General features: G+C 33.2%; 4 non-coding genes across 4 annotated transcripts; all 4 read left to right on the forward strand.

Moving 5' to 3' along the window:
• The first annotated feature begins 39359 nt into the window (after nucleotides 1-39359).
• On the forward strand, nucleotides 39360-39442 carry trnal-uaa (transfer RNA leucine (anticodon UAA)). The gene has a single exon. It is a non-coding gene; the product is annotated as a tRNA-Leu (tRNA).
• A 790-nt stretch (nucleotides 39443-40232) lies between these two features.
• On the forward strand, nucleotides 40233-40315 carry trnal-uaa (transfer RNA leucine (anticodon UAA)). Its single transcript has one exon. It is a non-coding gene; the product is annotated as a tRNA-Leu (tRNA).
• Nucleotides 40316-40619: 304 nt separating this feature from the next.
• trnal-uaa (transfer RNA leucine (anticodon UAA)) lies at nucleotides 40620-40702 on the forward strand. The gene has a single exon. It is a non-coding gene; the product is annotated as a tRNA-Leu (tRNA).
• A 638-nt stretch (nucleotides 40703-41340) lies between these two features.
• trnal-uaa (transfer RNA leucine (anticodon UAA)) lies at nucleotides 41341-41423 on the forward strand. The gene has a single exon. It is a non-coding gene; the product is annotated as a tRNA-Leu (tRNA).
• The last annotated feature ends 30666 nt before the right edge of the window (nucleotides 41424-72089 follow it).

A 72089-nucleotide genomic window follows, 5' to 3' on the forward strand; every position in this document is an offset into this window, starting at 1 on the left:
TAGGATGGAGACACACAGTACATCCTGTGGTTCCTGCACAGGAACTGAATGCTGAGCTCTTCATCAATGACCATGACTCATCCAGCCCGTGGCCTACCTCCATTCTCAAACAGAGCAGCTCCGGATGCCAAGAAGCCCATTCTGAAATATGACTCCCCGGAGAACCTAGTGTACCGTATGACTGGATGGAACTACACTGATTGTTTCTGCAGCATGACTGGGTGAAATTACAGCCCTGCTCGAGAAATCTTCAGAGATTTTTACCTCGGAATTGCAGTTCATCCAGCACAATGTTATTTAATAGCCTAGTGCATATTGTGTAATCTTTGATAAAACCCAGTTAACATAATGTCTTGCTGTTGGACGGAAGACTAATTTGTTGAAAACCAGATTTTCTTAAGGCACGTCATAGCTTTGTATCATTTTTGATAATCTCTTTCAGGATTTGTTCACTAGTGAGTAAATGCAGTATGACTAAGTGTAATAGCATTGATGCCTTCAAGAACAAAATGTGATTTTGGTGTTCTTTGATCAACATTAATTGTAGTTCCTAAGGCCCAAAAACTGCAAACTACAAGATCAGGAATTCATTAATTGACATGCTGCATTTTTGGAGCTGTCAAACGGTAATGTCATATACTACCAAATCACGCTAAACGGCTTTCGCAATATGACTAGATGAAAGTAGTGTGATGACGTCTACAGTATGACTGAGTGAAACCACATTGATAACTTTTATAAAACAACAGATTGGATTTCTCTGTGCTAATACATCTACATCAGCGAAGCAGGACTGAAATCAATATCTGAAAAGTCATCAGCATATCATGATCACATTTAGTTGCATTTAAAATAGCCTGGTATTGTCTATCTTTTTGCAAATGGCATTTTGTATCTGTAGAGCTCTAATCTCTAAACAACAGCCAGGCTGTGGTTAGTTTCTGTCTACACAGATCGTCCTCCCACAGTTATCTGAAATTACATCGGTGACTAATACTGATGTTACATTTTCGTGTGTAAACTGCAACCGATTATAGCATGTCTACAGTAGGAGCGTTAAAGGAATAGTTCAGCCAAAAAGTTAGATTTGCTTAAAATTTACTCACCTTCTGCCATTTAAGATGGGTTTAAGAACAGATTTGGAGAAATTTAGCATCACTTGCTCACAAACAGTTTCTCTGCAGTGAATGGGTGCCGTCAAAATGAGAGTCCAAACAGCTGATAAAAATATCACAATAATCCACAAGTAATCCACAACACTGCATCATATTAGAGAAACAAATCCATCATAAAGACATTTTTAACTTAAAAAACATCACTTCTGGCCAAAATGTATGAGTCTGTAATGCATAATAATGCTTCCTCCAGTGAAAAAGTCCATCCTATGTTGTTCTCTCACATCAAAATCCACCAGTATATTTGTTTAGATCTGTATATTTCCTTGTAAACAGTGCTTGACCTGTGCATATTTCTCTCCTGATTCAGAAAAGATGACTTTTTCTAATGCAGAAAGCAACAGTACTTGCATTTTAGCCAGAAGCAATGGCTTGAAAATCATAATAATAGATTTGTTTCTAATAAACATGTGTGTTTTCACTTAACAAAACATTAATTGATGTACTGGAGTGGTGTGGATTACTTGTGGATTATTGTAATGTTATTTTTAGCTGTTTGGAATCTCATTCTGACGGCACCCATTCAAATGCACATGATCCATTGCAAATTATATGTTAAAGGAGAAGTCCACTTCCAGAACAACAATTTACAAATAATTTACTCATCCCCTTGTCATCCAAAATGTTCATATCTTTCTGTCTTCAGCTGTAAAGAAATTATGGTTTTTGAGGAAAACATTTCAGCATTTTTCTTTATATAATGGACTTGATTGGTGCCCCGATTTTGAACTTCCAAAATGTAGTTTAAATGCGGCTTCAAATGGCTCTAAATGATCCCAGCCGAGGAAGAAGGGTCTTATCTAGCATCATTTTTTTTCGAAATAATTGTGTACTTTGTAAACACAAAAGCTCGTGTAGCACAGGCTCTGGGATGCGCCTTCATGATGCTACGAATTAGTGATGGGTCGTTCTTGAACGATTCGTTCATTTTGAACAAATCTTTAATGTGACTCGGGAAGAACGAGTCGTCTCGGGGAGTGATTCTATTGGGCTCTGTACTGGAATTAGTTCACTAGTTTCGAGTCTTCAGGTTTTTTCGAGTCGTTCGTTCATCTTATGGGGCTGTCACGTGATGAACGAACGACTCAAACCTGAAAACTTGTCAGATGAGAGGTGAGGTGAGCTAATCATAGACTAAAGACCCAGGTAAACAATGAATTAATCTTTTCTGTTTCTTATAGCATTATAGTTTTGTCTTGTTTGTAGTGTGATCAACATTTGTGTAAGCAGTAGATGTGTTAGGGAAGTCACACGTAACATTTTAATTATATTGTGCTAAAATGAACAAAATTAATGAAATGACTCGAAAAACGGTTCGTTCATTTTGCTGAACGAGACTCAAAGGTCCGAGTCAGTAAAATGATCCGAACTTCCCATCACTACTACGAATCACATCTAAGTTCATCGTCTATATACTCCGGCTCAAAAGGTAGAGAATGGCAAAAAACTCTGTGACAGATCTTTTCGCTAGATAAGACCTTTCTTCCTCGGCTGGGATCGTTTAGAGCTCTTTGAAGCTGCATTTAAACTACATTTTATTTTGGAAGTTAAAAATTGGGGCACCAATCAAGTCCATTATATGAAGAAAAATCCTGAAATGTTTTCCTCAAAAACCATAATTTCTTTACGACTGAAGACAGAAATGCATGAACATCTTGGATGACAAGGGGGTGAGTAAATTATTTGTAAATTGTTGTTCTGGAAGTGGACTTCTACTTTAATATGTAGGTACAAGTAAGATGTTATTGCAAAATAAAATCTTCCAGTCAAGATCGACCTGAGTTTATTTTGCAATAATTATTATAATGAAATGTTTATATTTATGCTAAATAAAAAAAATATTTTATGCATGAGACAGATTCTACATTTACATCACAAAGTCTGTATATGTCTATTCTTGACCAGTTTTCCCTGCTTCTAGCATTAGATGTGAGCAGACATCGAGCATTAAAGATAAACACATTGTGCGTTCGACATGTCATGTTTTGATCCCCGCCTCACTAATTTCATTTGCTGTATCCGTGGCAACAAAGGGGAAAGAATAACAGAGCATCCCTTATCACCTTCACAGCCAAATAAAGTGGAGCTCTTCCTACTGGTGACGCTTTGTCGCAGTTTATCTCCGCATCTGTAAGAGCGAGCGTCACCAGGCACAGTTAGCAGCTTGCCACATGTATCGAGATGCTATCAGAGGAGCCGCCATATCAAAGAGTCTAATGCAGACAGGGCTTATCTCACCGAGAACTCACACATGTGCTATGTAGGGCACGTTTTATCAGAGCGCTGCCATTACTGCCATTGCAACAGCAGATGCGGGTCAGGATGACCGCTGAAGGACCGGAGGATCAGCTGCTCGCTGTGTGTTTGGAGTGGCCATCTGAGATTGCCAAATAAGTCAGAGTGTAGGTGACATGTTGCAGCAAAGGTTCAGGTGAAATGAATAATTTACTCAAAAATGACTTTATTTAGTTGGGCCCTGTAGGATAGTTTTCGCATGAAAAAACCCCAAAAATGTTTTTTCATACCACCACAGGTTATGAACTAAAAAAAACAAACAAAGCAAAATTGCTTATGCACAATATTATAAGTCTTTTGAAGCCATAATGTGTGAGAAACACAGAAATTTAGGTTGTTAGTCATGCAGTTTTCTTATTTTTCGACTGTCATATAGTCAAATTGGCATATAGGGATGGACGATATTTCTTTCAGGCAGGTTCACAATCCACTTTATGTTGTTTTTAAAGATTTTGGTTGATTTTAAAGTTACTGAGCAGTACAGGCAAAATAATTTCCTTATCCAAAAACAAACAAACAAACAAAAAAAACCACACAAAGACCTAAAGTAACAAAAAATAAATAAATAAATAATAAACAAAATAAGAAAAAATAATGACAGATCATTTAGACCAAAGTGCATTTCATATTCAGTTATTAAATATGATTAATTAAATAATTTAACATTTTATACAATTAATTATAAATGCATTGCACAATACGGCAAGGATGCCTTCCGCAAAAAAACAAAATAAAAATTATTTATTTTTTTGTTTGTTAAATATTCTTAATTAAATAATTTAATTTTTTTTTTATAAAACTAATTATACCTACATTTCACAATATGGCAAGGATGCTTTCTGCCTGAAAAATACAAATAATAATAAAAAATATATATTATATATATCTATACACTGTCAGTATAATTTATATTAGAGTTACTATACTGTATTTATATATTTACTCTGCTTTATTATTAATCAGTTTATTTGGAAATACTTTACACCATTATAATTTAAACAATATAATATAATATAATATAATATATATATATATATATATATGCAATTTATAGTAAAGTAAAGATATTTAAATATTTAAAGTAAATATCTCAAAATCCCAAAAATTGCATGCATAACTATTATGGGGAAAAAATGAATTAGGAAATGCAGTTCAGAATAGTTACAGATGGAGTACATCATGACACTGCTGTAACATGTCAAGTTAATGCTCCGAATAAGTTTCAGTTTTGGGCGTATATGATCAAAGATGTCTAATTTTCTATCTAATGCATGCACGGTCGTGCTGTTTCGGTGAAAAAAATCCCCCCTGTGTTTATTTGTAGCGCTTGTGGCCTCGGCCCACAGATTCAGAGCTGCGGTGCCCACTCACTCACTCACCCACCCAGAGCGTTTTCATTCTGAGAGAGAGCATTCGTGACCCACCTACGTCTGATTCATGCACAGCCAGTCGTAGGCCACTCTAACAGCAACCTGACGGCCATAAACCATCTCTGACATAATGTTTCCAAGGTCAACCAGTTATGAAATCAAAAGATTAGAGTCCCACATGAGACAAGCTTCAGGCCACACATGCACACAGAGAAAGTTTCCATACCTTGCAGATATATGTGAAATGAATTTATCATGCAAAGCATACGTTAAGCGTACAGTTCCAAATTCTGATCCATTTGCACAAAATATCACAAAAAGCAATGCAGTTGTTTTGAAAGTTGGCATAGTAGCTCATGCACAAAATCTGAAGACATGATTGTTTTGTGTGAGAAAGAAAACCAATTTCTGTTGTTATTCACTGATTTAATGTTAAATGGATGTTTGGTCACATGGCATGCACGAACCAGTGGCGTATGGCCTCATAACACTGTTAAAGTCCATTTTAAAACTAAAAAAAAAAATCTAAGTAAACAGGTTTGAAGATGATTAAAGCTTGTTTACATCATGGAATGAAGGAATAAAGGAATGAATGAATTAGGTAATTATATCTTTTTATTATTTCACAATTCTGACATTTCCCCTTGCAATTCTGAGTTTATATTTCACAATTCTGACTTTTTTCCTGCAATTCTAAGAGCAATATCCAGAATTGCGAGATATAAACTTGCAATTGCAAAATAAATAAATAAATAAATAGATAAAAATAAAAAAACATAATAATAATAATAATAATAATAATAATAATAATAATTACTTATTATTATTATTATTATTATTATTATTATGACTTTATTAATACACATTTTTTTTTGAGATATAAATTCAAAAGAATTGCAATAAAAGTCAGAATAATTAAATAAAAATTTGCAATTACCTTGTTCATTTTTTATTCCATGAGCGAAACAAACTTCCATAATGAAATAATTACTAAAAATAGTAAAATATTTCTGTACACTTTTTTTCTGAGCAGCTTGTTTACGCCATGGAATGAATGAAAGAATAAATGAATGAATAAAGTAATTATAACTTTTTATTTCACAATTTGAACATTTTTCCTTGCAGTTCTGAGTTTATATTTCACAGTATTTTTACTTTCATTTTATATTTCACAACTTGCAATTGCAAAAATAAATAAATAAATAAAATGTTACATAAATAAATAAATAAATAAATAATAATAATAATAATAATAATAATAATAATACTAAAAAAAGTAAAAAAAAAAAAAATAATAATAAAAAAGAAGGAGAAAAACTTTAAAGATTGAGAATTTAGAGAAAAAGTCTGAATTGAGTTTATATCCCAAAATTATATTTTCATCTTGCAATTCTGGAAACAAAGCCCAAATTTTGAGATATAAACTCAAAAAAATTCAGAATAATGAAATAAAAATTACATTTTTCATTTTTTTAATCCATGACAGAAACGAACTTCCATTATTAAATCTGTTAAAATAGTAAAATATTTCTTTACATTTTTTTAACAGTCATTTTGGCAGCATAAAGTAAAAAATAATTTGTGCATGTTAACATACTGACTGACGTTACTGTAGATGCACATAAATGAGTTTTTAGCAATGAAACATGCACTCACACACACACTCACTGTACAAACAAGCACACCTTTACATACAGACATATGCAAACAAAGAAAGAGGGAAAGAGAGATAGTAAAAGAGAGAGAGAATGAGCGGTAGAGCTGGTCACAGTGGAAACTCTGACTCATCTGCTCCTGCCACTCGGAGCCCAAATCAATTTACCATTGAGTCATCACAGGACTTCCTCTCTCTCTCTCTCTCTCTCTCTCGTTCAGGTTCTTTCTCACTCTTTCTCTTTCGGCTGTCAGCTGAACATGCATTGAGGTTACAGCGATGTTTTTCTGCGTGCTCCAGGGCACATTTTTACGCAGTCCAAATGCATCATAGCTGCTTGGGTAATTATGGCAGCACCAGCAGGTTTTATAGCGTTCAGCCGCACAAAAACAGTTCCTCTTTATAAGATACACGACAGAAACTGTCTTCACTTCTCTGAGCACACGCTGAATCTCATGCAGCAAGACTTGCTGATAAAACCACTGTATATAGATGAGACTACAAAGAGAAAGTCCTGATAATAAAGCATCTTTACATGCAAAAGACTTCAAACCATGACGGGTGAATTTACAAACAGTTGCTTCCCTTTTGCATGCGATTTTCATGAACAATCCAGTTTGTGCACAATGGTAAAGGATAAGGCATATTTTTTAATATTTATAATTAAGCATTGTCATTCTTTTTAAACACAAACATGCCTCAATTTGATGCAAATTTGCCTTACTTACCAAAAAAAAAAAAAAAAAAAAAAAGCAAATTGCTTGGTGCAGTTTACTTTGCACCATTACTACATGTATTGAATAAAATAGAAAGGATGTTTGTTTACATTTTCTATTGCTCATATACATCACCATACATTATTTCTCCCTACTTTAAATAAAATAAATGTTAACTGAAATAAAATAAAATATAAAAACAACTTTTTTAAAAACAACTTTTATAAAAACTACAAAGGCAACATTTCTCATTTTAACAACTTCCTATTTTTTACATTTTTTTTTAGTAATTTAATAATAATTACATTTTTTATTTTATTTTATTTTATTTTATTTATTTTATTTTATTTTATTTTATTTTATTTTATTTTATTTTATTTTATTTTATTTTATTTTATTTTATTTTATTTTATTTTATTTTATTTTATTTTATTTTATTTTATTTTATTTGGATTTTCTTCCCCACCTTCTTATAGTACCGACCTATAACAGTTTTCTTCTAAATCTCTCATTATGCTATATTGTTTACCAATATTGGATTCAATCTTTTTATCAACTTGTTTCTGGGTGGCAATTACCAAAATTATCCACAAATAAAGGCCTCATTCTCATATCAGTGAGGCCTATGATCAGTCAGTTCCAAAAAGAAATACAAAACCTGTGCTAAAATAAAACAAAACAAATAAATAAAATAAAAAAACGTATTAAATATTTATATATTTAATATATATTATATTTATTTATCCATATAAACTAAATCACATTAAGGATTTTCAGCCCAGAACAAGGGATAGCTTTAAGTGCTAAACTAAAACTAATAAATAACAATTAATAATAACTATAAAGACATATTCCAACAAAAACTAATAAAAATGACAAAAGCACAGCAAAATTACTAAAACTAAAATGAAAGTGAAAACATAAAAAGGTGCAACATTGCACTATGTAAATTGCACTCATCGCTATTTTTTGAACATGTTTTGCCGCTACCTTTTTTTTTTTGCATACTTCCTTTAACCAGTCAGGTGCTTAAACAACGCAGACCGAGGATGCAAATTCATGCACGCTTCATTCTGCATGCACAGCATGTCTTAAATATGCACAACCTCCACAACGGTTTCTGAAACACTTTCGTGAAGACCCTCCAAACCACAGGAGAATATGAAGAGGAGAACCTCAGTGACCCCATAATGCAATGCACCGCTCGCCAATGCGAAGCAGATGATGGCGTGGAGCCTCAGCCATTAAAGACCACAGAGCCTGAGGCCAACACACAAAGACCTCCAACCACTGACCAGCCCGACAGATTAGCCAGTTACTCACGCTTCCATAAATCACATGAGACAACTTGCATTCTCTGGACGGAAAGGGAGACAGAGACGGGCGGAGGGAATCGTTTTAAAGTTGCATGCAGCCTGAAAGCTCTTCTCACGTGTCTCAGCTGGAATCCAATTTGATGCAGACTGTTATTGTTGCTGGTGACCTGAACCAGAAAGCAGAACTGCGTTTAATGAGGGTGTGCGATTTTGCGGTTTAGCACTTAGGTTGACATTTCCTTGAAGATGTCAACACTCTGTTAACTGTGCTAAAGAGCGTCTTGTGATTTATTTATGACGAATACCAGAACATCTGTCCTTACAAACAGTCAATTTCGTAAAGAATGCATACTTTTATTCAGCAAGGATGCATTAAATTAATCAAAAGTGACTATTTCAATTAAACTGAACTTTCTATTCATCAAGGTTTTCACAAATGCATCAGCACAACTTGTTTAAACATTGATAATAATGTTTCTTAAGCAGCAAATCAGCATATTAGATACATGATTTCTGAAGGATCGTGTGACAATGAAGACTGGAGTAATGATGCTGAAAATTCAGCTTTGCATCAGAAATAAATTGCATCTTAAAATATATTCAAATAGAAAACAGTTATTTTAAATTGCAATAATATTTCAAAATATCAAAGTTTTACCTGCAGCCTTTGATAAGCACACACACACACACACACACACACACACACACATATATATATATATATATATATATATATATATATTTTTTTTTTTTTTAATTAATTAATTAATTAATTTATTTATTTATTGCTTTTTTTTGGTGAAATTTATGTTTTTTTTCTAGCTGGAAAATGCGATCCTTTAGTTTAAGTTTTTTTAATTTCCAAATGAAATTTTAAGTACTTTCCCACTAATTTGTTTAAGTCTCTTTGAGAAAAAAATGCCTGTTTTTCTTTCTTTTGATCCTGTATTGATCATGCATTACCACTTTAATCAGGATTTGTGCAGTTACTTCACCCAAAAATGAAAATTCTGTCATGATTTCATCACACTCATGTCGTTCCAAACTCGTATAACTTTCTTTCTTCTGAGGAACATTCATAATGTTCACATTTAAACGTAGCGCCTCTAGACACACCGTGGCACATCCGTGATGTGAAACATTGTTTCCTATATATCTTGTTACTGATCATGATGTAATGTGTTTGAATGTTTTGAATTAACTGCACGAATTAGATTTGAGAGCTTGTCTGCGCACAAAGCTATCAGATGACTTAAAAAGAGACTGAATATAATGCAGTTGTGATACTTTTTGGTGTTTTTTGAGATTGAAAAGATATTGTACTCACCCTCATGTCACCCTAAATGTCCATGTCTTGCTTTTTTAGTGTTGGCCATGTTACTTTAAAAAAGTAATTAGTTATAGTTACTAGCTGCTTCCTCATAACGGAGTTAGTAACTGAGACTCATCATTATAAAAGTAACTAATTACCAGGGAATGTAACTATTGTGTTCCTTTTAAAAATGTTCAAATGTCAAATAACTTGGATGCCCCCATATGTCAAATGAATGAAATTTAAAAGAAATGAATGAAATTTTTAGTTAGCTCACCACAATTACAAAGCTTATTGGCACAGTTTTGTAAATATCTGAATTATAATATGACATTATGATAATTTAGCATTAAACTAAATGCATATTTGTCATATTGACTGAACTTAGGACTGGTGGTGGTGTTTAATATATTGTTTGTATTTTAGTGTTTCTATAAAAAAGTTGAAAAAATGAAAAATAATACTGAAAAGATAACAAATCTACTAGGGATTCTACTACTAATAACAATATAAAGCGCACTAAGGTTTAATGAGCTGCTGGGTTCATGAATATTAATCACGTTGTATGCATTCGCTCGAACTGATTTGCTGAAATCAAAACAGGGGCGATAATTGGTGAGCGCTAGCCAATGAGATTACCGTTTGCGCATTAGTCCCGCTGAAGAAAAACTGAAGAATTCCAAAGGAACTCCGTTATTTTGACAGGAAAATACAGCAAAGAATATCGTTTACATGTAGCATGTCAATTCTGCATGGTATATAAGACTCTTTCGCTCTGAATGTGTCTTTGCGTGTGTGTAACACAAAGCGACGGCTAGTCACGTGCCTTCACGCTAGAGTCAACGGTTCGTCAAATAGAGGTACGCAGCGCATCCATGCAGATGAACTGAAAAAAAAAAAATTATAATATAATAAATTATAGTAACGCCGCATTTTATTGCCAATAACGGTCATTTTCTAAAATAAAAAAATAAAATTGATATAATCTTTAACCACAAATGCTAATCTTGCACTACCTCGACTTCACACGACATCGTTGCGTGGGAAAGGTCAAGCATGACGTAAGCGGAAGTACCGACCCAGTGTTTACAAAGCAAACGTGCAAAGAAAGTCAGATACACTTCACATAAAAAGGTAAAACAATGATGTCAGGAGGTTTTGAAGTTTAAGAAAATTTGAATTTTACGCCCTACACTACTTTTTGACCCAAAGTATACAGACGAAGAACTAGGGTTGTCCAAAAAAAAAAAAAAAAAAAAAAAAAAAAATTTGAATTTCGAATATTCGTCAAATAGGCAGCCTTATCAGTACAAGATGCCATGACAATGTAATTGTCGTTGCATTATTATGTTTCTATTAGCTTATCCAGTTGAAGCCTCTAGATTCCGCACTGCTGTGTTGTTCATTAAAAACGTAGAACATCAATGCGGAGAACATCTTGCTTACGTCAAAACCGAAACTAAGCCGTTCACACAGAGCACTTTATTTTGCGCACTTTTTTAGAGGGATATCTATCACCATTTCACTTGCGTGTTGCATAAGATCGATGCAGGTTTAGAAAACCATGTAAAATTAATGCAAGTTCAACTTTGAAAAAAACATATCACAAGACTTTATCGCGATTTTTCCCCCATCCCACTGCATCTCATGTTTTTAAATGAAGAAAGTACTCTGTGTGATTGGCTTTCGGTCCTTTGTATTAAACTCATAAATACATGATGCTGTTTTGTTTATAGTTGTTTAAGCAACTTAATTAATTAGAACTGGTTAATAAACATTTTTCATAGATAGTCATGTCATTTTATTGCTTGGAATACACGTGCATTAGTAATATTTTGCTCAATGCGCCCTCTTGTTACCTCATGAGAGAAGCCAAACGCTTTTTCACCCCAACTGAAATTATGCGTTTTAAATTTAAATTTTAAAGGGGTCATTGGATGCTAAGTTCACTTTTACATGTTGTTTGAACATTAATGTGTAGAAATCTACCGTATAATGATAAAAATCCATGCAGTGGTTTTTAATTAATCTGTAACAATAATATTCCCTTTTTCAAATCAAGCCATTCTCAGATGCCTGTCAGTGTGACGTCACACCGACAGAGGCCACTCCCACAATAGTTGATTGACATGAGCGTTTTACCTCAGATCAGCTGTAACAGTCCGCCCTCTTTGTTTCGATGCTGGAGCAGGGATGTAAGTCAGACAAGAATATCTACAGTTGAGCGATTGAGGTGTTGTGTAGCTGGATGTAATAATGAACGTAGTGGTCGTCATTTACTCCAGACGTCTGAGCCGCTGAAGATGCAGTAGATTACGTTTGTTTGTGAAGGGAATGCACCTCCCGATCTACATATATCTGTCTATGTTTGCGCAAATCATTCGTGATCCAGCTTCACGTACAGCAGAAGTGAGTATAAGGGGTTTTTTTTATGAATCTTTGCAATCACCTTTCCTAATAATGTGCTAGTCAGCAAGTTTAGCGGCTAAACGCAGCTGAAGTAAACAGGCTTGTCTCTCCACAGAGAGAAGAGAGGGGCGGGGCAAGCAGAGCTCATTTGCATTTAAAGCAGCCTCGACCAGAATGAGATGATTTTTGCAGAGCTGATTTTGGCAAGGTAAAAAGAGTGTTTTACACAACCATTGAGAATTTTAGTATATTTAGAATTTAGAAAGTATATTATGGACTTTTCATTAAGACCCTAAAGAATCATATCAACTTGTGGAAAATGGGCATCCGATGTCCCCTTTAAGAATATTTAAATACAAAATTCGAATTTAGTTTTTCAGCCATTTTGGCAGCCCTACGAAGAACTAACCATTACGAATGCGTGAAGTTGTAAACGAGCATTGCAGAGCTAGTGCATTTGTGGTTAAAAAGTATATAATTTTTTATTTTTTTAAGAATATGACAGATCGTTTCACTAGATAAGACCCTTATTCCTCAGCTGGGATCATGTAGAAACCTTTGAAGCTACAATTTGGACCTTCAACCCGTTGGCTCCCTTTGAAGTCCACTAAAAATTAAGAAAAATCCTGTAATGTTTTTCTCAAAAAAGTTTCTTTTAGACTGAAAAGAAAGAAAGAAAGACATTAACATCTTGGATGACATGGGAGGTGAGTAAATTATCAGGAAAATTTAATTCAGTAGTGGACTAATCCTTTAAATCACCTCTTTTAGGAAGAAAAAAGCAGCTCAGACATTCAGCAAAACATCTGCTTTTGTGCCCTCACAAAAAAGTTGCACGTTTTGGAACAAACTGGTTTTACTAAATTAATCTTTTAACAAAAGCTTTCCACTTCATATTCAACATATTTATGCCAAAACATGACTACTGACTTAATGAAAACTGAATGTGCTGAAGTTTTCATAATGCAATACCCATGCAACAGTCACGTGTGAGTAATGTATGTGAGAATGGAAAAAGTGCTCAAACTTTTTGACACGTGCTGAAAGTTTTGACACGTCCGTCTAGCCGAGAGACAGAAAGAAGGAAACGCATTGAAAAATGAATCTGAGACTTCCTCTGGTGTTGGAGCGGGTTGCCACGACCACCCTGATGCCTGCTGTATTTGTCTCGTTTATCTAGACATGATGCAACACCGAGCTCAGAGTTAGAAACCCACCGATTGGCCGCCGCGCAACAGCCTTAAGGGATGGAGGGGGGAAAAGTAGCAATGCATCACCTCAACTGGTGGCAATAAATCTGGAGTCTTTCTTTGGGTGTGCTCCAGTCATGTAAAAGCTGTTTAAATCACCATCCTTCCTGCCATATTACTCACCCTTGACTGCCGTACGCTAAATTACATTTGGGCTTGAATTCCAACCCTCTCACTGCGGGCGGCTTAACGCGTGAATAGGAATTGATCCGCTCTATGAGGCCGCGTCAGGTTGATTTCTCCGTCTTACAGAATGGGGGGAGTGACCTTCCGCGTCAGGTTTCAGAAGAGAGACGAGTCGAATCAAATTCCTTTTGCTTAATTCCGGCACAATGAAGGGATTGTGGTGGGCAGTGTTCGTGCACGTGTCAGATGAAAGACCGTGTCACCTGCGAGGGCCGATTAACCTCGGCTCTACGCCTGCTGCGCTGCTCACTTTCACTCTCAAAGAGAGGTCAGAGGTCACATTCCAAGCCTGAATTCTTGACCTCCTCAATTAATGCTCATATATTTCATTCGGTGTTCAACACAAGACTTAGAACCTTTAGAATCAGATGCGGCTGCATTTGTTGTTGTGATGTTTTCATGAATCCTTTTCCTTCACACTTTGCTTTCTAATCCAAGAAAACATATTAAAGGAATATAAAATGCATGTATGCATTAAATTAATTTATTTTTCAGTTAATGTTTCTTAAAATTCCATTTAAGCTTCTTCTTCTTCTGAGACTAAATTCTCACTGTAACTCAGGTCAGACCTTAAGACTGTTCTGAAGTAAGTTGCTATCTTTTCCAACTGATCGGCTCACAGTTTTCGAAAACCAAAAAATCAAAAAACAAAAATCCTTTAGACTTTCATTGAAGGGGGTCAAAACTTGTGTTCAGCAAGACTTATAGAGTGTTTAAGCAGTGTATCACTAGCAAAGCTTAATGAGTATCATTAAGATGTCATGTCAAATCATCAAAACATGTCAACCCTGCTGAAAAACAGCTAAAACCAGTAAAACCATGGTTAATTTTCATAAGGGAACAACACGGTAATTACACTAAAACATGCTAGCAACAGGGTAATCATGCTAAAAACATGCTAACAACATGCTAAATCATATTAGCAATGTGGTAAATATGCTAGCAACATGCTATCAACATGAAAATAATGCTAACAACATGCTAATCATGTTAAAAACACACTTACAGCATGCTAATTAGGCTAAAAACATGCCATCAGCATGTTAATCATGCTAGAAACATGTCAACCCTTACGAAAATCAACCATGGTTTATTATAGTAAAAGTGTAGTAACCATGTTTTTTTTTTTTTTTGGCGTATTGATTACGATTTGTATAACCACCATTTTACTACAAATACCATGGTTAATCTATGGTGAGTGCAGCAAAGCCATGGTTACCATGGTTTAACTAGTATGTTTTTTTGGTTTTATTTGTATGGTTACTTTCATAAGGGAACAACATGTTATCACACTAAAACATGCTGGCAACATGCTAATTCTATTAATAACATGCTAACAACATGCTCTTAATCATGTTTTCAATATGCTACAACATGCTAATCATGTTAAAATATGCTAGCAACATGTTAAGATGTTGAGAATTTTTAACCAAAGTATATTATACTCTTATATCAACTTGTGGAAAATGGGCATCCCATGTCTGAATGAATCCGTATTTTGAATGAATCGTGTGAATCAATGATTCAAATCCCCAGTCATATAAAGAGACATTTACTTCATTCCTGAATAAATCAGCCGTTTGAACTGAATGACTCAAAGACATTTACCCCCACTTGCTGGCAGATTTAGTTTCTTATTTAGAGTATAATTTCATAAAAAAAAATAAAAAAAAATAAATAAAAACAAAGTTCACCCAAAAAAATGTAATTCTGTCATCATTTATTCACCCTCATGTCGTTTCAAACCTTTCTTCTGTGAAACATAAAAGAAAGTATTTTGAAGACTGTGGGTAACAAAGCTGTTTTGGTTACCTTGCCTTTCATTGTATGAATAAAATATACTGAGATGTTTCTCAGATTATCTTCTTTTATGTTCCATAGTTTACACTGGAGCATAAATGTTTATGTGATAAATATGATGTTGAATTAAATAACATTTCTTTCTAAAGTTACATTTTGTAATGTCTACATTCTCAACTGACACAAAAAAATAGCTTTAAATAACCTTTTGTGGGTATTTTCACAGTCAAATTTATTTTGCGATTAAGATGAGTATGCAAATCATGCTAATACCCTTACGAAAATTAATATATAGTAAAAGTGCAGTAACCATGTTTCATATAACCACAGTGTAGGAAACCATTAGAACTGTGCATATATTGGTTACTTTCAATTGTAGCACATCCAGTCAAAATGTAGAGCTGGAACAATGTGTTTAATAAAGTAATTAACAGCATATTTCATGCACTGGTGGTAAGTTCATACATTTTCTACTTCTGCGTCTCAAACCTACAACTTCACCAGATCATCAACCATTAAGCCACAGCTCTCTGAATTCAATTTGAATGTGTATCAGTAGTCAAATCAGATTATTCACCATTCCAAGGAATTTGTAGGATGGCGGCCAGATACACAAACAGTTCAATCCACATTCCGTGATGCTGGTTTGTCTCTGAGATTTCTTTAGGGGTCAGTCACACTTCCTGACTCACAAACCACAGAATCTACCAGGAATCAATTAGCCGACCACAGTGTAAACAATGAAGGGACATAAAATGGAAACGGGAGTATTTATGCCCTTTTGAACTCAAAGAGATTGATGATTTACAGTTACCGTAATTATCATTACATGATAATTATCATTAACAAAAACTAAAACTTTCTTGAAAAAACAGGCATGACAAAAATGTATAGTCTTACTTTTATTAAAAACTTCCTTTAGATTTAGTCATTTGCTCATGTCTTATTCATTAACAGAATAGTTCATCCAAAAACGTAAAATAAAACTAAAACCATAAATAAAACATTTCTGTTACTTGAATTAAAACTAACGTGAACTAAAAAAACCCCTAAAACTAGTTAATCATTTTCTTCTAGTTCAACTTTAAGTAATAAAATAACAAACTAAAAACTAAAAAAAAAAATAATAAGAACTATAAAAATACTTAAAACTGACAAAAAACAAAAAATGACTAAAATGTAACTAAAATGAAAACAAAATACAAAATAAAAACTATATTGAATATTAATAAAAATTATAATAGTATATCTTTGGTACTAAATAACAATGCACACAATGCACAACCAAAAACCTAGCAAAATATATTTTAAATATAGTCATAAAATAACTATATTTACACATTAACAGGGGTTTAGGAACAATCTGAAATGTAGGACTTATGAATATGAATTATGTAAGGTGACAATCAGTCCTGATTGGCTATAACACCAGTAATACTTAACATTTCTATTAAGCGTCCCTGAGTTTGGTGAACTCGGGTTGTGTTAAAAATACTATAGCGAAAAAGCTTTTTCTCTTTTCTAAGGATCGGACTGAAAGTGTGAAATGGTTTTGTGAGAATACTACATTTCTGGTGGCAAAACTCACTTTATGAGTGGACTTCAGGGGGAAGAAGTATCAAAATGCTATTAAAGAACAGAATATGACCCCATTAACCACTGTGGGCCTGACAGGGGCTTCCTTGTGCTAGATCCGATAGGACATAAAGCCCCTGCGGAGCAGCACAGGACTCATTATCTAGACAGATGAGCAACGAACGGAGTGCGGATATATCACAAAGAACTGGAACCCACAGTGAAAGACTTTCCATTTATGTGCTGCTAAAGGATGGCTGAGCACTGTGGCGTGTCGTGGTTTGGCTGACCCTACACTGGACGGTAACACCCTCACTTTAGTCGTTTTGCAAAATAACAAGCAGCACACAGAAAATCACAGTATCTCAATATCTCAATCTGCACATTGTTCTACTGTAATAACAGGGTATGCAAGATTCCCCCTGATATTTGATGTTCATATTGAGACATCATAAGTAATTAATGGTGTTTGCTAAAGCAAGCATCACTGTTATTATTGCTTGCACTAGTGCAAAGGCTTAGGGACCTGAACAAACCCCTGAACTCATGCATTTAACTTTAGTGCATAACGCATTCCCTAAAGTGTGTTGAGGAGTGATGCTATATGGGTGAAAAAACATGGCATGACAACAATGCATGGCCCAAAATGCTAATTTTATTTTATTCTTTGTCACAGATGTAGTTATACTTTTAATGAAAATTTCATTTACTTAGTGTTTCTCATCTCATATTTATTAATAGTGAATATTTTGATGAAAATGATTTGGGAGAATGTAACATTACATCACTTGCTCACCACTGGATCCATTGCAGTGAATGGGTGTCGTCAGAATGAGAGTTCAAACAAGCTGATAAAAACATCATAATAATCTACAAGCAATCCACACAACTCCATCAGTCAACATTTGTGAAGCAAAAAAACATCAAATGCATCAAGATGTTTTTACTTTAAACCACTGCTTATGAGTGCATAATAATCCATAATAATGCTTCCTCCAGTAAAAAGTCTGTCTCCCGTTGTTCTCTCACATCAAAATCAACTAATAAATTTGTTTAGAATGGTTTTAGACTGTTTGGGATTGTAAACTGTGATCTGTGCATATTTTTCTCCCGATTCAGACGAGATTAATTTTTTTTACTGGAGGAAGCATTATTATGGATTATGGACTTATATTTTGGCAGGAGCAATGGTTTGAAGTTTAGGCACCGTAATGATGGATTTGTTTCTTATAAACACATCTCTTTTCACTTCACAGGATGTGAAGTAAGATGTTAGATGTAAGATGTTAACTGATGGCCTGGAGTCATGTGGATAACTTGTGGGTTATGGTGATGTTTTTATCAGCTGTTTGGACTCTCATTGTGACGGCACTTATTCACTGCAGAGGTCCAAACAGCTCATAAAAACATCATAATAATCCACAAGTAATCCATACCACTCCAGTCCACCAGTTAACATTTGTAAGGCAAAAAGCTGCATAAAATTCATCAAGATGTTTTTAAACTTTAAACCAAAATTTGAGTCCATAATCCATAATAACGTTTCCACCAATGAAAAAGTCCATCCTAAGTTGTCCTCTCACATCAAAATCCACTGGCATATTTGTTTAGAACTGTTTTGACCTGTAAAAAGTGATTGATGTGCATATTTCTCTCCTGATTTAGACAAGATTAACTTCCTTTAAAGATTAAAGGAAGCATTATTATGGATTATGGACTCATATTTTGGCCAGAAGCAATGGTTTAAAGTTAAAAATGTTTTAATGATGGGTTTATTTCTTACAAACATGCAGTTTTTCATATCACAAGATGTTAATTGATGGGCTGGAGTTATGTGGATAACTTGAGGGTTACTGTGATGTTTTTATCAGCTGTTTGGACACTCATTCTGATGGCACCCATTTACTGCAGAGTACCCATTGTGAGCAAGTGATGCAATGCTAAATTTCTCCCAATCTATTTTGATGAACAAACAAATTCATCTACATTATGGATAGCCTGGAGTGAGTAAATTTTTTGGATGAATTAAAATGAATATTTAAGAGAAAAAGCTGATGATTTTGTGCAAAATGGAATGTAATAATATATTAATTTATATGTATTTTAATTTAAAACGTGCATTTAACATATAAACAATTTATAAGCAATATCTGTTTTTTGGAAGTTATATTGGTATTAGCTTTTTAGAAGTTCAATTAATCGACATAACGCATCTTTTTAATGACACATGCTTTTGTTAACAAAAAAAAAAAAAAAAAAAAAGTTGCCAGCTATTATTTTCATAAGAAATTCAGATGAGAATGAGAGTCCAAACAGCCAGCTTTCAACTGATTTATATTTTCTGATGACTTCTAAAACGTGATAGGGAAAACGGCAATGAAAAAGACTTTTTGTGACCAAGGTCAGAACGATGTAGTTATGATGTCGATTTTTGAGGTGTACTCTTGTCATAAATTAATCTATTACTTTTCCTACATCATTTGTAACAAAAACAGTGGTAAAATATCTATTTAGGAGTCTTAGACCTTTCCAACGATATATAGTTTGTCATGATTAGATTAGGATTTATATGTAATATAGTGAAGTAAACTTAGGCGTCCCACTGAGGGGACGGTGACAGTTAAAAGGTTAAACCAAAATTTGAGTTTATAATCCATAATAACTTTCACCAGTGAAAAAGTCCATCCCATGTTGTCCTCTCACATCAAAATCCACCCACATATTGTTTGTTGTTTAAAACTGTTTTGACTTGTAAACAATGACTGATCTGTGCATATTTCTCTCCAGATTCAGAAAAGATTAATTTTTTTTTACCGGAGGAAGCATTATTATGGATTATAGATTCATATTTTGGACAGAATCAATGGTTTGAAGTTAAAGGGGTCATCGGATGCCGCTCCCACGAAAGTTGATTGACATGAGCGTCTTACCTCAGATCAGCTGTAACAGCTAAATCTTTGCGATCGCCTTTCTAATAATGTGCTAGTTAGCAAGTTTAGCGGCTAAATGTGGGTAAAGTAAACAGGCTCGTCACTCCACAGAGAGAAGAGAGGGGCGGGGGGAGGAGAGCTCATTAACATTTAAAGCAGCCTCGACCAGAACGGGATGATTATTGCAGAGCTGATTTTGGCAAGGTAAAAAGGGTGTTTTTTACACAACCATTGAGAATTTTTAACCAAAGTATATTATAAACTTTTCATTAAGACCCTAAAGAATCATATCAACTTGTGGAAAATGGGCATCCGACGACCCCTTTAAAGCGCCGTAATGACGGATTTGTTTCTTATAAGCACATAGCTTTTCACGTCACAAAATGTTAATTGATGGACTGAAGTGGTGTGGATTATTGTGATGTTTTTATCAGCTGTTTGGACTCTCATTCTGACGGCACCCATTCACTGAAGTGCAAGTGATGCAATGCTAAATTTCTCCAAATATGTTCGAATGAAATTCATCCACATCATGGACAGCCTGTGGATGAGTACATTTTCATTTTTGAATGAACAGACCAATATAATTCAACTTTTTAGCACAGAATTTTAAAAATATATTAATTTGTGTGTATATTAATTTATCTTTTTATTGCAATTTAATTTAATTTTTTTAAACCAACATTAAAATTTATTTAATTTTTTATTTAAATGCCATGAAGTATCTTTTTAATGACACATCATGCTTTTGTTAATCAATTTTTTAAAAAAAAATTGTTGTCAGCTGTTATTTTCATAAGAAATTCTGATGAATTTCTAGCGATGAGCACCATTTAGACCTGCGAGCAGCCACAAAAAAAAACAAAAAAAAAAAAACGCCATACTCTGCAACCACCCACAATGCCCTTGCACACGTAAACACCGCTCACAGTTTATTCAGAAAATGTAAAACTCCCGTACAGCATGTTACATATGTAAAGCTGTGAGAACGTACCTCATTCCTGTCTTTCAAAGCCTTGTCTGCTTTGCATATCTGAACACAAACACAGACAAACATTCTCCCTCATTTACCATCAACTTCCTCCAAACCTTTCTGGGTCAACAGACTCTGTTTATGATACTTTCAAAGGAGGCCTTGTGAATTTCAATGGAATTTGATCTGAGAGCATGCATACATCTCCTCACATGGCTTTATTAGATTTACTTACTGTTTGACAACACACTCTCACAATTTATTCCCGACAGCACTTGCAAATCGTACAAAGATGCGTGCCAGACAGAGCAGGCCTAAACTGCGTTGCAGAAGTGCACCTAATTAAGGTCTCGTTGTGAGGACCGGTTTGATTTACTGCAGGATCTAGAAACTAAAAGCATTCGGTTCCTATGCGTGAGAGAGAAAGAGAGAGGTATGGAAAAGTAGACAGGTGTAACTTCCTGTTTTCAGTGGTTGAGCTGAGTTCATAACTCAAAACATAATTTAGATGAGCTTTCAAAGAGGATTAGATAAGATGCAGTTTATATTCCCCACCGCATAGCAATCGGTGGGGATTGCATAAACATGTTTCTCCTGAACATTAAGAGTCAGTGAATCATCAGCTAATGGAAAGTTCTGAGAGACATTTCAATTATGGATTGCTGGAAGCTTCCGTCAGGTTTTTTTGTTTATCGTACACGGGTCATTTGGGATGCTAGAGTCGCTGGCCCTCTTGTGTAGTTGTAGTCTTGAAGAGGCCATATGCTAATATCTGAATACTATTAACATATATTTGTGTACATTGACATTGAAAACAACAAACTGCACCGGACATGGTACTTTCATAAAACTCGTCATACTTTCAGTATGTGTGTTTTGTTTTTAACCTCCGTAGTCATTTAATGACATTAAACAAGGTGAAGGATGGAAGTAAACGTCTACATTTCCTGTCAAGCTACATGTAGGTAAGATCAAGTTTTTAATATTTCACATTTCAGACAAAATGGTCATTTAAAGTGCTTTACACAGCCACAGTCATTTAGAAAAAAAATGCAATGAAACTCCCATTACTTTAGCGTTAGATACACAAAAAGGCAGCTGTTTTGTAATTAGTGCCATTAGTTATGTTTAAAAAGCTAATGTTTGACATAAGCATAACCTAACAGGAAAAATGACTTATATGCAACAAACTTCTGTACTGTGTATTCCTTACAGCATGACAGAAATTCATGCTAAAGAGAAAAAAATAAAGATTTCTTCTTAATTTGTAAACAAATGTCTGCATAAATGTTAAGATATATATTTATATATTTATTTACATATTTATTTATTTCACAATTAAATATTTTAAATTATTTTAACCATTTATTTATTTATTTATTTCACAATTAAATACATTCATTGTGTGTTTTAAATAAGCTTAACCATTTATTTATTTAATTTATTTATTTATTTATTCATGACATGAATTAAAAAGGGCAAAAAAATACAATCATTATATGTAAGAACTGAGAAAATTAAATGAGCTTAATCATTCAGTGTTGTTATTTATGTATTTATTGCACAATGGTAAAAAAAAAAAAAAAAAAAAAAAACAAGCAAGAGGACTGTTAATATACATTAAAATTTTCCTGGTTATTGCCTGATAGATTGAACATTTAAAAAAATAAATAAATGGCAAAAGAAAATACAATTAATACATATAAAATTTGAGAACATTAAATGCTTGAACATTTAACCTTGCTGTCAAAGTTATTGTAAGAAATAATCATCAAACAGATTATTTATTTATTTATTTATTTATTTATTGCATGATTTGAAACTGGCAAAAAAATACAATTATTTTATGCAAGAATTGAGAAAATTAAATGAGCTTAACCATTTAACGTTATTTATTTATTTATTGCACAATGTTAAAAAATAAACAACAAAACTAGCAAGGGTACTGTTAATATACAATAAAAATTGTCTGGTTATTGACTGATTGATCGATTGATTGATTGAACAATTTTAAAAAATTAAACAAATGGCAAAAGAAAATACAATTAATACATGTAAAACATTTAACATTTAACCTAGCTGCCAAAGTTACTGTAAGAAACAATCTTTAAACATAATATTTATTTATTTAGTGTGCATGTGTGTTGCAACAACTAAAATCCAACACTTGGCCTAAAACTAGCATGCTTCTGCCAAATCTGCAACCCTCTGCAATAATCATTTAAAATGAAAGAAAGAAATATTTAAAACCAAATTACAGAAAAAATATATTGTGTCATAACCCAAACTGCAGTGTTGCACAAGTTCACAAGCCTCATATAATATAGATGCAACAAAACAGCTCATACAATATTTAGCTTGACCTCGTGAGACAGACGATCAACAGTTTGTGAAGGTTAAGCACCTCCATTCACTGCTCCTTGGCTGAAAAAGAGCATTTCAGAGACTATTTTGTACCCTATTTGTGGAAAGTGCAAGAGAAAGAAACAAAGAAGCTCTACCCCCATGCATGCAAGCTGATTCACAACTTTCCATTACAGTTGTGTCAAATCATTCTGTCTCCCTGTCGGCTCTAAATGGATCTCAGCTCGGTCTGTGTGTGTCTCACGGACCATTGTGTTGCCGTGTTCGTGGAACTGAAGGGAACAGAACAAGCAGTCTGTCATTTACTCATGACTCATCGAGGTTGATGCCTCCGCTACATCGGCTCCCGAGGATGCACAGCAAGCAAACCAGGCAATCAATCATATTTTAATACAAAACAGCCCCATTTTCGACGAGACACATCGCTATCAGAGAGAGGACCTAATTAGATAGGTGCAGAAACAGCATAATCCTGCAGAGAACGATCATTACCAACACGGCGAAAAGCGTTAACCCAATGATGGATGGCGGCTGATATTCGAGCTGTTCCGAGAGTAATTGCTACAACGCCAGCGGAGCAGACGCGTAGCAAAGTGCGCCAACTAGAAAGAAAGTCATTACGATATACTTTTTAGAGAAGTTGTTGAATATCCTCGGGTTAAACACGACTAAATCTGTACTGACAATACTTTCTGTGCTTCGCTTCTGAAATTAGGTTGCATCAATATCGGGCTTGTAAATCCTGTTTAGCATACCGGTGGCAGGTTTTGCATACGGGTTGCATTACTGTCGCCTTACTGAATGGTATTACCGTGATTGACCGTGAGGTAGGGGAACAAAAGGGTGACCCGCACACCGAGCTGGAGTTTGTGGTTATCGTTTCTCTTTATCTGCACGTACGGGCATCAGCGATTAGTATGAGCAATGTCATCCATCCAACACTGGGCAAAAACGAGTCAGTGCATGGTAGGGTTAGTATAGTGAAAGGAATAGTTCACCCGAAAATGCTGAAAATTAGCTGAAAATCCAAAAAAAGCTCTTTGGAACAGAAATTTAGAATTACTTCACTAATGAAGTGAATGGGTGCCGTGAGAATGAGAGTTCAAATATCTGACAAAAACATCACAAGAAACCACAAATAAGAAGTTAATGCATCATTAAGACAACTTAACTTCAAACCATTGCTTTTGGTTAAAATATGACCCCTCCATCCATAATACTGCTTCCTGAATAAGTCGTCTCGTCTGAATCAGGAGTGAAATACGCACACATCAAGCATGGTTTATGAACAAAAACGGTCCAAAACAGCTGTAAACATATATGTTGGTGGATTTTGATGTGAGAGAACAAGAGAAGATGGACTTTTTCACTGGAGGAAGAGTTATTATGGATTATTATGGACCCATTCACTGCAGTGGATCCATTGGTGAGCAAGTGATGCTACATTTCTCCAAATCTCAAAACTCATCTATATACTGGATGGTCTGAGGATGAGTAAATTTTCAAACCTACTCTTTAACTAAAACTAAAATCAAAACTAAAATCATTAAATAATAATAATAATAATAATAATAATAAAATAAATCCAAAAATCAAAAAAAGCTCTTTGGAACAGAAATTTAGCATTACATCACTAATGAAGTGAATGGGTGCCGTGAGAATAAGAGTTCAAATATCTGACAAAAACATCACAAGAAACCACAAATAAGAAGTTAATGCATCATTAAGACATTTTAATTTCAAACCATTGCTTTTGGTTAAAATATGACTCCTCTATCCATAATATTGCTTTCTGAATAAGTCGTCTCGTCTGAATCAGGAGTGAAATATGCACAGATCAAGCATGGTTTATGAACAAAAACTGTCCAAAACAGTTGTAAACATTTATGTTGGTGGAGTTTGATGTGAGAGAACAAGAGAAGATGAACTTTTTCACTGGAGGAAGAGTTATTATGGATTATAGACTTTTAGATATTTTGGCTAGAAGCAATGGTTTAAAGTTAAAATCATGATGAATTTGGCGCAGATTTTTGTTTCGTAGGATGTCAACTGATGGACTGGAGTCGTATGGATTACTTGTGGATTACTGTGATGTTTTTATCAGCTCTTTGGACTTTCATTCTGACGGCACCCATTCACTGCAGTGGATCCATTTTTGAGCAAGTGATGCAATGCTACATTTCTCCAAATCTAAAAAATTCATCTACATACTGGATGGTCTGAGGATGAGTACGTTTTCAGCAAATATTAATTTTGGGAGGAACTTTTTCTTTAACTAAAACTAAAATCAAAACGAAAATCATAAAATAATAATAATAATAATAATAATAATAATAAAATAAAATAAATTAAAAAAACATTTTTTTAACTTAAAATAAAATAAAGATTAACTAGAGTTATATTAACTGAAGAGACATTTAAAAAATACAAAAACACACAACAAATAAATTAAAATAAATTACAAAACACATTTTGTACTCTAAATAAAATAAATAATAACTGGAGTAAAATAAAATATTTAAAAATATTTTCAATTTAGTTTAACTTAATGTACTAAAATAACTAAAACTAAAACTTAGAGATTAATAAAACTATATAGACATTTAAAAAAAAAAATACAAGACCATACAACAAATAAATTAAAATAAATAAAAATACACTTTTTTTTACTCAAAATAAATATTAACTGGAGTAAAATAAAATACTGAAAAATATTTTCAATTTAGTTTAACTTAATGTACTAAAAGAACTAAAACTAAAACTTAAAAATTAATAAAAACTATATAGATATTTAAAAAATACAAAAGCACACAACAAATAAATTAAAATAAGTAAATAAATAAAACACTTTTTTACTCTAAATAAAATAAACATTAACTCGTTGAAATATAAAATATTAACTGGAGTAAAATAAAATATTTAAAAATATTTTCAATTTAATTTAACTTAATGTACTAAAATAACTAAAACGAAAACTTTAAAAAAACTATATAGACATTTAAAAAATACAAAAGCACACAACAAATAAATTTAAATAAATTACAAAACATTTTTTACTCTAAATAAAATAATAACTGGAGTAAAATAAAATATTAAAAATATTTTCAATTTAGTTTAACTTAATGTACTAAAATTACTAAAACTTAAAAATAATAAAAACTATACAGACATTTAAAAATACAAAAGCACACAAGAAATAAGTTAAAATAAATTAAAAAACACTTTGTAATTTGAAATAAAATAAATATTAATTGGAGTAAAATAAAATATTTAAAAATAATTTCTTAATTTAGACATTTAAAAAAAAAAACACAACAAAACCAAATAACTAAAACTAAACTAAAAACAACAAAAAACGAACTAAAATGAATATATATATATATAAAAAAAAAAACACAAAAAAACTATATTAATAAACACTAATGATACTAAAATAACACTGGTGCACGGTCTCTATAGGGATATGTAAACCTGGTTGAAGTGCGTGCATGTGTGTGTGTGTGTATGAGCCGTCACATAAGGGAATGGACATCACAGCGGAAGGACACACACACATATGCCGTGACAGATTGTTGCCATGGAAGCATCGCTGCCCCTTAGATCATTTTCAGCCTCTCAGTCAAAAACAGACGGGAGAGGAAGAGGTAGTAAAAGCAGGAAGAGCCCTCGGCTGACAGCGCCCAGCTGTGCTCATTAATGTACGAGCGACGCTTCTGAAGAGCGCGTCCAGGTATCGTTTAACTCGATTTCACATCATAGACGTCCCCGTAGGGAAGACGAAACACAAATGAGGTCTCTTTAAAGGAACCATTGACCCGAAAATGAAATTTCTGCCATTATTTATTCACCCTCATGTCATTCCAAACCTGTTATTGCTTTTTAATGTCTAAAAACACAATGCTGTTCTTTTCTAAACAATGACCATTTATTGTGAAGCATAAAAGTATCATAGTCCATACGACTTATGCACTATATTACTATATTTTTGAAGTCATTTGATACAGCAACAGTCTGAAATTTGCAGCATGCAGGTTTGTAACAACATGAGGATAAGCAAATAATAAAATTCTTATTTTATTGCATTATTATTTTGCTTTTATTTTTAATTTTTAATTTTATTATTATTTTTTATAAGTTATTTTAAACTATAAAAATAAGACAACATGCTATATGTGGATTGTAGAATTTGCGTTATTGTATTTTATTTTATTTTATACTATAACAAATAAGACAAAATGCATTATGTCGATTGTAAAATTTGTTTTATTTTATTATAATTTATTTTATACTATTAAAAACAACACTAAATGTTATATGTCGATTGTAGAATTTGTTTTATTTTATTATATTTTATTTTATACTATAACAATAAGACAAAATGCTATATGTGGATTGTAGAATTTGTTTTATTTTATTCTATTTTATTCTATACTATTAAAAATAAGACAAAATGGTGTATGTGGACTGTAGAATTTGCTTTATTGTATTTTATACTATAACAAATAAGACAATATGCTATATGTCGATTGTAGAATTGGTTTTATTTTATTATATTTTATTTTATACTATTATAAATAAGACAATGTTATATGTCGATTGTAGAATTGGTTTTATTTTATTTTATACTATGAAAAATATGACAGTGCTATATGTGGATTGTAAAAATTATTTTATTTTATTATATTTTATTTTATACTATTAAAAATAAGACAAAATGTTATATGTCGATTGTAGAATTTGTTTTATTTTATTATATTTTATTTTATACTATAAAAATAAGACAAAATGCCATATGTGGATTTTAAAATTTGTTTTATTTTATTATATTTTATTTTGTACTATTAAAAATAAGACAAAATGTTAGATGTCGATTGTAGAATTTGTTTTATTTTATTTTATACTATAAAACATAAGACAAAATGATATGTGTGGATTGTAGAAATCATTTTACTTTATTTTATACTATTAAAATGAGACAAAATGCCATATGTAGATTGTAGAATTTGTTTTATTTTATTATAATGTATTTTTTACTGTAAAAATAAGACAAACATTCCTTTTATAAATTTTACTGTATATCAACAAATTATTTGTTCTACATTTACATTTTAAGTTTTTACATTTTTTTTTTCAATTTAATGTACATTTTTGTCAATATGATTTTTTTCAGAGATAAATTAATACTTTTATTCAACAAGGATAAATTGATAAAAAGTGACAGTACAGACATTTATAATGAAAATTTATAATAATTAAAATAAAATTACAAAACATGAATATGAAGCAGCACAACTGTTTTTAACATTTACAATAATAAATGCTTCTTGAGCAGCAAATCAGCATATTAGAATTGATTTCTAAGGAATCATGTGATTGAAGACTGAAGTAATGATGCTAAAAATTCAGCTTTGCATGTCAGGAATATATTATATTTTAAAATATTTTCAGATACAAAATAGTTCATTTAAATGATAATATTATTACTGATTTTACAGTATTTTTCGATCAAATAAATTAAGCTTTTGTAAAACTCTCACCAACCCTAAACTTTGGAATGTAGTGTATATATTCATAGTTATCACAGTTGAACCCATGACCTTAGTGTTGCTAGCTAACATCCACACTAATTAAATCTCCTAATGAATTTATGAGAAACATCCAAACACACTTAAGTGCAGCATAACATGAGAACTCTATTAAGTCTCATGAGCTACAAAAGAGCCATCTGGGAGCCTGTTCTCATAAACACACGCAAAGATGCCCATCTTAGTGCATTGTATTTGCACCTATCTGCATGACTGAAATGACTGAGCTGACTTACTCAGAAATGTAAAGGAAATCAAGAAATCTGTAGGTTTCAGAGCTGTTGACACAACTACAGGTATCAGTATGACTCAGCCAGTATGCTGCAGATGTGGTCGAGAGCAGACTTCAAACGGACTAGAAAATGCTTCTCTCCACAGCAGCACAGATGAGGTAAACAGTCTCAGCTGGGGTTACTGATGCCTAATTGACTTCGGTACATCTGCGATTCCATTTGCTTGGTTAAGCGTTCATAAGCAGTTTGATGGCATTAGTGAAGTTCACCAACGTTGAGGGACGATCGACTGTTCTTTATGCAACTGCTGTAACTGCGTAAGCGGCACAGCTGTTGCATGCAGAAATAAAAACGAATATGAAAAGTGGTACAAATGCATTCCTGATCAGATTATCTTAATCCTTGTATGCAAGTGACTTTGATTTATTTACCCGCTAACGCAGGCATCTCAGACTGAGGCTGTAGCCAATGACATTAAATGGCTTTTGCAGTAAGAAACAGATTATGTCATTTAGCTTGTGTCAATATTTATTCTGCCACAGGAATAATAATATCTTAATTGCATTTTTTAAATAACGTGCGTTAAATGGCAAATCAGTTCACAGCTATTGATTAGCAAGCTCTTAATTGCTTGGGAAGTGCAGGACCTCTGGAAGTGAGCATTTGAAAACTGTCATCATTGCTCATGGGAATAGAAAAATGCACGGAGAAATGCGTGCATGCATAGAAATTCATAAGATGACGTCAATACAACGCTAATTGACTGAGAGCAGCACAACATCACATACAGGACCAAATTCTTTACTGGTGAATAAACTGAGATATGACGTCAAAGACAAGGAAAAATAAATGAACAGGGAAAAAATAGTCCATTTCATGCTTTTAAGACCCTTAAAAAATAAGTAAAAATTGTGTTTTTTAAAAATCGTTCACTGGTGAAGTATCTAATATTATATAATGAAAGATGGTGGTGTAAATGCATGTGGCAAAATAAATTTGTCAAAATACATTCCAAAAGTTTTTTTTTTTTTTTTTTTTTTTAAGAAAAACATTTTCAGAACATTTTGGGTACTAAAAACTGCTTTTTAATAAGCTATATAAAATATGCTTTTTGGTGAAGTTACAGTATTCACCAACAGGGGCTAAACTATTATCCAACTAAACCTTAAATCCTTGTCTGTAAATAGCAAAAAGAAATTAAAACAATAACTTAATTAAAGTAGCAAATACTATAAAGTATAATAATAATATGAGTATAACTTATTAAATAAACTATTAAATATAAAAAAAGAAGACAAAATTCTATATGTGGATTGTAGAATTAATTTTATTTTTTTTTAATCTTATTTTAAATTAAAAAAAAAAGAAGACAATGCTTTAACTTTTTTTTTACTATAAAAAAGACAAATTTCTATATGTGGATTACAGAATTTATTTTATTTTATTTTATTTATTATTTTATTTTTTACCATAAAAACCTGACAAAAGGATATACGTGTACTGTAAAATTTGTTTTATTTTATACTGTAAAAAAGACAAAATTATATAAAATTATATTTTATCAAAATTCTATTTTTATTTTATTTTATTATTTAATTGCATAATGCTATATGTGGATTGTAGAATTTATTATTTTGTTTTATTATTATTATTATTATTATTATTATTATTTACCATTTAAAAAAATGCTGTATGTGGATTGTTGAATTTGCTTTATTGCATTTTATTCATTTTTTTATTTTATTTTTTGCCATAAAACCTGACAAAATGCTATGTGTATTGTAGAATTTGTTTTATTTTATACTGTAAAAAAGAAGACAAAATGCTATATATGGATTGTACAGTTCATTTTATTTTATTTTATTTTATTTTATACTATAAAAAAGACAAAATTCTATATGTGGAATTTATTTCATTTTATTTTAATTTTTACTATAACAATAAGACAAAATTCTGTATGTGGATCGCAGATGTTTTATTTTATCTAATTATTTAAATGTATTTTATTTTTTACTATAAAAAGAAGACAACATGCTATTTGTGGATTGTAGAATTTATTATTTTATTTTATTTTTTACCATAAAAAAAAGTTGAAAAAAGGCTATATGTGCATTGTAGAATTTATTTTATTTTATTATTTTATTTTAATTTTTTGCTATAAAAATAAGACAGAATGCTATATGTGGATTGTAGAATTTATTTTATTTTATTATTATTATTTTTTTTTTTTTGCTATAAAAATAAGACAGAAGCTATATGTGGATTATAGAATTTATTTTATTTTGTTATTTTATTTTATTTTATTTTATTTTATTTTTTGCTATAAAAATAAGACAGAATGCTATATGTGGATAATAGAATTTATTTTATTGTGGTCACATCAGTTCCAAATTGTGTTTAGAAAAATTTTATTTTATTTTATTTTATTTTATTTTAATGCTAATGCAAAATATAGATGTTAGATATAGTTATCTAAAATGAAAGTAAAATATAGTTCACGGCTTTAGGTTTAATACTTGTCTTGTTAACATGTGCAACAAAAAAAAGCACATCTCAGGTAGTTCCCTTTCATGAGGAAATACCAGTGCTGTAAAACAAAACCTGGTGTTACGAAATCTCGCCCCATACAGTTTCTGTTTACAACGCTAAAATATGAACATAGAGCTGAAACAATGGAGCCTCCAGCTCGTAAATGTCCAGCAATTTGTGGTTATGTAAGACAAGCAGACTGAAAGCGCCGGCCCGGAGGCCAGTGTTTGCATTTCCTGTAATCTGAGTATCCGTCCACTCAAGCATGATGTAAATGGATGCCAGTCTTTACTGTGGCCAGCCTTGGCAGCGTTGCCACCCGCTATACGCCCTGCAGAGACGGTATGTTCCACCAGGTGAATACGAGTGTGTTTTATTGCATTCTTCTGGTGCTACGCATTTAGAGCACATAGGAATGATTCGATAGCATAGGACGCTCTGAGAATAATGCAGGTATGGAGGTAAAGCAGGGCCGCTCACTGCTGTGTGGAAGATTGTCTTTCATTGCATCATACTGTTTGGAGGACAGAGCTACAATGTCATCAAGATATGGCTGCAAGCCAAGAAACAAAGCTCCCCTAAATATCTATCTAGGTTGCCTGATGTGCCGCCACCACTACCTGTTTAAAAGGACGCCATTGTTTTACCATAATTAGGTGCATCAAATCATCTCTAAGGACTGGGGGGAAGTTAATAAAATGTTCCCACTTTGGCAAACAGTGATGTTATGATCTGTACACAAAGAAAAGCTTTAAAACACAAGCTGAAAAAAAGAAAATAAACGGGCAATATTAACTTTCATCCTGTCTTGACGTAAAATCAAGATGGTATCTTTAACAATAAATGCACCGAAAACACTTTAAATGTTCTCAGAAGTCCAGATACAATGGTTTAAATAAAAGGTCTTTTTAAGACTGAATTGAGAATGCATTATAAATCTACAGTTCAACTCCTGAATACAGTTGCAGTAAAACTGATTTGAATTTTTATCTTGACAATTTTTTTTTTGTGTACCATATATAAATATAAATTTAATGTATACATATTTAAATTTAATTTCACTTATTTATTTATTGTACTTTTATGTATTTTTGTTCATTTTAATACACACACACAATTTTTATTTATTTATTTGTTTACTTTTTATTTTTTGTATTTTTGTGTACCATCTATAGTTTGATTTTTATACACAGATGACAAGAAATAAATATATTAGAAATATAAACAAGAAATATATTATTCTAGAATAAAATGTACATAAAATATACAAAATTGTTTTGTTTATTTATTTTTTATTTATTTAATTTCATTTATTTTTTGTTCATACACACACACACATATATAATTTCCTTTCCAAAATCATTTGTTTGAAATTTTATAGACAGACAAAAAAGAAATATATTGTTCTAGAATGAAATATACATAAAATACATATATATATTTTTTAATTTATTTAATGTTTAGTTGTTTAATTGTTTTTTTTATTTATTAAAAAAAAAAAAAAAAAAAAAATTATATATATATATATATATATATATATATATATATATTTTTTTTTTTTTTTTTTTTTTTAAATAATCATATATACTGGTTGAAGAAACTAATTTCTTAGAATACATGACCTGCACTGAAATGCTTCAATTTCAATAAACTTCTTGCGCTGTCATTCCAGTTTACATTTCAGTTCAACTTCCAGTTAGGTATGACCAATTCAATTTTAACTCACACTCATGAACAGAAAACCGATTCCTAAATTCTAAATTCTGCACACCCCTGTCTGCAAAACGCTCAGACTGCATGTCACAGTCTTCCAGCACTGCTGTGGATGACAGGCATGGCTGTGCCAGGAACCCGCTGTGGCACGCTGCTGATGTGTTTCCTGTATGGCACTGGCCTCTGGACACAGAGATGGCTTTCTCATTTTGTCCTTGACTAGAGATTATGGGGAAACAAGTGCCAGGCCGCAGCATGAAACGCCTAGCAGAGCAACAAAGACAACAAAGACACTGCAGGAGACATTTGGAGAAACCATGTCAATACTGCAAGAGCATGAGCATGTGTGATCTCTCAAAACATATAAGATGAGTATAAATGTGCCAAAAAGATCTCCTCCGACCAGCTATTTTCAGTATTTCTGCAGCCACACTGCAAGATATTTTCAGCATACGTTTTATGGACCACGCTATCAATTACAGCACACAGCAACAGAGTGCATAAACAAACACAACACATGTTTACAGTAAAACACTTATAATGGCTACGTTTACAGCACAGCAAATAAACAATTTAAATATGCAGCTTTGGAAAGCACAAACAAACCACATCAAACATGTTAGCATGAAACTGATGATAGAATCACTTACCATTCAAAGGTAAATCCAGTCTTTTAGCTAAGTTACTTGTTACCTGTATGGCTAGCAGGAAGGGACATGAAAGGCAATTCAGCTCATTGAAGCAGGCCTAATGTTTACATGAAACAGACTCCGCCCACAGGAAGTTCATCTCCTTAGAAAAGTGCTTTAGGAAACTGCAGAGCTCATTTAGATGCTTTAACAATATTATGACCTTCACGTTTATGTTTTTAAACCCTTTGACCTGCCGAGCAGCTAGGAGTAAGCTAAATAAATTTAGTGTAAACAGGTTTTTTATTCATCCACAGATGTTACAACTCAATTTGCCACTGATTCTGTGATGAAAATGATAGTTGTGAAAACTGTAAACGCATAAAAATAAAATAAAAATATTATAATAATTTTTAGATTTTTATTTGTGATAAATCTTCATAAATTGTTTTAATTAAGATATGGTAATCATAATGGTATTCAAAGATAATGGTAATCATATAAACATATAAAAATAAACAAAAAATATTATAATTATTTTTAGACTTTTATTAGTAATAAATTTCCATAAATAGTTTTACTTAAGATATGGTAATCATAATGGTAATTAAAGGTAATGGTAATCATAATAATTTCATTTATTTATTTATTTATTTCTCATACACACAATTTTATATATATATATATATATATATATACATATATATATATATATATATATATATATGCCAAGGAGTTGTTAGGGTGTTCTGGGTTATTACTAGGGTGTTGCTATGTGGTTGCTAGGGTACTTGGGGTGGTTGCTAGGGCAGTTGCTAAGGTACACGTGGTGGTTAGGGTGTTCTGGGTAATTACTAGGGCATTGCTAGGGTGTTGCTATGTGGTTGCTAGGGTACTTGGGGTGGTTGCTAGGGCAGTTGCTAAGGTACACGTGGTGGTTACTATGGTTTTATATTGCGGTTGCTAGGATACGTGGGGTGGTTGCTAGGGTACTTGAAGTGTTTGCAATGTGGTTGCTAGGGTACCCAGGGGGGTTGCTAGGGTGTTGCTATGTGGTTGCTAGGGTACTCAGCATGGTAGCTAGGCTGGTTGCTTGGGTACCCAGGGTGTTTGCTAGGGCCATTGCTAGGGTACTCAGGGTAGTTGCTAGGGTGTTTCTATGCAGTTGCTAAGGTACTTGGGGTGGTGCTAGGCAGTTGCTAGTTGCCACAGATCGTTACTATGAAGTTTTTTAGAGTTCTTAGCCTGATTTAGCACTTAGCTAATCACTATTAGCATGTAGCTATTCACTGCTAGCATGTGTAGCATGTTGGGAGTCCTATTTGCTAGCATGAGTCAAAAGAACCAACTCCCATGTTTATACGTTATTCTGATGTAGAGATAAATGGTTGCTAGGGTACTCTATTTGGTCGCTATGGCAGCTGCTAATGATGATACTCCAAAAGCTGCTGCCAGTATGAATGATATAAACCAACCCCCATGTCTCCCTCATGACATTCAGGTTTGAAGATATGCCTCATTGGGTTTGGGTTGCTAGGATGCTCAGTAGTGGTTACTAGGGCATGGCTTGAAAGTGGTAAGGTAATTAATGATGGCTATTTGCTGTCCCGAGTCATAAGAGCCCAACCCCATTTCTCTACGACAGATATTCATCTGGTCCATTTATAATGGCAGTCTATGGGATCGGTTGCTAGGGTGGTCTAAATGGTTGCTAGGGCATGGCTAGACTGTTTCCACTGTGACAATTCTACTCTCCAGTCTGAGTCAAAGAGGCCACTCACTTGTCTCTATAATGTTCTGATTCCCTTTTTCAATGGAAGTCTATGGGCTGGTTGCTAGGGTGCTGTAACTGGTTGCTAGGTCGTGGCTAGGAAGTTGAAATGTCACCATTTATTGGCTGCTTGCTAGACTGAGTGAAATGAGCCCACCATGAAGTCTGAAAAAAGTAAGTAGAATTAAAATAAAATAATTTTATATAACTGAAAATTTTGTTTAATATAAATATTGTATGTTTTAAGTTTTATTGAGACAGAACTTGTATTAAAATATTAATAACTAATATTAAAACCAATAATATAATAACATTGTTTTTTATTTTATTTATTTATTTATTTATTTTTGCATAATTTGTGGGAAAATGTATTCTATGTAAGTTATTTTCAAACAGTAAATATTGAAATTTAGTTTAAAGTTTATGATTATTCATAATTTAAAAACAAACAAAACAATAAAATCTACATAAAAGTCAACTGAAAAGTACCAAAAATGATGAAGACACAGAAAAATGCTATATAACAAAAAAAAAGTTGAAATCTGTTACTTGAATACAAAAACCAGGGACATAAAAGTGCCTGTATTTGTCTGCGGTAATTGACAGCAGGCCACACATGTTGCAAATAGCCATTAAGTTGAAAATAACTTATTTTTCCTTGAAATTGGATGGTTTTGATTATTTTGTTGAACTCCTAAGTTGTAAAACATAAAGACAACATCCAAGTATGATGTAATAGTTTAGTCTGTACCAGTCTGACCACACTGAGATCATAATGAAATAGTAGCTCTCGACGGGGTTCGTTCCTCTTAAATCCACTGCACACTGTGATCTGCAAGACAAAATGCTTTTTTGTCATTTTAGTTGATGAGTCGCTGTCAGTACACATTTGCACTGACACTTTTCTAAGGGTAGTGCACCCAAACATTTAATTTTGTGATTCTGCATATAGTATTATTTTTAAAGAATGGCTATGCAGCTCTTACAGTACATCTCTCCTACACCTACTATTGCTTTAAAGAGGTCTTCTTGCATTATCTGACTATCTAGATTTTTTAATTATCCCAGCTGCACCCTAAAGGGATCTTGGGTTCATTGCTTAAATAATCTCCACATGTCCCAACTTGATTCATATGCTCCAAATAGCCTCTCTTCTGTGAGATATCGACGGAAGATTGCTTGTTGCATTGCTGTAAATAACAATTAGAGACATTTGTGCTTACACAACCGGATTGCTGTCATGCTGTGCGCTTGCATCTGAGCGCTAAACCTAATGCAGCCGATGGGGATTCCTATTTGGACGTGTGATATAGGTCACCGGCAAAGCCGTGTGAAGCACCAGCCACTCAATATGGTTTCGGTACGTGTCGTTTTGTCCATGACCCAGTTGCAGATCGAAGGAACACAGTGTTCCCCTATCGCTCCAGTTGCTATGGTAACACGGCGGGAGAGAGACGCAGGCCGTGGACATCATTTATGCTGCCAGGCAGGGATGTGAGCAAGAGGAAAGTGACAGAGGAATAGAGACGGCGAACACGCAGAGATCAATACATCTACATGGGAGTAGATTTATGAAATCCCAAGAGGGGAATCCAGAACTCCCATTCATAAAAAAAAAAGAGAAAGGGAAAACCACAGTCGCACATGCCAATTAGTGTTCCAACCAAAAGAGACTTTTCTGCCAGTGGAGAGAAGTAAAAGCAGCCATACATATAAATTAAGGCTTTTCCAGTCATCTGAATGGGGCAGAGTAGTTAGGACCGAGATCCAAGCACCAGGATCGCTAAGCGCTTAACCCTGTAAAGCCTGACATATGAAATAATAGTCAGAAAAACCACATGTAAATGACCCAAATGACCAAAAATATGCAATTTGGTGCAGTTGCAGATATTTACATGGCCAAAAATTAAGCTGAAATTCTCATAACTTGTAAATCAATGAGATCTTCATAACAGTATAACAGACTGCTTAGATAAAATGCATATAAATATCAGTTGTCAGTGTATATTTCCCAATAATATGTCTTAGCTAGATGTTTAAATGTTTAGTTTTATGATTAAAGTATTGTAGTTTTTACAGGCAAAACATATAATGCAATGCAACTCAATGATGATTGAGAGATGAACAAATAAACATTCCTCAAAAGCCTGATGGATTATATACGATACATTTTAACATGATTTTTCTACAAATACGACATGTATTAGATTGTGTGCAAGAGGTTTTTCAGCAAAGCCTTGATCATGTCGATAATTTAGAGGCATTAGAAATTTCTGTGTCAAGTAGTTACACCATTGAACTTTAGATCTTAAGGGCAAATTTCAATGTAGGTTTGTACCCCACTTTGGGTAGGGAGCAAATACTTGGAGAAACTTGAGGAAGTATTCATGTACGAATACGTGAAACCTAATGTACATCCCCAGGATGGGGGATGGCCAAGTGGCTAAGGCACTGGACTTCGAGCTCAACTGGACAAATGTCCATGTAGATTTAAACCCCACTCCTTGTAAATAGGTCAAATACTTATGACATCTAAAAGAGAAACTTGAGGATGGCTATAGTATGGTTGAGTTTAATGGGATTCGCATGGTTAAAATTCCAAACCATCCTAACAACTGCTCATGTGTGACCAGGGTGACTGAGTGGTTAAGGCACTGGCCTTAAGATCCATTGGACAGATTCCCTTGTAGGTTTGAACCCCAGTTTCTTGTAGGGCTAATCTTTACAACAACTAAAAGAGTAAACAGTAATTCCTTGTATTACCATCATTACATTAGTATAGAGTTTAATGGGATTACACAGTGCCCACGTAGGTTTTAACCCTACTCCTGGTAAGGGGCAAATACTTAAACATATAAGAAGAGAAACTTGAGGCTGTGTTGTATGGTTGATTTTGTTGGGATATGCAGGACAAAATGCCAAACGTCATTGCTGTTTGCAACCAAGATGGCTGAGTGGTTAAGGTGTTAGACTTAAAATCCAATGGACAAATGTCCATGTGGATTTAAACCCCACTCCTGGTAAAAAGCAAAATCCTGAATACCATCATTAAACTGGTATACCTGAATACTAGGGAGGGAAATATTGTGACTTCTTAAAAAAACCCTCAGGATGGCTGTTGGTTAATGTGTTAGACTTAAGCTCCAATAAACAAATGCCCACATGGGTTCAAACCCCACTTCTGGTAGGGTTGATCTTTAAAAATCTTGAAGCATTCACTTAAATTGCTTGTATTACCATCATGACACTTGTATTGCTAAGCTTGATGTGATTACAAAGTGCCCACGTAGGTTTGAACCCCACTCCTGGTAGGGAGGCAAATACTTATGACATCTAAAAGAGAAACTTGAGGATGTATAGCAGGGATAGGCTACATCGGTCCTGGAGTTTAGCTCCAACCCTAATCAAACACACCAGAACAAGCTAATCAAGGTCTTCTGGACCACTAGGGCTACAGGCAGTTGAGGGTTTTTCAGAATTGGAGCTAAACCAACGTTATCTATCCCTGATGTATAGTATGGTTGAGTTTGCTGGGTTATGAAGGACAAAATGGCAAACGAACCTAACACATGTAACCAGGATGGCCGAGTGGTTAAGGCGTTGGACTTAAGCTCCAATGGACGAATATCCTCGTGGGTTCAAACCCCACTCCTGGTAGGGCTTTAGTAATCTTTAAAATTCCTGAAATTATAAACCTAGCATTTGTATAATGAAATGCTTGTATTTGCTTGTGTTACACTTGTATAGTTGAGTTTGATGTGACTTTGTATGGATATAATCAACAAAATACCTCATGTGTTCTATCCCCACCTTTGGTAGGAAATGAACTTTGATACTTAAGACATCTGAAAGACAAACTTAAGGATGTATTCTTGTGTCATGTGGTCGAGTTTGATAAGATATGCAGGACAAAATGGCAAACCATCCTCGTGCACGTGACCAGGACAGCCGAAGAGCTAATCTTTAAAAGACCTGTGAGAAATGCACTACAAAGTTTGTTTTGCTTGCAAACATAAAAATCACAGTAAAGAACACTTATGCAATGAATTATGTAATGAAACTTCTGCAGGGTAGTTTCTAGTATGCCTCGTAAGAGCTAATTGGAGTTGAAGCTAAACTCTGCAAGACATCATCCCCCCAGGACCGAGATTGGGTACCCCTGCCTTAACTACTTGCCGTCCAGGTGTGCATTTGGGAAAAGCACCCCTGGCTGCATGTTACTTGACTATGTATAGTATGGTTGAGTTTGCAGGAAAACGACCAAACGATTCAAACACGTGACCAGGATGGCCGAGTAGTTAAGGCGTTGGACCTAAGACCCAATGCCTGAACTTTAGTAGTGAAGAAATCTGAAAGACAAACTTGAAAATGTATTCTTGTATAGTATGGTCGAATTTGATGAGATACTGTATGCAGGACAAATTGCCAAACCACTTTCAAGCATGTGACCAGGATGGCCGAGTGGTTAAGGCGTTGGACTTAAGATCCAATGGACAAATGTCCACGTGGGTTCGAACCCCACTCCTGGTAGGCCTAACCTTTAACCTTTAAAGAAATAGATGACAAAGACTGTCTGCTTGCAACAAATGTGGATGAGTGAATGCATACATAAAAATCATAATAATGATCACATACCATACAACCAGGATGGCTGAGTGGTTAAGGCATTGGACCTAAGACCCAAAGGACAAATGTCCATGTGGATTTAACTCCGTGAACTTTAGTACTGAAGACATTTGAAAGACAAACTTGAAAATGTATTCTTGTATAGTGTGGTCAAATTTGATGAGATACTGTATGCAGGACAAATTGCCAAACCACTTTCAAACACGTGACCAGGATGGCCGAGTGGTTAAGGCGTTGGACTTAAGATCCAATGGGCAAATGTCCACGTGGGTTCGAACCCCACTCCTGGTAGGCCTAACCTTTAACCTTTAAAGAAATAGATGACAAAGACTGTCTGCTTGCAACAAATGTGGATGAGTGAATGCATACATAAAAATCATAATAATGATCACATACCATACAATCAGGATGGCTGAGTGGTTAAGGCATTGGACCTAAGACCCAATGGACAAATGTCCATGTGGATTTAACTCTGTGAACTTTAGTACTGAAGACATCTGAAAGACAAACTTGAAAATGTATTCTTGTATAGTATGGTCAAATTTGATGAGATACTGTATGCAGGACAAATTGCCAAACCACTTTCAAGCATGTGACCAGGATGGCTGAGTGGTTAAGGCATTGGACCCAAGACCCAATCCTTAAACTTTAGTACTGAAGACATCTGAAAGACAAACTTGAAAATGTATTCTTGTATAGTATGGTCGAATTTGGTGAGATACTGTATGCAGGACAAATTGCCAAACCACTTTTAAGCACGTGACCAGGATGGCCAAGTGGTTAAGGCATTGGACCCAAGACCCAATCCTTGAACTTTGGAACTGCAGACATCTGAAAGACAAACTTTAAAATTTATTCTTGTATAGTATGGGCGAATTTGACGAGATACTGTATGCAGGACAAATTGCCAAACCACTTTTGAGTACGTGACCAGGATGGCCGAGTGGTTAAGTCCTTGGACTTAAGATCCAATGGACAAATGTCCACGTGGGTTCAAACCCCACTCCTGGTAGGCCTAACCTTTAAACGACCTGCAAGAAATAGATGGCAAAGACTGTCTGCTTGCAACAAATGTGGATGAGGGACTGCATACATAAAAATCATAATAATAAGCACATACTATACAACCAGGATGGCAGAGTGGTTAAGGCGTTGGACCTAAGCCCCAATGGACAAATGTCCATGTGGATTTGAATCCCTGAACTTTAGTACTGAAGACATCTGAAAGACAAACTTCAAAAAGGTATTCTTGTATAGTATGGTCGAATTTGATGAGATACTGTATGCAGGACAAATTGCCAAACCACTTTCAAGCACGTGGCCAAATGGTTTAGGCGTTGGACTTAAGAACCAATAGACAAACGTCCATGCAGGTTCAAACCCCACTCCTGGTAAAACTAGGGTAAAAGACAGTCATAATGGTACATTCATACGATGTAAAACTCATCAGATGTGTAAAGGTGCATTTGATGGTATTGCAGGACAAAATGCCAAATCTTAAAGGCTGAGTGGTTTAGGCTTTGGACTTAATGTCTATGTGGGTTTGAATCCCACTCCTGGTAAAAGTAAACATTTAAAAGACCGTAATAATTGTGTATTTATACAACAAAATGCTTGGTTGGCATCACAACCCAAACATGGACTAAAAGGAGCTTTCAAGCTTCAAAAAAGATATCATGAAAAAAAGAGTTGCACTTACTTGGTAGTTGTGTTGTCACAAAAATCGGTGAAGGTTTACCTCATGAATTTTCTATTTATACAGAAGACACTTTCATCCAAAGTCAATACAAATGCAAAATGCTGGAAGCAGCAATAACATGCCTTAATGCAACTTTCTATTTGATTAAAATTAAAAAACCTGTATGCCAGTGGAAGTACCATATATATTATGAATGGGGAACATTTGTTCGCATTTACTTTGCATTTCACTGCACATCAATGGATATGGAGCACTTTAATCAATGTCTCAGCTTATTAAAAAGCATAAAGCAAACAAGCCATACATTCTAGTTTAATCTCCATGTACTCTTTGTGGATTTCAGCGTGTATTGACGTTGAGTCACTGTTCATCCTTCTCACGTGGATTTTCTGAATACATTTGAATGTAATCACTCCGGGGCTCAGATCAGGTCTGATGGTGAACTGCTTACCGTGCATTCTCTCTGGGAAGGAAGTCTCGTCCCACCGGAATACCGATCAGCTACATTGCACCTGTTGTCTATGCTGAGGCATCATCTTTATGGCTGATTAGAGTGGTGATTACTTCCTGATAGGGTGGACCGGTGGGTTTGCTGGGGCTGGTTCCACCGCAGCTCATTAGAAGAAGGCCAGTGAAGTCTTACTAAGCAGAACTTGCAGAAGGTTTGGACTGCAAAGTGCAACCAGCAGCAAAAACAGAAGAGAGAGAAGAATGAGGTTTTTGATATGGCAGTTTCATCATTGTTCTTTAATCTTCTGGGTTATGCTGTCTGTCTTTAGTTTTTTTGATGCAGTTTTGTAGAAAAACCAAAATGCCTGTAAAAGGGATGTATTCTGTTTTTTTCTTTTACCTTTTTTACCTTTCCTGAAGTCAACTTAAAATGTTAATCAAAGTTTTTTTTTTGCCATTTAGGTTTGCATGACCTTTTTCAGGCCCGAGCACCAGTGGACCCTATCGGAATTGCTCAGACTCTTCTTTTTCTTCTCCGAAATGAATGTCATTTTTGAGGGCCTAAACATGCTCGAAAACTCATGAAACTTTGCAAACAAGCCAAAAGTTGTAAAAATTTACATCTGATTTGGGTTTCAGAATTGGGTGTGGCAAAATGGCTCAATAGTGCCACCTATAAAATTTTAGCGAAGTGCCTCTCGAGCTGTTTCACATACAAATTCGCTAGACACATGCAACATACCAGCACCTACAAAAAAAGTCCCCTGGTACGAAGTCCGAAATCCAACAGGAAACCTGTTATTTTGAATTTTCTCAGCTGTTTTTGCCATTTTTAGGCGTTGTATTTAAACAAACTCCTCCTAGAGATTTAAACAGATCAACACCAAATTTGGTCAATCTAATCTAAAGCCCTTTGTGATGTTAAATTGTGACGGCGTGACAAATTTTATGTTTCGCCATGAAAAAGGAAGTTGTTATAATTCAGGCACACAATGTCCAATCTGCACCAAAATTCACGTTTGATAAGAATTCTGTCCTGAACACATGCCCATGATCATATTCAGTTATAGCCATAGCGCCACCTGCTGGCAACAGGAAGTGGAATGTTTTACGCTCTATCCTAGAGATTTCATGACATCTAGATTATATCTGGTCAGTCTACTCTAAATGCCTTTGCAATTTTAAATTGCGAAGATCTTGAGTTTTCGTTAAAGGAGAAGTCCACTTACAAAACAAAGATTCACATATAATGTACTCACCCCCTTGTCATTCAAGATGTCTTTCTTTCTTCAGTCATAAAGAAATTATGTTTTTTCTCCATATAATGGACTGATATGGTGCCCCGAGTTTGAACTTCCAAAATGCAGTTTAAATGCAGCTTCAAACGATCCCAAATGTGGTTGTAAACAATCCCAGCCGTGGAAGAAGGGTCTTATTTAGTGAAAAGATCTGTAATTTTCATTAAAATAATACAATTGAAATACTTTTTAATCTTAAACACTCGTCTTGCCTTTTTCTCCCTGAACTCTGTGTATTCTGACTCAAGACAGTTAGGGTATGTTGAAAAACTCCAATCGTATTTTCTCCCTCAACTTCAAAAATCATTTCAAAATTATCCTACATTACTGCAGAAGTACCGACCCAGTCTTTGCAAAGTGAACATGCAAAGAAGATCAAATACCCTTAACAAAAAAGGTAAAACAGCAATATAGGACGATTTTGAAGTTGAGGGAGAACATGAGATGGGAGTTTTTTGACATACCCTAACTGTCATGAACTGGAACAAAAACAGTCCAAGCAGAGTAAGACAAGACAAGCGTTTGACATTAAAAAGTATATAAACTGTATTATGTTTATGAAAATAACCGATCGTTACGCTAGATAAGACCCTTCTTTCTCAGCTGGGATCATTTACAACCGCATTTGGGATTGTTTGAAGCCGCATTTTGGAATTTCAAAATCGGGGCACCATATCAGTCCATTATATGGAGAAAAATGCTGAAATGTTTTCCTCAAAAAACATAATTTCTTTACAACTGAAGAAAGAAAGACATGAACACCTTGGATGACAAGGGGGTGAGCCTGAAGATATCTAAAGGCCAATATTCAGTTCTAATCATAGTGCCACCTGTTGGCAACAGGATACGTCATGCTTTGCACTAACTCAAACATACCATGTTCAATCTCACCAAACTTCATATGTTCGATAAAAGTGCTGGCCTGAAGACATCTACATGGCAATATCTAGTTATAGTTATAGTACTACCACCTGGTAGCAGGAAGTTACATATAAATTACTTTTGACATATTCCTTCTACATTTATCATAATGCATATTTCCCACCGAGGGCACTTTCAACGCTGCTTGCAGTTTTAATTTTGTTTTTTTGTGATTGTTGCCATTCTAAACTAAATTTGGGAAATTCTGCTGTCTTTAATTACTCTATTTTACTTTAATGTATTTATATCTGTGTATTTTTTTATATTTTGTATTATACTATTTGTAAATTCTGCATGTTACTGTGCCTAGCATTTAATTCAAAGCTTAGTTTCATTGAATGGACTAGAATGATAAAGTATGTCTACAAAGAAGATCAACATCTTTCACTTGTACTTTAACCAAAGCAACTCTCTCAATACTGCATTCAAGCTGTGCATTTTATCAATTCCTGTAAAGTGAATCAGTGACCTCGGCATTGCTAGCAGCATGTTCTACCAGCTAAGAGAAAAAAAGCACAAAGAAAAGCCACCATACAATCTTTTTAATGAAGAATAAATGACGTTTTCTTGAGCACAAAGCTGCACAGTCTCCACAGTTGGAGGGCGTAAGGTGGGCGGTGCAAAAACTATATGCCATCCTCAAAATAGCCGTAAATGAAAGCTAAGGCTGTAATCAGAGAGTCTTACTAATTAATGAAACATGAAGGCAAAAAGGACCCCAAGCAGATTGTGACCTCAAACCTCCTCTGCCGATACCGACTCTCAGTGGAAACACCAACTATGCACAGCGTGACACTTTTTTCTGGGGTTTAGACTCAAGGGCATCCTTGGATAGCACACAGACACATATGGTGAATCACCTCCGCACCCATCCAGTGGGGTTTCTAGGGATGAGTCATCCTCATTAATGGTCGGCTGTTCGGGAACATCCACGCAGCCGCAGAAATGCTCATGCACGCTCCGTCTTAGGCGGGATTCCCCTCTCTGCATGCCTAACAGAACCCCAGCAGCCATGCAGTGCAGCGGATGGAGTCCAACAACGTTGACGTTTCAGGTAGTTCATCTGCACGATGAGTCATCGACCGTATGGGCTGGTCACACGCACCTACTCAACCGCTACTGCATGGCAGAGATGAACTGTGCAATAATAAGAACGTTCAATCAAAGGTTAATGCGATGCATATTTCTATTCAAGATACATTCCGCGTCCTTGCCACATCTGCTATAGTAGCTGTCATTTTTCACACATTAGCAGCACATATATCATCAGAGAAGTCGATAAGAGGCCTGGAGGCATTTAGATGGGCCGGTTTCACAGAGCTATTATTCTGCCGCGGCTCCTTGACATCATTGACATTGAGCTTGTCCTGGCTAATGCTTCCCCAGCCTGTAATGATAACACGTTTGAAAGGTTTTGAATGAGAAGACACGTTTAATTTTGGCATGACATATTTCATTATCCGTCCAGACCAACCAATATGCCACCAAACGCTGCCAATTTCCTGGGAAGAGCATTGCATTAAGATTAACATTACCTGCAAACATGCTACATAATATAATAAAAGTATAAAAATACAAAAAGGTTTTTGTGTGTGGGTTAGGTTTATATCAAGTTTATATCATTTTATATATATATATATATATATTGTACGTAATATATATAATGTAATCATATATAATAATAATAATAATAATATATTATTATACATAATATATAGTTTACTGTTACATAACATGCATTTACATATACATTTTTGTACATAAAATATCGAATTTATAATTCTATATGTTAATGTATAATTATACAATTCTACATCCACACTTTTTATAATTATACATTTTTTCACCCTCACATGTAATATTATATTATAAGCAAATTAAATGCTTATTTTTTTCTTACTAAATTTAAATGAGAGCAGGATTTTTTTAACATTTTCTATATGGAATATCATATCTCACTTAAAACAATTTATTACGAGAGAGATTTATTGCGAATGAAAATCTAAAAATATTTTTCCCCACGTGTAATTCTTTTCATAATTATGACTTTTGTCATCATAATTATGGCTAAAAATAATGCTTTAGGAAATCTAATTATGATATAATCATTTGAAATGTTTAATTTTTATTTTATAATTATTACCTTTTGTCATGATTTTGACTGTTCAAGTCAAATGTGTCAAACAAAAAATAATGCTTAGTAAATGAGAGCAATATTTTTAACATTTCCTATGGAACATTATATCCCAATTAAAATAATTTATGGAGGATTATTATGAATGAAAATCTAAAAATAAATTTCCCCACATGTAATCTAGGAATACAAATCCCTTAAAACAAAAAAGTACTTGTTAAAATAACAGATTAAAAATGAAAAAGGTTAGATTAAAAAAAAGCCAAAAATTGTCATAATTATGACAAAACTTAATTTTTTATGTTGAATTTCATTTTTATCTTAGTATGTAACTTCACCTTTTGTGGTAACATTATTTTATTTTTTCATAATTATGACTTTTTTCATCATTTTAACTGTAAATGTCTAAAAATAATCCTTTAGGCAATCTAATTTTGATATAATCATTTGAAATGATGACAAATTGAAATTGAGATTATGGTATAGTTAGTCATAATTTAGATTTTTTTAGTTTCATAATTATGGCTTTTTGTCATGCTTTTGACTTTTTATGTCATAAATGTGTCAAAAAATAATGCTTTTGTAAATGAGAGCATGATTTTTAACATTTCCTGTATGGAATATCACATTTTAGTAAAACAATTTATGGAAATCTAAAAAAAAATTTTAACCATGTGTAATCTAGGAATACAAACCTTAACTTTTACAAAGCTTACAAAGCTTTCCTACAAAGCATTACTTTTATGTAATAACCATGAATTTATCATAATTATGACTTAGTATTACATAATTTCAGCTTTTTTCATAATTTCAACTGTTTGTCATAATTATGACTTTTTGACTGTTTATGTCATAAATGTGTCAAAAAACAATGCTTTAATAAATGAAAGCATGATTTTGACATTTTCTATACAGTATATCATATCTCAATTAAAATAATTTATGAAGATTAAAAATTCCCCACATGTGTAATCTAGGAATACAAATAATTTACAAGTAATTTTTAAAATAACAGATTAAAAATGAGAAATTATGACAAAAAGTTGAAAAGATTATGAGATAAAGTAACAATTATGACAAAAGTTTCATTTTAATGTTACAATCATGAATTTGAACTTGGTATTACATAACTTGACCTTTTGTCATAATTTTATTTCATTTTTTATTTTTTATAGTTATGTCTTTTGTCATCATTTCACCTGTTTGTCATGATTGTGTCTATTATTAGTATGTTAATATAAATTATGACTTTTTGCCATATTTTTGACTGTCATAAATGTGTCAAAAATAATGCTTTAGTAAATGAGAGCATGATTTTTAACATTTTCTATATGCTATATCATAATATCTCAATTAAAACAATTTATGGAGATGTATTACAAAAGAAAATCTACAAGTAATTTTCCACACATATGTAGGAATACAAACCCCTTTAAAATACAATAAATAATAGGTTAAAAATTAGAAAGAGTAGATAAAAAAAAATCATGCGAAGCAAAATTGTGTTTTACAAAACTTTACAATATTGTAAAAATTCTAGAACAATCGTAAGTGCAAATGAAATGCATCCATTAATTTTAGGGTCAATGCTTGTAAAGTGGTTTAGATGACCTGGAAACAGAATTTAGAAATGACCAATGACATCTGCATGCATTTAAACTACTGTACACATCAACCGCTGTTTTCTGTCTGTGTGAATGCTGTTTTTCTTTACTGTAGTCAGCATGTGCTGCATCACTGCTTTGGCCTATTTAAAGTAAATTCATGCAGCTGTGCTGTCTAACAAAATGACCTGTGCTCTCACATCATCAGGGATATAGACTTCAACCAAAAACAGCCATGACAACGCGCTCATCACCACGGCAACCCGACTCATTGAGCTGCAGAGAGCAAGCTCGCCTAATGAGGGATACAGAGTGTTCCCTCTCCGCTCGTGGCTGTGGCACATGGTACGATTCACAGCGCACCTGTTGATTTAGACTCGACTGTCTGACAGACACGACAGCAGACAGCTCACGTCTCAATTCATACCTGCACTGCATCTACAGTACAGCGTCTATTTAAGTCTTTTCTTTGTTCTCTCAGTGTTTGTCATTGCATTTCAGTGCATCGTTTAATCTAGGATGGCAGGGAGACCCAGAGGAAAACTGTAGAGATTGCTCTTTCATAGCTCAGGAGACTTCATGGAGTCCTGAATTACAATATGTCTCAGCTTTGACTCAGATGCTTCAACAGTTCCTCAGTAAAAAGCACAAATGAGCTTTTTACATTTGGCAGATGCTTTTATCAAAAGCACTTAATCAGTTCATGCATTCAATAGTCATAATTATGACATAGAAAGTTGAAATTATAAGATTTATATAAAGTCAAAGTTATGACATACAAAGTCATAATTACAATTTTAAAAAGTCAGAATTATGACATAAAATGTCAAATTTTTATTATAAGTTACTATTATAACAAATAAAAATTGACAGTCATAATTATGATTTTAAATAGCAGAATTATGAGATGAGAAGAAAGTCAAAATTATTATAAAAAGTCTAAACATTACATAAATTAAAAAACATAATTATGACAAACCTAATTTTTGTCATAATTATGAATCTGTCATAATTCTGACTTAACATTACATAACTTCACCTTTTGTCATAATTCTGAATTTTATTTAATAATTATAACTTTTGTCTGTCATAATTATGTCTAAAAATAATCCTTTAGTAAATCTTTATGATAGTAAATCATAATAATATAATTATTATGATTTAAACATTTGAAATTATGACACCAAAACACAACAAAAATTGACTTATGTCATAATTATGACGTAGCAACTCTTAATTTCACCTACCTTATGTCATCATTTTCAATTTTTATTTCATAATTAAGAATTTCTGTAATAATTTTGACCTTGTCATAATTGTGCTTTATTAAATCTAATTATGACATAAACAGTTAAAATATGACCAAATTGACTTTTCATGTCATAATTACAGCTTACTATCTCATAATTTCATCTTTTATGTCAAAATTTTGACTTTTTATTTCCCAATTATGAGTTTTTGTCATATTTCTGATTGTTTATGAAATGATGCTTTAGTAAATCTAATTATCACAATCAAAATATTTACATAAATCTACATTGAGATTAAGTCATAAATGGCCAAATTGACATTTTAATGCCATAATTATGACTTAGCATCTCATAATTTAATGTTTTATGTCATAATTATGAATTTCTGTCATAATTTTGACCTTGTCATAAGTGTGTCAAAAAATAATACTTTATTAAATCTAATTATGACATAAACAGTTAAAATTGTGATATAAATCTGAATAATTTATTCAGAATTTCAACAAATCAGAATTATAAGATAGAAAAAACATAAATATGACCAAATTGACTTTTATGTCATAATTATAACTTAGGATTTCATAATTTTATCCTGTATGTCATAATTTTAACTTTTTGTCATATTTTTGACTGTTTATGTGATAACTACTCCAAAAATCATGCTTTAGTAAATGTAATTATGACATAAATTAAAATTATGAGATAAATTCTGAGATAATGCCATAAATATGACTTAGTATCTTACAATTTCAGCTTTTTATTTCATAATTATGACTTTTTGTCATATTTTATACGTTTTATGACATAATTACATTTAGCAAAGCATATTTTTTTTTAAATTATATAGCAGAAACGGCTTCCATAGATTCACACCCATCAGGAATTCAACAAAATTAAGCTACAAAATGATTTCTGTGCTCATATGGAGACTTTTGATTCTTTGCTTTAGTGTCTTCAAAGTAAACCAGTTTGAGCCATTATCAAGATCTTTTTTGATACTCCAGACTGTGATTTTTCTGTCCTTAGCACATGGATCTCAGTATAAGTTTTCAAAAAAAACCAACAGGGTGGGTGCAGATGTTGGCTGTAAACCGTCAAGCTTATATGAGTGAAAGTGACCTGGAGCAGAGAGAGATTGATATCTGCAGTAATTTGAGTGGTTTTCTGCCCAGCACAAGACGTGGCATGAAGTCAAGCCTCATTACAAGTATTAGTCAAACATTTATGCCTGCTGTTCGAAAGATCAAGACCAGCCACAAACAGTCGTGTGGGACCGATTTACTGTACGTCTCTCTCCTGGAAGGCATTACTGATAATTCAAGCACCATAAACAATTTCGAAAATAATGCTGTCACAATGCAACAATAGCATAAACGTCTCTTATACTAGTCTTTTTTTATCCGTGCATGACTGTAATCGTGCCTTCCTCCCCCGCACGCACGGATGATGTCATCGCTGGCAGAAGGCGGGGGTTGTGATTATTTTGTTTATCACAGTAGATATTATTCACATTTTAATGTATTCCTCTACAGTAACTGCACCGTCGCATTGGCCTTTTGAAATCACGATTAATGAAACGCCCGAATCTGTGCAAAAGGTTTTGACTTTGCCAGTCGTGCACAATGTCAAAGTTAATGGAATGTCAAGGAAATCCTTCAAAATCTGGATAATCTGTGATATCTAAATCTTTCCACTAAAACCACCCCGGGCGGTTATGACTTGGCAGTCAAAAGAGGAAAAGGATAACAAGCAGCAAACATGTTTGGCTTAAACACCAGAGTGAAAAACCACATCTCCTGCTGGATATCACCTGCGAGACAAATGCTACTAAAGCAGAACATGCGAGCATGAAATTTTAGAGACGTAAAAGAGAGCAAGACATGGAATTGATTTTGTTGCGACGCACATTCTCTTGGCTTAGCTGTTTAGAAAATTACATAATTGATTTTTTTTTGTATCGCAAGTGTCATAAGTGACAGCGCATCATATATTCTGAAACAGTTCAATAAAATAAAATGGTTGGCAAACACATAAGCCCGTACCTTCATTTAGGATGATCAGTCTGTTTGGGTTTGTACACAAGCCAGGGTGTAAAGCAGCAGGGTGCGACTGAGAACTTGAAAAAGTGTGACTTTATGAATAAGTTAGAAGGCAAACCTCAGCTGTTGACCTTCTGATGTCCTCAGAGATGCTGCCTATTTAATTCAGCTTGAGCAAAGTTCACATCACCATAGAAGAAAAATTGTGCATTTAGAGCATCCAATATAGAGTCACAGCACATGGTTTCCTATGAAACCCATTTCTGCCACTGAATAAAAAATGAAAAAAGGTTATTGCGACTTTTTTCTCACAATTCTGACTTTTTTTGTGTGATATAAACTCGCAGTTGCAAGTTATAAAATCAGAACTGTGTGATATAAACTCACAATTCTGACTTTTTTATTAGAATTGCGTGATATAAACTCGCAATTGCAAGAAAAAAAGTCAGAAGTGCGTGATATAAACTCACAATTCAGACTTTTTTATTAGAAGTGCGTGATATAAACTCACAGTTCAGACTTTTTCTCAGAATTGCAAGATAAACTCAACTGCAAGTTGTAAAGTCAGAATTGCGTGATATAAACTGACAATTCTGAGTTTTTTCTTAAAGTTTTTCTCAGAATTGTGTGATATAAACTTGCAATTGCAAGTTATAAAGTCAGAATTGTGACTTTTTTTCTCAGAATTGCAATATGAAGTCTACATCACGCAATTCTGACTTTATAACTTGCAACTGCGAGTTTATGTCACACAATTCTGACAAAACAAAGTCAAAATTGAGTTTATATCTCACAATCAAAACTTTTTTTCTCAAAATTGTGTGATATAAACTCACAATTGCAAATCATAAAGTCAGAATTGTGTGATATAAACAATTCAGACTTTTTTTCTCAGAATTGTGTGATATAAACTCGCAATTGCGAGATATGAAGTCAGAATTGTAAGATATAAACTCGCAAATGCAAGATATAAAGTTATACACTCAAGATATAAAGTTATACACTCAAGATATAAAGTTATGCAAGCTATACACTCACAATACTGACTTCATTTTCAGAATTGAGTAATATAAACTCACAATTAAGAAAATAGTCAGTTGCAAGATAAAAACTCACAATTCTGATTTTTTTCCTTTGCAAATGTGAGTAATAAAGTCCCATTTTGAGGGTAAAAAAGACTGATATGTTCTCAGAATTGCAAGTTTATATCTCACAACTCATATGTTGACTTAATAGCTCACAATTGTGACTTTATTTCTCAGATTTGCAATTTTGACTTTATAACTTGCAATTAGGTCCCATAGTTCTTTAAGACTCAATATCTACTTACTGTAAACGATTTTTAGAAGCTGGCCATAATATTATCTAATTTAAAGTATAGTTCTGTCTTAACTGCATTACTTTAATGCAGCACAGGTTAACAAAAAAAAACAAAAAAAACTGCAAGCTTTTAGTTTTTAATGTAAAACTAAAAGATTCTTTTGTTTAGTTGACAACAACTGTTTTAATACTCTTTCTCATTACAAAACATACTGGTGTAATGTTATACAAAATGAGCCATACGTCTGCATTTTATTGATAATTAAATTAAATTACATTACATTTTAAATTTAATTGTGTACATAAAAATTACATTAATTAAATTAAATTACATGACCTGAATGGACATTATACCTGAATTGATGGACTATTTTTTATTGTTTTTTATGTCATAATGTTTACTTTTCATGTCATAATTATGTTTTTTTTAATCTCATAATTTGTCATAATTTAGATTTCGTCATAATTTTGATTTATGAACTTTTGTCAGAATTTTGAGTGTTTATGTCATAATCTTTACATTTTTGTCATAATTATGTTGTTTCTTTGTCCTAATTTTAACTTTTCATGTCATAATTATGGCTTTTTATCTCATAGTTTGTGTCAGATTTCTTGTCATAATTTTGATAAAGGTGTAAGTGTTTCAACTGGGATAATAAGTCCTTGTACTATACACTTGTTTTATTGTGAATCATGAAAAAGGGGACAAGCAGTATAGTTTTAGACTACACTCTTAGAAAAAAAGGTACAAAAGGTGTCACTAGCTCAGCTCCCTTTTCAAAAAGTACTAATATGTACCATTTAGGCACTAATATGTAATTTTAAAATACTAATATGTTGCTTAAAGGTAGTAAAATACAACCTTTAGGGGTTAAAAAGGTACAAAGGTGTCCTTTTCAAAGGGTTCCGTCCTTGTGACAGCTTTTGTACCTTTTTTCTGAGCGTGTATTTTGGCTGTCATGTAGGCATTTGGTGTTGATTCTCTATGGATGTTATTGTGTCAACAAATATCGCTGACTAGTCTTTCTATACACTTGTTTGGGGTTTATTTTCATGAAAGCTCTATTCAAACACACAGGACAGGATAAGCACATGACTACAGGGGCAGCATTTCACCCAGCTGCTTACACAAGTAGGCGGAATCGACCACGTTATGCAATGCCCCATGGAAAGAGCTAACCTGTCCGTGCCAGAGCACCTTATTTTAGACATGTAAACCCCTCTTATGGGAACACAATCATTTCCCATGAGGCAGCTGTTTGACTGAGGCCTTGGACCCCTTCAGAGAGAGCGAGTGTCTGGCTGAACTGTGTGGTTGAGAGCGATCTCTGGAGAACGCAGAGCCCGGCATGTGTTTTATATGAAGGCATATCCGGACAGATCAGACCTCAACCACGGGGTATTTTTTGAGCTTGAGGGCAGAAGGAGGAGGGAGAAGAGAAAGAGAGAGAGAGAGAGAGAGAGAGAGAGAGACTGTGCTCATAATAGATACTAGCATGCTTACTGCACACTGTGCACTATACACTGAACGCTGTCTACTTTTTGTGAACCACTTTTTGAGTTTATGACAAGTTACTGTAAAATCATGACAATTTATTTCATAATGTAAACTTTATGTGCCATAATTTTGACTTTTGTCATAAGTTTGACTTTTCTAATGTCATAATTATGTTTTTTGTGTCATAGTTTCCACTTTTTAAATGTTATAAGTATGTTTTTTTTGTCAGTTTCCACTTTTGTCACAATTTCAGCTTTCTATGTTATAATTATGACTTTTAATTTGTCATAATTTAGACTTCGAGTGAATTTTGACTCAACTTTTTGTCATAAATTTTTGTTTTCGTCATAATCTCTGCATTTTAACATTACATTTTCTGTCATAATTTATACTTTTCATGTCATAATTATAACTTTATCTCATAATTTCTGCCATAATTTAGACTCATAATTTTGATTTGTCATGAACTTTGTCATCATTTTGAGTGTTTATGTAATAATCTCAATGTTAATTATGTTTTCTGTGTCATAATTTAGACTTGTCATTAACTTTTTGTCATAATTTTGAGTGTTTATGTCATAATCTCTGTTAACATTTTCAATGTCATAATTGTTTTCTGTGTCATAATTTATACTTTCTGTCATAATTATGCTTTTTTTATCTCATAATTGTCATAATTTAGACTTCTTGTAATAATTTTGACTTGTCGTTAACTTTCTGTCATAATTTTTGAGTGTTTATGTCATAATCTCTATTAAAATTTTTAATGTCATAATTGTTTTCTGTGTCATAATTTATACTTTTCATGTCATAAATATGACTTTTCTCACAATCTGTCATAATTTAGACTTTGCATAATCATTTTGACTGTCATAATCATTTGAACTTTTGTCATAATCTTCAGTGTCTGTCATAATCTCTACATTTTAATGTCATAATTATGTTTTCTGTCATAATTTATACTTCTCATGTCATTATTATGTTTTCTGTGTCATAATTTGTGACATAATTTAGACTTATTGACATAATTTTTACTTGTCATTAACATTTTTAAAATAGTTTTGAGTGTTTGTCATAATCCCATCAACATTTTAACGTCATAATTATGTTTTCTGTGTCATAATGTAAACTTTTCATGGCATAATAATGACTTTATCTTATAATTTGTGTCATAATTTAGACTTAGTCATAATTTTGACTTGTCATTAACTTTTTGTCATAATTTTAAATGTCATAATTGTTTTCTGTGTCATAATTTACACGTTTCATAATTCATAATTGACTTATTCTCTCACAATCTGTCATAATTTAGACTTTGCATAATTTTGACTGTCATCATTTTGATGAGTCGAACTTTTGTCATAATCTTCAGTGTTTGTCATAATATCTACATTTTAATGTCATAATTGTTTTCTGTGTCATAATTTATACTTCTCATGTCAGAAGTATGACTTTTTATCTCATAATTTGTTTCATAATTTAGACTTCTCATCATAATTTTGACTTGCCATAAACTTTTTGTCATAATTTTGAGAGTTTGTCATAATCTCTACATTTTTAATGCCATAATTATGTTTTGTGTGTCACAATTTATACTTTTTTTTATTACTTTTAATGTCATATATATATATTTTTTTTTACCTTTTATAAAATTTTGACAGATTTTGTCATAATTCTTACTGTTTATTACATGAACTATAGTAGACTTTTTGGCATAATTTCAGCTTTTTAATGTTAATGGTCATTATCTTTTTATGTTTAGACTGTTAATGTCACAATTATGACTTTTTACTTTAATTTTGACTTTGTCATAAGTGCTTATTGTATGTCATAATCAAAATATTTTTGTCATAATTATGTTATGTCATAATTTACCTTCATCTCATAATTTTGACTTTCTGTCATTATTTCACCATTTATTTCATAATTCTTACTCTTTTAATGCCATAATTATGTTTTTATGTCATAATGTAGAATTTTTTTCCCATTATTATCCCATTAAACATGATCTCAAACTGTAATATGCCATGTTGTTGTCACATTACTTTTTAAAATTAGCCACATGATCCCATTACATGCATGTTAATTTCCCTTTTTAATTCAAATATGTATTAAAACACAAAGCAACTGGCTCAACCAATGGCATGAGTTTGGGGACGGGACTATCTAATGCATGGCTAATGGCGGTGTGGTCAACAAACCAGTTTGAAATCAATCATATATTTGAAAATTCAGTTGGTGATGCTAACATCTAAATTTATAGTTATTCGATTTTATTTTTTAATGTTACATTACTTAAAATATCCGGTTCACTCGCAAAACTAAAAACTGAAAGTTTTCCTTTTACTGTACACATACTATGTACATTTCAAAAACAGTAAACATATAATATAATAGTATACTATTTCAAACAAAGTCAGAAAGAAGCAGACAGAAATTAAGAGGATAGACTTGAATACTTGCATACTGCATGCTGTCTACTATTACTTAAAACAGTATGTGAAATAGTTATTATACTATGACAAACATTGCAAATGTGCATTGTTATCACTATACACATACTATATACTGCAGACATATGGAAAGTAGTATGCTAGTACACTATTCCAAAATAGCCAAGGTCTAGGAGCCACTGTGGGAAAGCATCTGGACAGCCTCCAGCGCCTCCCTTTGCTAACCAGGCATGAAATTCCTGCGGCAGCGAGCAAAATGAAAGAGTGTGTATGTGTGTGTGTGTTTGTGTGTGTGTGTTTTCAGACGGATATAGAGTAAGAGAGAGAGGGTGTCCCGTACACAACAAGCACAGAGGAGGGCAACGTGTAATCATAATGACCAAGCCGAGAGGACGAGAGGACGTGGGATGATGCAACATAATGAACATAAACGCAGGAATGCAGGGAGAGAGAGAACGAGAGAGAGAGGTAAAGAGGAGGACAGGACGAAACTTAATGGCTTTTCCATTCGTCAGGAATGTGCTGACGAGCATGTCTCCTCAAATTAAAACACAAAGAGACAAAACGGAGAACATGCACAAACACATGGCCGATAAAATCACCTGGCACTGGAAAACACCAATTAACAAGCATGGCTGGTGTTCGGCACATGACCTCACCGCTGCATACCCAATTTAGCAAATGCCAAGTGGTTCTTATGACTATAACATATGAGAAGTTTGTGTAAAAATATTTACACAATTCTGCAAAAAAACAAATAATGAGTAAAAAGGCATTAGGAAAAATATTAAAGGTAACATTTTATTTTAAGGTGTCCTATTATAATAACAATTAATTATGCATAATTACATAATTCCGAACGACGGAATCCAGTCATAAAAACGGAATTTACTGAATAACGAGGAATGTCATGTAATTCGTGAAAGTTCAAATGAATTAATCAAAAGTAGGTCATTACACTTAAATCAAACCACAGTATGGACTAGTATCTGTAAATATTACGCCGCAAAAATACCATTTAAATGTGAACCCTGCATGTTCTGGGTGTCTCTTTTTTAATGAATGGAGCAGATGAGCGGTTTTGTTTACTACACACACGTGTGACGCTTACAGTGATTTCAGCATCTGTCGTCTCACTAAATGAGGACATAAATACATGAACAATATCTGCCGAGAGTCACTTCATGAGCTTTTGACCGTTTCATTTTAGGAAAACTAGCCTTATATCATATAAACTCAGAAATGTAAAGGTAGACCCGTCAAAATAAAAGTCCGGTTTAACGTGAAGACATTGTGCCAGATATATAATACTACTATTACTACTAATACTAAAATGTTTACCCTATTTTTTAGGGTATAATCACACAACATTTCTTCCATGTTTTAATTTTAATAGTAAATTCCCCTTTGTTTGCCCCCCAAAAAGTTTGCATAATTTTCAATAATTAAAAGATAAATGTTTTATGCCTTCATTAAGCAATAATGTAATAGGCCATCATACTGCATACTACTTTATAAAAATCTAATCTAAAAATGTCTTCACTCTTGGCATTCTGCTAAATAAAAAGGGATAGTTTTTTGTAAATGCAGAACATTCGAAACAGACGGTCGGGTTGAATGCACTGCATTATGGGATACAGTGCGTTCTACTTTAGATACTGCAGTTCACAGCAATTTTAGTAGGCCATCTGGGGAATCTCTACTACATATAGAAAAACAATTTGCATTCTGTGCACTGTGTGTATACAACATACTACTTTTTAAAATGCAACACTATATTATATCTAAAATGTGCATGCAATGAGATAGAGTATAGATCAATTAATGTGCATTTTTGTAAATACACCCTTTAGCAAAAGTCATTCAGGTATTTTAAGCATTCACATCCTGTGCACAGTATACATATGTACTGCACAAACAGTAAGATAATAGTATATTATTCTGAACATACGTCTTTCAACTGCAGCTGACTTGCATCTGGCATGACCTTTAATTGAAGGTTATCTGGCACAGCGATATGCATTAATCACCACACTATTGTGGAGCATTGATAGTGCGATCAGTCTTCCTGATTGGCTGAAGATCAAGCAATCAATGCTAACGCTAAAGGAAGATGAGTTATTCAAGGGCAACACAGGGAAACCTGAGCCCTCAGGATGATCAAACCGACAATATTAGACTTGTCTGGCTAACAAGATGACAATATCTATTTCAGGATAATGACATCATATCCAGTGCCGCAGGTTCATTGATATAACACTGGCTCCATTCACGACTGCAGTATGACTCATGTTATGGTGAAGGTTATTTTCATATCTGTGGTCATCCAAACTCTTGTTTCACTGGTGTGACTATACCTTAGCATTAATCACACAAGAGGAACTGTATGACTTCGAAAACACACTGCGATCACATCCATGTTGATAACATACCTATACACAAAATACTACAGAAGTATTAAAGTAAAGAAAATACTGTATGTAAATACATAAAATACTATGAACATGTTTCTTAAACCATAGGCACTTTTTGTGCTGAGGTTAAATTGTATACTTTTTTTCTTTATATAACGCCAAAACATTTACTATATCTGCATAAAATTTTTTTCATGTGCATTTTTTTTTTTGCATTTTTTACCCCTATACATTACCAGACTTTCAATTTTAAAATATGAAAATCCTTCATAAAAATATTACCACCAATACAAACACCAGTTACTTTAGCTTTTTTATATGCCTTTTTTTAAAATATATTTTTACCCTCATCAGTTACCCTCATATTTTCATATGATGGATTTAAAAAAAAAATATATATATATATATATATATACAGGGGTTGGACAATGAAACTGAAACACTGGCCAATATAGTGTTGGAGGTTTCATGGCTATATTTATGCAGCCTGGTGGCCAGTCTTTACTGATCGCACATTCCACCAATAAGAGCAGAGTGTGAAGGTTGACTATGTGCACCCAATAGCTCAAACATTGTACCCTGAAGGTGGTGCCGTGTATTAGGATGATAATGCACCAATACACACAGCAAGACTGGTGACAAGAGTGATTTGATGAACATGAAAGTAAAGTTAAACATCTCCCATGGCCTGCACAGTCACCAGATCTGAATATTATTGAGCCACTTTGGGGTGTTTTGGAGGAGCGAGTCAGGAAATGTTCTCATACACCAACATCACATAGTGACCTGGCCACTGTTCTGCGAAAGGAATGGCTCAAAATCCTTCTGGCTACTGTGCAGGACTTGTATTTGTCATTCCCAAGATGAAATAATGCTGTATTGGCTGCAAAAGGAGGCCAAACACCATACTAATTGTGGTCTAAACCCAGGTACTTCAGTTTCACTGTCCAACCCCTGTATATATATATATAATAGTCTAAAGAATTTTTTTTTGCATTTTACCCTGTATCATTACCAGACTTCCAATCTTAAAATATGAAAATCCACCATAAAATATTTCCATTAATATAAACATCAGTTATTTTTGCTTCTTTTCAAATGCCTTTTCTATATTTCACTCTCATATCATCCCCATATTTTCAATCCTAAAATATAACAATTCACCAAACAAATTAATTAATAATAATTATATGATGGATTTTCAATTAAAATAACTATGATAATCTAAAGAAAAACTGAAATAATCATAATTTCCAGAAACTAAATGACTCCTATGCCAGAGTTTACATTTTATTAAAATGAATGGACTTTTTCCTTATTAGAAAAAACTCAAAACTGTCTTGAAAACATTTAATATGCCTTCATAAACTATTTTCATGTTTTTTTTTTGTTGTTGTTGTTTTTTTTTGCATTTTACCCTGTATTATTAACAGACTTCCAATCTTAAAATCATAAAAATATCCATCACTTTTATATTTTACCCTCCTACCAACCCCATATTTTCAATCTTAAATAAATATTAATTAATACTTATATGATGGATTTTCAATAAAAAAGACAATCTAAAGAAAAAGTGAAATAATCATACTTTTCAGAAATTTAACAATTCTCAGGTCAGAAGTCAAATTTTATTAAAATCAATAGGCTATTCTTCCCCTATTTAAATCTAAATCTAATACATTTTAATCCCAAAACCGTCTCGCATTTAATATACCTTCATAAATTATTTTCATGTTCTTTTTTATATATTTTTTATTTTTTTACCTCATGTCATTTCAGACTTTCAATCTTAAAATATGAAATATTTACATAATAGTTTTTTAATACTATTATTTCATAATAATAATACTTATATAATAATTTTTCATATTTTAAGATTGAAAGTCTGGGTATTATGAGGCTGAACTACACAAAAATAAATAAGCTGAAGAAAAAGTGAAAAATCACAATTTTCAAAAATTAAACAATTCATACATTTTATAAATAAAATAATACATTTTAATTTTTATTGCTGTGTATTTCTAATTATTTAAATAAACAGCTATTAAAGTATCGAAATACTAATAAAGTATTGAAAAGTTAGTGTACTTGGTTTCTAAGGAGACAACAGCAGATAAAGAGCTTGAAATGAAAAATGAGACATGCACGTGTGAAGAAAACAAAGAAAAATCAAGGTAAACACCAGTTATCACAGAATATATAATTGCACGCCATTTCCAATCAAGTTGTAATTTTGTACAATTATACAAAAAGCTAAGAAAATAAGATTTAATTGTGTGCATTTAAAATACAAAAATGCTAGCTATGACATAAAAGCCTTCCAAAAATGTTTAGAATCCCATTAAAATGCCTTAACATTAGAGATATGGTATAAATGAGACTTTAGAAGTTTCAGAAAAATAAAAAATGGCAGACTTATGCCTCTACACGGCTGTTTATTTTCTGAAAGTCCACCAAGTAGCCAAGGAAAAACTCACAGTTTGAGAACATCAACTGCTAAAACACTGTTTGTAACGTGACATTCATAAACAAACACACACTACAGAAGCCATAACTGCTCTCAGCCAAACATGTCTTTCTAATTTGGTCCATAATAGAGTGAAATCGATGACCAATCATCACACAAATACTCTATTCTTAGCCTGCGGTTGTCCTTGAGTCAGGTTGAAAGCGTGTTAAGAGCCGTATTCCGTTACACCCTGGATAAAACACAAGGACGGTTGAAGGAGAAACTCAGGAAACAGACAGTGAGTCATGAGCCGCGCTCACGGCACTAAATCACTCCACTATCTCTCAAAGCTGGATATCTTTGTCAATGAAACAAGTGTTCAACGGTACGCGTTCATCTGAAATATTTCAGGAAGAGACGTGACAGTATGGAAGGTAAAACAGTGCTGAGATAATTTACATTTCTGTTCCTCAGACTAGAGAAATTAAACAGCCTTGGATCCATTTACAGAAAACGAGGGCTATGCGGAATAATAAAATCAATTTATGCATCACAAAAGCCAAATCTGACTTGAACAAAGCAAGACTGTCTTGCAGAGGTCAGTTCTTTGTGTCTGAAGTCTGGGTTCTTTTAAGCGTGAAATTTAATCATTGCATTAAAAAAATTAATGCCATTTAAAATGATTTCATAGTCAGACACACCACTGTGACCCAAAGTGCTGGTTTGGAATATTTTTGATGCTCAATTTAATTTAAGGCTCTTAAAAAGAGGAAGAAAAAAATACCTAAGCATTGGAGCCATGACATGTCGATTATAATAAGAACTGCAGACTGTGTTGTTTTAGTATTATTGATATGCTTTTACGGTTTTGCTAATATTTTGAATTTGATTTTAAAGTAATGTCAGTCAAAATAAAATCTAATGTAGTTAAAATGTCTTTTTACTTTTAATAATAATATATTTAATTATATATTTGTTTTTATTTGTATATATTTCATTAGATTATATTAATATTATGTGTGTGAGAGAGAGTTTGAGATAAATAAATGTAATCTAACATTCAGATTTTCTGCTTTCACTTTAATACACAATATAATAGTAATAGTAAATGTTGTGCTTTATTATTATTATTATATTCGTTTATGGGGGGGGTGTATGTTTTTGTTATTTTTAGTACATCAAGTAAAATTAAACTAAAAATAAAATACTGACTTGCTAAAATAAATTAAGTTTTATTTATTTATTTTATATTATATTAATATTACATGAGTGTGTTTGAGATAAAAAATGAAATTAACATTCAGATTTTATTTTTAAAATGTTCTGCTCTCACTTTAATATACAACATAATAATAGCAAATGTTATGTTTGATTATTATCATTATTTTTTTTGTTTATTGGGTTTTTTGTATGTTTTTGTTATTTTAGTACATCAAGTAAAAAAAAAAAAAAATTAAATACTGACTTGCTAAAATAAAATAAGTTATTTATTTATTTATTTTATTATATTAATATTATATATGTGTGTGTGTGTGTGTGTGTTTGAGATAAAATGAAATCTAACATTCAGATTTTATTTTACAGATTTTCTGCTTTCACTTTAATATACAATAGTAGTAGTAAATGTAAATGTTGTTTTATTTTTTTCGTTTATTGGGTTTTTTGTATGTGTTTTTGTTATTTTAATACATCAAGTAAAATTAATAAAAAATTTAAAAAACTGATTGCTAAAATATATTAAGTTTTATTTATTTATTATATTATATTATATTATATTAATATATATGTGTGTGTGTGTGTTTGAGATAAAAAAACGAAATCTAACATTCAGATTTTATTTTTCAGATTTTCCGCTTTCACTTTAATATACAATATTATAATAATAGGAAATGTTGTGTTTTATAGTTATCATTATTTTATTTGTTTATTGTTTTTTTTTTTGTAAGTTTTTTTTATTTTATTTTAGTACAAGTAAACAAAAATTAAAAATACTGACTTTCTAAATAATATTGCTAAGTATTATTAGTTAACATTTTAGTCATTTAGTTTTTTCATATATATAGTTAACATTTTAGTCATTTTGTTGTGTTTTTTCCCCATTTTTATTATTCTATTAGTTTATTGTATTGTATGTATAGTGTTTTGTATGTCTGTTTGTATGTTGTTTTAGTACTTCTTAGTTAAACTTAAAAATATTAAAAATGCTGACTTGCTAAAATAAATTAATAAAGTTTTATATTTATTAGTAGTAGTAGTAGTAGTAGTAGTATGTAGTTTATTACACTTATTTTATTTTCAAGTAACAAACTTGTTGTTCATGCTTTTCATTTTAGTTAGCAACCCTGACATGTTGATCTGCGGTTTTTATGTTGGTAACAACAAAATTCAGCACTAATGCAGTACAGCCATTTCTAATCATTTTATAAAAGCAGAGTCCAAAAAAGCTTTCCAAAGTTCCTTATTTGTTGAAGTGTATTGAGATTAAAAGATTCATGACGTTCATGTAATTTCAAATGGACAGAAACACGCTTAGGAAGTTTAAGAGTTTAAACCCCGTCCTCTCATCATCATCATTACACGCTCACATTTCTTCTGATGTAAAATGGCTGGTCATCTTGTTGCATTTCAAGCACAGTATTGTCCGTGATAACATTTATTTTGAATAGAGATGGAAGAAATACCAACCACAGAGGAACATTGGCCTGGAAGTTTGACTGGAAGACTATTAACAATGTGGTTAAATCTGAAACCGGGCAGAGATTTACGTGGTTATTTTGTATTGAAAACTCACTGTGGTCCAACATGCTGATGCTTTCCAGCAAACGGGTAAAACTGAGAGCAGGGCCGGGTTAGTTAAGGACAACATTCCCCGATTCCAGCAATACAGGAGCAAAACTATGACTACAGCTCATAACCAGCGCACATAAACACTAACTGGTTGTTTTGGTCACTTTAGTGGCATCTACTAAAACCTCAAATATAAATACATAAGATATTTTCAGAGCTTGGGTTTGTTTGGTTTCTTCCGTCCACTACAAAATTTGGAAATATCTGTCACCATATTTGCATTTCATTATAGCATCTGTAATATTTTCATCTTTCCTTGTATATCAATAGAATGAGAACAAATTCTCAAAACCCATAATGGTAAAATATTTGCTACTTACTTGGGATAGTTGTCACTTGTTTACTCCAGTGAATATATCTTGGTGTAGGTTTGCTTCTGAATGACAATTTCTGTTACGACACAAACAAAAATCAAGAAAAAACAGTAATATTGTGAAATAATATTTTAATGTAAAATAACTCTTTCTGTGTGAATATATTTTAAAATGTAATTTATTCCTATGATGCAAAGCTGAATTTTCGGCAACAGTACTCCAGTCTTCTTTGTCACATGATGCTTCAGAAATCATTCTAATATGCTGATTTATAACTTTTATTATCAATGTTGAAAACAGTTGTGCTGCTTAAAATTTTGTTGGAACCTGTGATTTTTTTGACTTTTTTCAGGATTCTTTAATAAATAAATTGTTAAACAAAACAGCAGATTTTCAAAATAGAAATCTTTTGTTACAACATAAACTACCAATTAAACGTTTGTGGTCAGAAAATTTCTTTCTTTTATTCACAAAGGATGTTAAATGGATAAAAATAGCAAATTTAGTAAAAATATAGTATATAGTAAAAATATCATAGCATTAATACTATCAAATAACATACCATAAGTAATACCAAACCTTTATTTATTTAGTATAACATTCCAAAATATTAAAAACGGCCTGAAAAAAACTGTCAATTTCATTTTAAAATACCATTATTGGTATGTACAGGGGTTGGACAGTGAAACTGAAACACCTGGGTTTAGACCACAATTAGTATGGTGTTTGGCCTCCTTTTGCAGCCAATACAGCATTATTTCATCTTGGGAATGACAAATACAAGTCCTGCACAGTAGCCAGAAGGATTTTGAGCCATTCCTTTCGCAGAACAGTGGCCAGGTCACTATGTGATGTTGGTGTATGAAAACATTTCCTGACTCGCTCCTCCAAAACACCCCAAAGTGGCTCAATAATATTCAGATCTGGTGACTGTGCAGGCCATGGGAGATGTTTAACTTTACTTTCATGTTCATCAAATCACTCTTGTCACCAGTCTTGCTGTGTGTATTGGTGCATTATCATCCTAATACACGGCACCACCTTCAGGGTACAATGTTTGAGCTATTGGGTGCACAAAGTCAACCTTCACACTCTGCTCTTATTGGTGGAATGTGCGATCAGTAAAGACTGGCCACCAGGCTGCATAAATATAGCCATGAAACCTCCAACACTATATTGGCCAGTGTTTCAGTTTCATTGTCCAACCCCTGTATGTATTAGTATGTATTAGTATTATGGCATTAATTCATAATGTATTTTACAACTCAAAAATTGGAAAAAAAAAATCATTGTTAGAATTGTTAGAATTATTTGTTATATAATATGCATGCTGTACAAACATACACAGAATATAATAATACATAAAATAATAATGGAAAGAAAATGATTTTTTTTCCCAATTCTGAGTTGTAAAATACATTATGAATTAATGCCATAATACTAATACATACTAATACATACATACTAATATATACATACTAATATATATATTTGATCCTGGACCACAAACCTAGGTATATTTGTAGCAAAAGCCAAAAATACATTGTATGGGTCAAAATCATCGATTCTTCTTTTATGCCAAAGATCATTATAGGATATTAAGTAAAGATCATGTTACATGAAGGTACTTTGTAAATTTCCTATTGTAAATATATCAAAACTTCATTTATGATTAGTAATATGCATTATCAAGAACTTAATTTGGACAACTTTATAGGTGATTTCTCAATATTTTGATTTTTATGCACCCTCAGATTCCAGATTTTCAAACAGTTGTATCTCAGGCAAATATTGTCCTGTCCTAACAAACCATACATCAATGGAAATCTTATTTACTCAAAAAATTGACCCTTATGACTGTTTTTGTGGTCCAGGGTAACATATGTTACAGTAATATTATAATTAAAGGGGTCATCGGATGCCCATTTTCCAAAAGTTGATATGATTCTTTAGGGTCTTAATGAAAATTCTATAACATACTTTGGTTAAAAATTCTCAATGGTTGTGTAAAACATCACCCTTTTTACCTTGTCAAAATCAGCTCTGCAAAAATCATCCCATTCTGAGGGATTGTTCCTTTAAATGCATATGAGCTCTGCTCACCCCGCCCCTCTCTTCTCTGCGGAGTGCTGAGCTGCTCTGAGAGATTGGCTGCGTCCGAAAACCTAGTCAGCTGACTTGCTGCCTCGCTGCCTTATCAGGCAGTGACTTCGAAGGCAGCGAAGGCAACTCTAAAAACAGTTTCGGACAGACTTCAGAGGCAGCAGAACGTGACGCCGTTGCTAGGTTACCTAACAGTTAAGTTGTAGAATTTGTAGAAAAACGATTTTATACAGCTATATATAAATGCTTTAATAATACATAAGGACCTCAATGTTATTACCCACCGAAGGTCTGTGCGTCGGAGAAGACGACTGAGAATGGCAGCTACTTTTTGCTTAAATAAATAAAAGCACTGATGCAAGTAATATTGCAGAACAGGTCATTGTTATTAGTGGCTGTTTCGTTATTATTGGTAGTATATTGTAAATATTATTCTTATTCACTACTCATCTGAACCCTTTTAACATTTTATTAAATACTATTATTACAAACAATATTATTTATCATGCTTTTTACACTATTACGATTCATAAAGAATATCATGGTCAAGATCTCATCTATTATTTAAAGTAACAAGTCTAATTTCACCAAAATATCTTTATTTATATAGTCTATATGATGCACAGGCAGAGGATTGTGAGAAATCGAAGGCAGTGAAGGATACATCTATGCTGCCTTCAAAATTCCATCAGATGAAGGTACCTCCAGAGACAGGAAGTGAAGCAGAATTAGAATTCGGACATTCCTTGATGCCTTCCTGCCTTGGAATGCTGCCTCTGAAGGCAGCATTTTAGAGCTTTCGGACGCAGCCATTGTTTACTTTGCCGCATTTAGCATGTTTAGCCGTGAAACTTGCTAACTAGCAAGTTATTAAGAACGGTCATTGCAGAGATTCATAAAAAAACCCTTATACTCACTTCTGCTGTAGGTGAAGCTGGATCACGAATGATTTGTGTGAATATAGAAACCTTTATGTAGATCGGGAGCCGCATTCCCTTCACAAACAAACGTAATCCACTGCATCTTCAGCGGCTCAGATGTCGGGAGTAAAAAAGACAACCACTACATTCATTATTACATCCAGCAACACAACACCTCAATCGCTCAATCTGAGATATTCTTGTCTAACTTACATCCCTGCTCCGGCATCGAAACAATGGAGGTCGGACCGTTACAGCTGATTTAAGGCGGGTCTGAGGTAAGACGCTTATGTCAATCAACTATCGTGGGAGCGGCCTCTGTCAGTGAGAATGGCTCAATTTGAAAAAGGGGATATTATTTTTACAGATTAATTAAAAACCACTGCATGGAGTTTTTATTATTATAGGGTAGATTTGTACATGCACATGTACATGCGTAAAAGTGAAGTTTGCATCCCCTTTAAAATATATTACTAAATAGCCAACAGTAGTTTGAACTGTATAAAATTTCAACACATTAAACATACACTACCCTTCAAAAGTTTGGGGTCAGTACATTTTTATTGTTTCTTTTTTTTTTTTTTTTTTTTTTTTTAAGAAATTAATACTTTTATTCACCAAGGATGTATTAAGTCAATAATTAAAAGTTTATTAAAAGTTAATAATAAATAATTTACATTGTTATAAAATATTTATATTTTGAATAAACACTGTACTTTTTAAACTTGTTACTCATGAAAGAATCCTGAAAAAAAAAAATCACAGGTTCCAAAAAATATTTGGCAGCACAACTGTTGATATTATCCAACATTGATCATTCTAATAATAAATCCGCATATTAGAATGATTTCTGAAGGATTATGTGACACTTAAGACTGGAGTAACAGCTGATAAAAATTCAGCTTTTCATCACAGGAATAAATTCTATTTTAAAGTATGTTAAAATAAAAAACATTATTTTATATTGTAAAAACATTTTGCAATATTACTGTTTTTTTCTATATTTTTAATCAAATAAATGCAGCCTTGATGAGCATAAGAGACTTCTTTAAAGACTATTACAAGTCTTACTGACCCCAAACTTTTGAACGGTAGTGTATGTGACTACTTGCCCCAAACTGACATGTTTGGAAACAGTAGATTCTACTATTATAGTAAAAACTCTCAAATGTAAACTACTAAGATATAATCATTGTGACAACTAGCCCTGGCATATCTGTATATTAGCAGCTAAAATCTTTGCCTTAAGAAAAAAGACAAACTACTCAATGGCATTACTGTGTTTGTCATGCAAGTTAGCACTTAAGAACATAAAGAGAGTTTCACTGTGCCACTTCTTCCTGCTGTCTTCCTTTTTAAAGCCATTCTGGGATTATTAGCATGGAGTTCAGAGTGAAAGTGTGACCTTTGCATTCCTTTTTACTCTTTCCTGCTCTCTCCGACACTCAACAAGACTTCCAGACCAACAGTACCATAATGCACCGGGGCAGATGTGGCTCCATTGTTTTGAGCCGGGGGGAGAGGGAGGGCTTTCTGTAGATGTCTGGTTTTGAAAGCGTGCCGGGTTACAGCAGCGCAGACGCCGTGGCGGAGCTCCAGAGGTAAATGGAAAACCACAGTCTCCGGTCCACACAAGTGCAGCATGAGTCACCGGAAGGAGCCGCGCACTTGCAGAACTCATTAAGGGAAATGCGAGGCATATGGATTTCCTATGTCAATAAAGTGCGCTTGGCGGGCCACGCACCCGCCCCGGTGAATCCTGGAGGACAGAGAAAACGTCTAAACTTGCATCTGATTAGCATGAAAGAACATGACGCGAATGAATAATTAAAGAGTCCAGTTGTCTCTCAACACATCATTAATAACAAAAACGCAGCGTTTTTATGAACCCTCACAGTGTGCGTGAAACGCGAGAGGAGGTGAGGGAAAAACATCTTGGCAGGGGAAGCTCCAGAAATGCCTGTGTCACTTTCAGTCAGGTTGAACTTGACATGTCCTGCATGTTTGTCTTTTGCAATTACAGTGGAGCGATTCCGCGGTACTGTATTGTATTTCCATGTCTGTATTTAGTTTGCAGTGTCTAGCGGGGTGGGTTTTGTCCAGATCAAATTAATGCACAGATCATATGTAACTGAGCAAAGGCCGGACATGCATACCAAACTCTGGTCCAGGTTTCCATTGCCTGCTTTCGGTTCATTTGTATGCAACAGCGCCTTCTAGTGGACGTGAACTACTATGACTCAAACCTGCTGTAAATATAGAATGGTAATGAAACATACCTGAGGATGTTGAAACGAAATATTAATTTATATACACCTTTTTCTTCAACGCGAGCAAGCCTGTGGGTGAGACTTCCGGTTCATGCGCCGCTATAGGGAAATAAGGAGAATAACAGCGTGCTGTAAAGGGTAAAACTGTTTGCACTACAAACCAGTGTGCTCATAATTAAGATAATACATTAAAATAATATGGTAAGACACCAATTTGCAATGTAAAGCTGCAAAACGAGCTGTTTTGCATGGGTGAGACCGAAAGCCAGACCCATAAATTTCCAAATGGCGGGAAGAAAAAGGTGGATAAAGGTGTTTATATATGTTTGCACATTGTATATATACTGGATACTGCAGAAACATTATGAACTAACACAGCTTTAATCTGTAAAAACTCTATTTTCTAGTCTTAAATAGCTAGAGGCTTTACATAACATCAGAAAAAGTGTTTAAAACGCAGTTACATGTGCAAAGCAAATTTTGTGTGATTCATTTCTGAGCCTGTTCATTTACTACAGAGCTTTACTGCCAGCAGCTCTGTAATAAAACCTAAAAGTAAGCTTGTTGGGCTTCATCTATATTTATCTCTGTCCATCTGTGAATATGAGTCTGGAGGCTGGTGTTTCAGATAGTATTGGAAGCATGCACAAATCTCCATACACCTGCACTGGTACAGTCTGGTAAAGAACTGCTGACTGGTCGTTTTTCCTCCAAAATGCATGCAGATTGTATCTGCAGAGTTTCTTGTATATATTCACAGGCAAAAATAGTAAGGGTGGTTACCCATGAACTCAGCTGCCCTTTAGTATTTTAAGAGCAATATCTAGTTTAGCAAAGGTCACAAGCCACAGGAACAGAACAAGTGGGAGGTTGTGTTTACAGCGTGAGTGATATTTTTCCACCACTGACATGTCTTTAGAAGTCTGACCAAAAAAAAATACCTGTAGTGTATGTTATGAAGAATTGTATCCAATCTTAAAATATAAAGCAATGCTGTACGCCGTGGAGGAGTGATACAGCTTTCATTTGCACAAAAAAGTAGTACATAAAGCAGTACTTGATTATACTTTCTGCATGTTTAAGGAGGTCAAGACAAATCTCACCTAAATATAGAAAAACACAAACTGATAATAAATAAATAAAAGTTAATAAAAGATAACTTTAAACAGAAAAAAAGAAAATTCTTATGCACTTGTAAAGTTCTGCACTTTATTTCAGATTCAGATTCATAATTTATTGTCCCCACACGAGGAAATTTGCCTTCACAGACTGTACCCAAGCTGTAGTGCACACATTTCAAAAATACAAAGTTAGTACACATGATACACATATCCTGCACCAAGAGCACATCAGCAGTATTACCCAGGAGATAATAACACCAGCAAAACATAACTTTAAATTACACACTTCCTGGTTTCTGTCAATTCAGCATTCTAATGGCAGAGGGTACAAAACTTTTCCCAAAGCGTGCTTTTTTATGGAGTAACTGTTTGTATCTACGGCCTGATGGAAGAACAAGTTATTTATTTCCATAAATAAATGTGCTGTCAAACAATTAATAGTGATTAATTGCATCCAAAATAAAAGTTTGTGTTTACATAATATGTGCTTACTGGGTATAGATATATATATATATATATATATATATATATATATATGACCCTGGACCAAAAAAACAGTCTTAAGTCGCTGGGG

This window comes from Labeo rohita, chromosome 20 (assembly GCF_022985175.1).
Source record: "Labeo rohita strain BAU-BD-2019 chromosome 20, IGBB_LRoh.1.0, whole genome shotgun sequence".
In the NCBI taxonomy this organism is placed as follows: domain Eukaryota; kingdom Metazoa; phylum Chordata; class Actinopteri; order Cypriniformes; family Cyprinidae; genus Labeo; species Labeo rohita.